Here is a 62,500-nt window from a genome sequence, read left to right on the forward strand (position 1 = left end):
AGCTTCTTGGATGAGAAGTGCAATAATGTGCATTAATGATTCACCTGCGGAGATGGTTACCAGCATCAAATTTCTGGGTGTGCAGCTAACAAGTAGGCTGGCTTGGTCACTCAACAGCGAGACACTAGTGAAGCGAGCACGGCAGCGCCTGCATTTTCTGCGTCGCATGAAAAAAGCACATCTTCCTTCCCCTGTCCTGACCAGTTTCTGCAGAGAGACGATCGAGAGCATCCTGTCATAAGGCATCACAGCCTGGTTTGGAAGCATCCCTACTGCGGACAGGAAGGCGCTACAGAGAGTGGTGAGGACAGCAGAAAAGATTATTGGCAGTTCAGAGAGTGGTGAGTACAGCTGAAAAGATTATTGGCAGTTCACTCCCATCCAGGACATGGCATATAAACAATGCTGGAGCAAGGTCTGCAGGATTGTCTGGGACACTACACACTCTCTTCACAACCAGTTTTCCTTGTTACCTGTTGTGATTCAGGGTCAGCCTGTGGGTTCAGCAGTTGGGTCGGACGACTCAGAGGAGGAGGGGGGTGTTGAAGAGCTTGCTGAGGGGGTTGAAGATCTTGCTGATGAGAGCCCTCAGCCAGGCCCCTCCCACCTGGTCACGACGGAGACCCAGCTGTGTGAGCCTGACAGCGTGGATGAAGATGACCCACAGCTGGCCCTGTTCAAGGACGCCCAACGCAGGAGGCAGTCAATCAGGAGTAAACAGAGGAAGGCAATGGGGCACCTCTGAAGGAGGCAGAGAGAAGCCACGCCCTGAACTGTATAAAAGGGGAATGCGTGGGAGGGCTGGTTTGCTGAAGGCAACCGCTTGATTAGTTCCTGTTTCATAGCTCCTGTTTCATGGTTGGTGTCTTGTTTTGCTCTGTTTTATGTTAATAAATTTGGCAGGCTTAATTCCAGCCTCTTGCCGTTTGTAAAGGGGTTGTCCCTGCCTTTTCTGCAGGGCCGGTAGCAGGCTGGTACAGAACATTACCTTCTGGGAGGGGGGTTGCTTTGTGGTATCTAAAGCAGAACATCCAGATTCAGCCACAGTTTCGTTCCATACAGTATAAACCTTGTGAACTCTCAAGCTTCCTCCTTCCGTTATGTATTCAAGATGGAGAGTGTTGAATATTCATATGTTATGTATATGCAGGGGTGTAGGTGGGTTAGGACGCTGAGCTTGTCAATCAGAAGGTCGGCAGTTTGGCGGGTCGAATCCCGAGTGCCGCGTAACAGAGTGAGCGCCTGTTACTCGTCTAGTCATGCCGGCCACATGACCACGGAGACGTCCTCGGACAAGCGCTGGCTCTTCAGCTTTGAAACGGAGATGAGCACCGGCCCCTAGAGTCGGAAACGACTAGCACACATGTGCGGGGGAACCTTTACCTTTACCTTTAGGTCTATACATATGTTGTATATAGTATGTATATGTTGTATACAGTATGTTTAGGTGCGTGTCAGGTATGTGTTCACTTTGAGAGCGGGCAACTAAATTTCATTTTTGATGTATGTTGTTCTGCCCAGAGTAAAAAATTACAATAAAGATTATCTTATCCTGTCTTATCTAGAAGTGAAATGTCTTTAAGGAAAAACAAAGAAAGTCCAGTTGCCTCTGGAAAAACCACCTTTGGGATGTCTGAAAAGCTAAAACAAAATCTGGAAAAGTACCGGAAGACATAGGTGCAAGCCAGCTTTATCTAACTTTCCCTTTCTTTCACTTAAACTGTAATTCCTTGGGCTTTCTCCTTCATAACTCTTTTTTATGCTTCGCCTTACATGTATTTATCTGTTTACATCTATCTGTTCAATTTATATAGCCACCCATCTTATATTTGGATGGCTCACATGATTAAAGCAGCCCCCCAAAAAACACAGTAAGTAAAATAAAGAGGACAGTAAAACAACCCCATTAAAACTGAATTAAAACTGTAAAACATAATCGGACTCATGAGTCAGTCAACCGAATGACCAAGGCTTCATCTCATTGTCAGCTTTGCAGGGATGAGGGAAAAGTGTGTCTTCAGAGGCTTTTGAAAGGAAAGGAGGGAGGGAGGGAGGGGGAGAGAGAGACAGACAGACACACATACACACACACACACAGAGAGAGAGAGAGAGAGAGAGAGAGAGAGAGAGAGAGAGAGAGAGAGAGAGAGAGAGAGAGAGAGAGAGAGACGGACAGACAGACTTTGGTCTAATGGTTAAGGATAGAAACTGCCTCAGGCATGAAAGCTGGCTAGCTGACTTTGGGCCAATCGGCAGGAGACAGTGAGTTCTAGTCCCACCTTAGCCATGAAAGCTGGCTTGCTGACTTTGGGCCAATCGGCAGGAGACAGTGAGTTCTAGTCCCACCTTAGCCATGAAAGCTGGCTAGCTGACTTTGGGCCAATAGCCAGGAGACAGTGAGTTCTAGTCCCACCTTAGCCATGAAAGCTGGCTAGCTGACTTTAGGCCAATCGGCAGGAGACAGTGAGTTCTAGTCCCACCTTAGGCATGAAAGTCAGCTGGGTGACTTTGGGCCAATCATCAGGAGATAGTGAGTTCTAGTCCCACCTTAACCATAAAAGCTGGCTAGCTGATTTTGGGCCAATCACCAGGAGACAGTGAGTTCTAGTCCTTCCTTATGCATGAAAGCCAGTTGGGTGACTTTGGGCCAGTCACCAGGAGATGGTGAGTTCTAGTCCCACCTTAGACATGAAAGCTGGCTAAGGGATTTTGGGCCAATCACCAGGAGACAGTGAGTTCTAGTCCCACCTTAGCCAAGAAAGCCACCTGGGTGACTTGGGCCAGTTCCCATCTGTCAACCAGACCCACCTCACAGGGTTGTGGGGAAAATACAGGAGGAAAGAGCATCAGATATTGTATGTTTGCTGCCTTAAATACATCTTCCTTCCCCTGTCCTTACCCCTTTCTGCTGAGGGACGATCAAAAGCATCCTGTCATATTGCATTATGATCCGGTTTGGAAGCTTCACTGCTTCGGATAGGGAGGCAGTGCCGAGAATGGTGAGGACGGCCGAAAAGATCATTGGCAGTTCCCACCCCACCATCCAGGACATGGCACAGAAGCGATGCTTGAGCAGGGTCCGCAAGATTGTCTGGGACACGACACACCCTCTCCACGACCTCTTTTCCTTGTTACCTTCTGGGATGGGGGGGGCTCTGTGGTATCCGAAGCAGAACATCCCGATTCAGTCACAGTTTTGTGCCAGGCGGTATAAACCTTGTGAAGGCTCAAGCTTCCTCCTTCCATTATGTATTCAAGATGGACAGTGATTAACTTTTATGGGTGTTTATATATATGGGTGTAGGTGTGTTATGTATGTGTACACGTTTGAGAGCGAGCAACAGAAATTCATTTTTAATGTGTGCCCGTGTGCCCACAGTAAAAAAACAACAATAAAGCTTATCTTGTCTTATCTTGTCTTATCTTATCATAATTTATCTTATCTTGTCTTGTCTCATCTTGTCTCCTCTCATCTCGTTCCCGTCCCATCTTATCTTGTCTTATCTTGTCTTGTCTTGCCTTATCTTATCTTATCTTATCTTATCTTATCTTACCCTCTAATCTTGTCTTATCTTACCTTATCTTGTTATCTTGCCTTTTCTTGTTTTGTCTTGTCTTGTCTTATTATCTTATCTCATCTCATCTCATCTCATCTTTTATATGGTTTACAAAAATAATAAAGGCGCGATATAGATAAATAAATGAAAAATAAAAAAATACGACACAATACGATACAATACAATATAATACGTCCAAGGACATGATATTTCCTAGGGCAGGTACCCTTTGTAGCTTACCCCAAAAAGGATTAGCTAGAATTCAGGGGTGTCAAACTGCCGGCCCGCGGGCCAGATGTGTCATCTGGAAGCCGCGCCCACCCCATTGGTGAAAAGGCTTCGATAATGTTGCGCGACGTCACGTGACCTGTCTGAGCTAGATGGTTACATCGGTATTATGCAATTACATATGTAATCATATTGTCAAAGTAGATTCCCGTAGATAGGCCTATCTAATTATATTGTCAAAATAGTTGGAAGCACCTGGCTGACCTTGCCTGGTCTTGAAAAATTAAGTAGGTTTTTTTTCCTTTGTACTTTAATGGCATCTTTTTTAAAAAAAAAAACAACCCGATTGATTCTATGCCATCAAGTTGTTTTCAACTCCTCGTTAAACAGGCCTCCTCTGTTATGAGCCATCCCTGTTTTTTTCCCCAGGACTCCAAGAGTGCCGCCTTGGTGTAGAGGTTAAAAGCATGACATTAGCAACCGGGAGACTGGGAGTTCTAGTTAGGGTTAGGCACGAAGACATCTGAATGACGTTGAGCGAGTCATTTTCTCTCAGCCCTAGAAAGAACGAAATAGCAAACCATATGTGTGTGTGTGTGTGTGTGTGTGTGTGTGTGTATAAGGTAAAGGTTCCCCCGCACATGCGTGCTAGTCATTTCCAACTCTAGGGGCTGGTGCTCATCTCCGTTTCAAAGCCGAAGAGCCAGCGCTTGTCCGAGGACGTCTCCGTGGTCATGTGGCCGGCATGACTAGACGCCAAAGGCGCACGGAACAATTAACCAGTGAAACCACCTGCCTCCAGAAGCTGTGGATTCTCCAACACCGGAAGTCTTTAAGAAGAGACTGGACAACCATTTGTCTGAAATGGTATAGGGTTTCCTGCCTGAGCAGGGGGTTGGACTAGATGACCTCCAAGGTCCCTTCCAACATTAATAATAATAATAATAATAATAATAATAATAATAATAATAATAATAATAATAATAATAATAATAATAATAATAATAATAATAATAATAAAGTTGGAAGGGACCTTGGAGGTCATCTAGTCCAACCCCTGTCACCTGCTCAGGCAAGAAACCCTATACCATTTCAGACAAATGGCTGTCCAGTCTCTTCTTAAAAACTTCCGGTGCTGGAGCATTCACAACTTCTGGAGGCAAAACTGTTCCATTGGTTAATTGTTCTAACTGTCCTCCTTCGTTCCAGGTTGCTTCTCTCCTGGATTAGTTTCCATCCATTGCTTCTTCTCCTGCTTTCAAGTGCTTTGGAGAAGAGCTTGACTCCCTCTTCTTTGGGGCAGCCCCTGAGATATTGGAAGACTGCTATCATGTCCCCTCCTCGTCCTTCTCTTCATTAGACTAGATATTCCCAATTCCAGCAAACCGTTCCTTGTATGTTTTAGCCTCCATCCCCCTGATCATCTTTGTTGCTCTTCTCTGCCCTCTTTCTAGAGTCTCAACATCTTTTTTACATCGTGGTGACCAAAACTGGGTGCAGTATTCCCAGTGTGGCCTTACCAAGGCCTTGTAAAGTGATTTACGAGGTGCAAGGTTGAAAACCCATTTACAAATGCATGTAAACAAGAGGAAATGAGTTTCTTGGGCGCCACCTCCCGGCCTTCAGAAGGAACAGCCTTCTGAAGAAGTTGCAAAACTTTTGCAGGTCCCTAACATGATGTGTTCAAACAGCTCCAAGCCAAGGGAACAGAGCAAGCGAACTGGTGGATAGAAAGAGAGATGAATGACAAAGGATAAAAGGAGGATATTTTAGTTCTCAGGTGCCAGAGACCCTCTGGTGTCCCCCCAAAAGGAAATTATAAATCAGAAGATCTTGAATTGAAATCTCAATTCTGCTGAGAATTCGCCAAGATTTTTTTATTAGATTTTTTTTTAATCTCGCCTTTATAGGTTTATAGGTAATTCAAGGCATCAAGCGTACCTAAATTTCCCCACAACAACCCTGGGAGGTGGGTTGGGCTCAGAGAGATGAACTGGCTCAAAGTCATCCTGGCAACTTTCATACCTAAGGGACTTGAACTCACTGTCTCCTGGTTATTGGCCCAAACTCACCCAACCAGCTTTCATGTCTAAGACAGGACTAGAGCTCACCGTCTCCTGGTGATTGGCCCAAAGTCACCCAACCGCCTTTTGTATCTAAGACAGGACTAGAACTCACCGTCTCCTGGGGATCAGCCAAGTCACCCAACCGGCTTTCATGCCTAAGATGGATCTATAAAACATGCAAGCTGGGGACTCTATCTGAAGCAAATTGGCAAGTATCTATTATGGTTGTGGTATCCCAGAGTCATGTGACCACATTTGTGATCTTCCAAAGTTACCTAGTATGAGGGGGGACTAGAACTCTCAGTCACTTGGTGATTGGCCCAGATTGGCCGGCTTTCATGCCTAAGGCAGGACTAGAACTCACTGTCTCCATTTCTAACAGTACTGTAGATGGAATTTGCTCTCTATGCACCATAAAGAATCATCTGAAGCAGTGTTTCTCAACTTAGTCATTTTAAGATATCTGGACTTCAACTCCCAGAATGCCAACTGGGGAATTCCAGGAGTTGAAGTCCATGCAACTTAAAGTTTTCAAGTTCAGTCAAGGAAAAACTACAGTAAAGCCCATGGTGGAATACATGTTAGACCGTATTTTGTATTGTAACAGCTACAGAATTATTCAGCCAGCAGATGGCAGTGCTTAGCGTGCATCTAGACGCGGTGGCTCAGTGGGTTAGGACGCTGAGCTTGTCGATCAGAAGGTCGGCAGTTTGGCGGGTCGAATCCCGAGTGCCGCGTAACAGAGTGAGCGCCTGTTACTCGTCCCAGCTTCTGCCAACCTAGCAGTTCGAAAGCACGTCAAAATGCAAGTAGAAAAATAGGGACCACTACGGTGGGAAGGTAACAGCGTTCCGTGCGCCTTTGGCGTCTAGTCATGCTGGCCACATGACCACGGAGACGTCCTCGGACAAGCGCTGGCTCTTCGGCTTTGAAACGGAGATGAGCACCGGCCCCTAGAGTTGGAAACGACTAGCACGCATGTGCGGGGGAACCTTTACCTTTACCTTTTAGAGTTACAATCCATGGTTTCTTTATGTTCTGAGGAGAGTTTCCTGTGACAGTTGAGACAGTTAACATATAGTTGAGTAGTAAAGCACATGGTGACTGTACTCTTTGCTCTGTGGTGGCCTATATACAAGAGAATTCCTAACAGCCAAAGTCTCTGGGCAATTCTAGGGACTGTAGTAAGGAGGCATTGCTTCTTCAGGGTGCCATTGGGGATCAGGTAGCCCCCCCCATCAGAAAGCTCACCCCAGACACACCTGCACCTTACCCTCTTTCTATTTTCTTCATATTCTTGTGCCCTCACTGTTTTTATTTTTGCACTGGGTTTGTTTTACATTCGAATTTGCTGCCCTACACCACTTTGATTGCGGTGGCATACAGTAGCTATCGTTTTCATAAAGCAATATATTCCTTCAAATTGTATTTGGCCATGTTCAGAGAAACCAGTCGACCAAGTGACATCAGCCAAGACACAGCAGCCAAGATGGATCTCTCTGAGCAGGCCGGGTGTTAATTGAATCCTAGCCTGGCTCTGAATTGATGGCCTCTGACGTTTTATGGAGTTGGCTGCTGTCGGCTTTAATTACGGTGATTCACTCTGGAGCAGAGGAGTAGGAAGGTGAGAGATAGCTCAAGTAAACTTGCCTCCAGAAGCTGTGAATGCTCCAACACTGGACGTTTTTAAGAAGAGACTGGACAGCCATTTGTCTGAAACGGTATAAGTTTTCCTGCCTGAGCAGGGGGTTGGACTAGATGACCTCCAAGGTCCCTTCCCACTATTCTATTCTATTCTGTTCTGTTCTATTCCAATTCTACAATCTATTCTAATTCTATTCTATTCTAAATATAATCTAATTCTACAATCTATTCCATTCCATTCCGAAAATCAGATTCTATTCTCAATATTCTATTCTACAATGTGTTTATTGTGTTGTATTGTATTCTCTATTTCTATTCTACATTTCTATTCTATTCTTTCTATTCCATTCTATTCCATTCCATTCCATTCTATTCTAATTCTATTCTATTCTATTCCATTCCATTCCATTCCATTCTATTCTATTCTATTTCCCCATTCCATATTCTATTCTATTCTATTCTCAACTAACGAGTGGTGTCCATTTAGTAAGTTAGAACTTGGGGATCATATCTCATTTTAAAAACCTGGCACAGATCTCAACCAGACTTCAAAAAAGCTGGTCCATCAGAATGAGCGTGAAAACAATCTATTGGGTGTTTTTGATTTCATTTAATCATCCCAAAAGTCAAACCAGAATTCTCTATGGATTTTAGGTAGACGATATAGAATATAGTCCTTCACTTACAAACCATTCATTTCGTGACTGTTTGAAGTTACAATAGCCCTGAAAAAAGTGACTTAGGACAGTTTTTCACACTTTCGACTTTTGCAGCATTCCCACAGTCAGGTCATCAACATTTAGACCCTTCACAACTGGTCCTAGCAGATCAGTTTGTCCTAGAGGAGGATCCCTTAAATATCAGCCAGCTGTGTGCAGCAGCAGCCAAAAAAGCTAATACAGTCCTGGGCTGCATTAATAGAAGCATAGAATGAAGACCACACAAAGTATTAGTATCTTGAGGGGTTGGGAGTGGGAGGCACCGTTCTGCGGTGGTTCTCCTCCTACCTCTCGGGCCGTTCGCAGACGGTGTTGGCAGGGGGGCAGAGGTCAACCCCTAGGCCATTTAGTTGTGGGGTGCCTCAGGGGTCGGTACTCTCGCCTCTCCTGTTCAACATCTATATGAAGCCGCTGGGAGAGATCATCCGTGGCTTCGGGGTGAAGTATCTTCAATATGCTGATGATACCCAGCTTTTAATCTCCACCCCGAACCAACCCAGTGATGCCCTCGATGTGATGTCCCGTTGCCTGGAAGCGGTACAGATTTGAATGGGAAAGAACAGGCTCCGGCTCAACCCGGCCAAGACTGAGTGGCTTTACGTACCAGCATCTCGTTTAGTCCAAGAGGTTCCATCCTTGGTTATAGGAGGAGAGATGTTACCTCCCGTTGATAGAGCACGCAATCTAGGCGTCCTCGTGGATTCACGACTCAGTTTTGAAGATCATATTGGAGTCATGGCTAGGGGGGCATTTGCCCAGATTCGCCTGGTACGCCAGTTGCGCCCCTTTCTGGACTGAGATGCCCTACGCACGGTCACCCACGCACTCGTTACCTCCCGTATAGATTACTGCAATGCTCTCTACATGGGGCTGCCCTTAAAGACCACCCGGAGGCTTCAGCTGGTGCAGAGTGCGGCTGCATGGGTAGTGATGGGAGCACCCCGATACTCCCATATTACACCCCTCCTGCGTGAGCTGCATTGGTTACCGGTTGCCCACCGGGTGAGATTTAAGGTGCTGGTACTTACCTTTAAAGCCCTACATGGCTTAGGCCCAGGATACTTGCAGGACCATCTGCTGCCAGGAACGACTTCCCATCGCACAGTACGCTCACACAGAGAAGGCCTCCTCAGGGTACCGTCGGCTAGACAATGTCGGCTTGCGACCCCCAGGGGAAGAGCCTTCTCTGTGGGAGCACCAGCCCGGTGGAACCAGCTCCCCCATGAGCTTCGGATGGCCCCGGATCTCCAGTCCTTTCGCCGCGGCCTCAAAACACTCCATTTCCACCTGGCTGACCTGGACTGACAGGGATTTTGATTATGTTTTTAATTTTTTAACTCTAATTTTTAATTTATTTTAATTTTAATTTATTGTACAGAGGCCTTTAATTTTAATTGTATCTTAACTTCTGTATTTATTGTATCTTATTGTTGTTAGCCGCCCTGAGTCCTTCGGGAGATAGGGCGGCATATAAGTCCCAATAATAATAATAATAATAATTAGTACCACTTTATAAAGCCCTAGTGAGGCCACACTCGGAATACGGCATCCAGTTTTGGTCACCACGATGTAGAAAAGATTTTGAGACTCTAGAAAGAGTATAGAGAAGAGCAACAAAGATGATCAGGGGACTGGAGGCTAAAACACAAGGAACAGTTGCTGGAATTGGGTATGTCTAGTTTCATGAAAAGAAGGACGAGGGGGGACATGATAGCAGCCTTCCAGTATCTCAGGGGCTGCCCCAAAGAAGAGGGAGTCAAGCTCTTCTCCAAAGCCCCTGAAGGCAGGACAAGAAGCAATGGATGGAAACTAATCAAGGAGAGAAGCAACCTAGAATTAAGGAGAAACTTCCTGGCAGTGAGGACAATTAACCAGTGGAACAGCTTGCCACCAGAAATCGTGAGCGCTCCATCACTGGAGGTTTTCACAGAGAGATTGGACAGCCTTTTGTCTGAAACGGTAGAGTGTCTCTTGCTTGAGCAGGGGGTTGGACTAGAAGACCTCCAAGGTCCCTTCCAATTATTATTGTTGTTCTTGTTGTTCTTGTTATGATGTCACAGTTGTCGCAAAGGTACTTTTGAAGCTGAACTGAAGAAGCTTCTTAGATGAGAAGTGAATTGTTTTCAAGGAAACACCCCCCACCAAAAAAGTCCAGTTCCCTTTGGGAGGGGGGGGAAGGCCCTTTGCAACAAGCAAGCAAGACAGCCATTAAATTGAGGTGTGCCCCATTTTACAACCTTACTTGCCACGGTGAGTGGCTGCAAAGGCTTCACTGTGTGAAGGTTGTTCCACTGGTTAATTGTTCTAACTGTCAGGAAGTTTCTCCTTAGTTCTAGGTTGCTTCTCTCCTTGACTAGTTTCCATCCATTGCTTCTTCTCCTGCTTTCAGGGGCTTTGGAGCTTCTTGTCCTGCTTGATGGGTTGGTGGAACACCTTGCATTATTCATCTTCAGCGGAGTTTAGGGGATGTTACCCAGCCTGGTAAGGAAACGTTCGGAAAGCAGCTCCAGAAGCTTGGAGAACGAACCTTCACCCCCCATTTTGCACGATCATAACCTTCACCCCCCATTTTGCACGATCATATGGGGTAACGTAAGAGCGGGGAGGAATATGCTTCGCACGGGATGCTTCTTTTTTGCTGAGCGATACTGCCTTACGTTGATAGAAGCGGTGTCAGCTGTGCCAATACTTGACTTAGTTTGCATTTCTGCATAGCGCACGCTTGCAAAGTGACTTTTCCAAACAATTTTTTTTTTGGTGGGGGGGGGGGAAATGGTGCCGCAGCCGCGGAGGTCTTCTCCACTCGGCCAGGCTCTTCGTGCGGCTTAGCAGGTGCCTGGCCGGGGCCCCCCTTTCCCTTCTCCGGGGAGAGACGGGAACTCTTACATAATGGGCGCTTATGCAACGAGCCCCCCCCTCCCAGCTTTCGCCCCGAGGTCAGCAGCAGCAGCTCCGCGTCTCTATCCTTGCAAATAAGCAAAAGCATCTCTAACTTCCATTCATGCGAGTGCGGGCGCCGGCATCTCCAAAAGCACGCGGGGATGGGGGGGAGCGGATCACTGCAAACCCCAAATACGGGAGGGGATTAATCCGACCGTTGCCCCACATCTGGATCCGACGGAGGCACGTCGGCCTCCGCTGGATGAAGATTAAGGAAAGGTTTAAATTCAAAAGAGACAAGACAGCGCCGAATTCGCACTCGTTTCCCCCCCCCGTCCCTGAGAAGGAATGGACCGTTCCCCACCTCCCAGAAGCGATGAATGAAACATTTGCCGCGAAAGGAAGGGATCAGACCATTCTAACGAAAGGGGGGGGAGAAGGTTGTCCTCAACCGCCGCTGCAAATTTAGGGCTCGGCGTTACGGAGAGATTCGGGGCGGTGGTTTTGGTTTTTTTTTAGAAAGAAAAAAAAAAGAGACGGACCACACTTCGGGAGGTTAGCGGGACCGGGTGGGGAATTTAACGATTTTTTTTCTTTCTCCCTTCCCCCCCCCTTTCCTTTCGGAAAAAATAGTTCAATCCGCTCTCTCCCTCCCCTCGGGTGGTCGGCAGCGCCGATTGGCTGGGCGCATTTTAAAGGTGCAGCCAAGGCGCGCTTTTTCTACCCTCCGACCTTCCTCGCTCCCGTTTCGCCTCAGCCGTTCGGGTAAAATTGCCGTCCTCCGGCCTTGCCGCAGCCGGGGACGGACGAGGAAGCGAGCGAGCCGGAAAAGCAGCGAACGTGAGCCTTCGTCGAGCCCCGGTCCGGCGGGGCGGGCGGGATGAAGAGGGGCACTCCCCGCCCGCGGCGACTCCGACCACGTCGGCCACAAAGGCGGCGGCGGCGGCGGCGGGAGAGGGAACAGCGGCGACTAGGCCCCGCCGCGGCGCTGCCATGGCAACGGGCGGCGACGGCGGCCGCCGAGGGACAGAAAGGCCGCCCGAGCGGCGCCTGAGGCGCGCCGAACGCGAGCGGCTCCCGCCGTCGTCGCCGCCGCCGCCGCTTCTGAGGGGCGCCATGGAAGGCCGGCCGAGCCAGGCCTCGCCGTCGGAGAAGGCCTGCCTTCCGCCGCGCTACCGCCTGGTCTCGGAGATCGGGCGCGGGGCCTACGGCGTGGTCTACCAAGCGGTGTCGGGCCGGAGCGGCGCCCGGCTGGCCGTCAAGCGTCTGCGTTGCGACGCGCCGGAGAACGTCGAGCTGGCGCTGGCCGAGTTCTGGGCCCTGACCAGCCTCCGCCGCCACCACCCCAACGTGGTGCGCTTCGAGGAGTGCGTCCTGCAGCGCGACGGGCTCGGCCAGCGCATGAGCCACGGCAACAAGCAGAGCGCGCTCTACCTCCGCCTGGTCGAGACCTCGCTGAAAGGTGAGGGGGGGGGGGTTTCTCCTGGACACGCTTCTCCCCCACAGACACGCTCACACGAGCAGAGAGGGGGAGGACACGCGTCGGGGCGTCCGCACGGCGCCTTCTTGGGTAGGGCCGCGGCTGAGGCCGGGAAGATGGAGGAGGAGGAGGAGGAAGAAGAGGGGGGGGTTGAAGGGTGGGTGGGGCTGGGGATGTCCTTGGGGGGGGGCTGGGGGTCTCTCTCTGAGCTGGGGTGGGGGGTGGGCTGTCTTGCAGACGCTTCGGGAGCCGGCTAAGGAACAGCATCAGGAGGAGGAGGATTGTGGGGTCCTTGGGGGGGGGGGTTTCCTCTGAGCTGGGGGTGGGGTGGGGGGGTTTGCAGACGTTTCAGGAGGCTAACTAGGTAACGGCATCAGTGCTAGAAGGGTGGGGGGCTTGGAGGGAGGGGGAGGGGGACTGGGGGGGGTCCTTGGTGCTCTAACCCTAACATCGTCCTTGCTAAAAGGGAGGGGGGTTGGAGGGAGGGGAAGGAGGAATAGGACTGTGGGGTCCTTGGTGCTCTCTGAGCTTGGTGGGTTTTCTTGCAGACGTTTCAGGACCCAACTAGGTAACATCATCAGTGCGAGAAGGGAGGGAGGAGGAGGAGGACTGTGGGGTCCATGGTCCCCTCTGAGCTTGCTGGTTTTCTTGCAGACGTTTCAGGACCCAACTAGGTAACATCATCAGTGCGAGAAGGGAGGGAGGAGGAGGAGGACTGTGGGGTCCATGGTCCCCTCTGAGCTTGCTGGTTTTCTTGCAGACGTTTCATGACCCAACTAGGTAACATCATCAGTGTAAGAAGGGAGGAGGAGGAGGACTGTGGGGTCCTTGGTGCTCTCTGAGCTTGGTGGTTTTCTTGCAAACATTTCAGGACCCAACTAGGTAACATCATCGGTGCGAGAAGGGAGTGGGGTATGCAAGGAGGAAGAGGAGGAAGAAAGGGACTGTGGGGTCCGTTGGGGGCTGTCTGAGCTTGGTGGTTCTCTTGCAGACGTTTCATGACCCGACTAGGTAACTGTCAAAGATGAAACTTTGGCAGTTATGTGCCTCTGCATTTCAACTTGAGTAAGGGGGGAGGTGTTACTTTCAAGTGGGTTAGACAGAGAAACGAAACCGTGACGGCCTGAAGCCTGGGAGTTGAAGTCCACAAGTCATAAAAGGGCCAAGTCTGAAGACCCCTCCTCTATGAATTGGAGTTAGTTTTGCTTCGACATCAGTGCATTCAGTAAAGGGTAAGATGGAATGAACCTGGAGTTTTATTTTGGATTTTTGAGCGGGATGTTAGCAGTAGTATCAGTGCTAGAAAGGAATGGGGTGTTGGGGGGGGAAACTGTGGGTCCTTGGTGGTCTCTGAGCTTGGGGTTTCTCTTGCAAACGTTTCAAGACCCACTAGTATCATCAGTGCTAGAAGGGAGTGGGGTTGTATGGAGGAGGAAGAGGACTGTGGATCCTGCTCTCTGAGCTTGGTGGTTTTCTTGCAGACGTTTCATAACCCAACTAGGTAACATCATCAGTGCTGAAAGGGAGGGAGGAGGAGGAGGACTGTGGGGTCCATGGTCCTCTCTGAGCTTGGTGGTTTTCTTGCAAACATTTCAGGACCCAACTAGGTAACATCATCGGTGCGAGAAGGGAGTGGGGTATGCAAGGAGGAAGAGGAGGAAGAAAGGGACTGTGGGGTCCGTTGGGGGCTGTCTGAGCTTGGTGGTTCTCTTGCAGACGTTTCATGACCCGACTAGGTAACTGTCAAAGATGAAACTTTGGCAGTTATGTGCCTCTGCATTTCAACTTGAGTAAGGGGGGAGGTGTTACTTTCAAGTGGGTTAGACAGAGAAACGAAACCGTGACGGCCTGAAGCCTGCCTGGCTGAGGAATTCTGGGAGTTGAAGTCCACAAGTCATAAAAGGGCCAAGTCTGAAGACCCCCTCCTCTATGAATTGGAGTTAGTTTTGCTTCGACATCAGTGCATTCAGTAAAGGGTAAGATGGAATGAACCTGGAGTTTTATTTTGGATTTTTGAGCGGGATGTTAGCAGTAGTATCAGTGCTAGAAAGGAATGGGGTGTTGGGGGGGGGAAACTGTGGGTCCTTGGTGGTCTCTGAGCTTGGGGTTTCTCTTGCAAACGTTTCAAGACCCACTAGTATCATCAGTGCTAGAAGGGAGTGGGGTTGTATGGAGGAGGAAGAGGACTGTGGATCTTGCTCTCTGAGCTTGGTGGTTCTCTTGCAGACCTTTCATGACCCAGCTAGGTAAGGGAAGAACCCAAGCCCCAGCAGCCAAGCTAAATTAGAGGGGTACACTGGGGGGGGGGAAGGGGGCAGCAAACAGGTGTACAAATGCCCCAGCTATGCAGAAATAGGGATGGATGCAGGGGGGCTTGGAAGAAGCAGGCTAGTCCTTAAGCATTGCTAACTGCAGAGAGAGGTATGGTATTGTCATCCCGCTGTGAATTATTTTCCCCCACAACAGCCCTGTGAGGTGGGTTGGGCTGAAAGATAGAGGGGGAGACAGCCTTCATGCCTAAGACAGGACCCGAACTCATGATCTGTGCGTAGTCTGGTATCTTAACCAGTAAACTTGCTCTCTCTCTCTCAGGATGCCAAGGGAACAAACTTAGCTAAAGTGGAGGAATTTAAGAGGGGGTTGGGGTTGGTGAGAGACAGCTAACTCATGTAGAAGTGATGGGTTTACAAGGGGGATCTTGCCGCTTGGAAGAAGCGGGTAAGTCCTAAACCATTATTAACTGAAGAGAGAGTACTGTCACCCTGCAGTGAATGTACCAATACTGTACTCCTGTTTCTCATTTATCCCCACAGCAGTGCTCCTTGTGAGGGGGTTGGGCTGAGAAAGGGGGACTGACCCAAAATCCTCCAGCTGACTGAAGCAGAACTCAAAATCTTCCAGTTTCTAGGCCAGCTATGCTGGCTGGGGGATTCTGGCATTCTGGCATCTTCAAGCTGCCATGGTCGATAGATAACATAGGGCAGGGGTGTCAAACTCAATTTCATTGAGGGCCGCATCAGCATTGCGGTTGCCCTCAGGGGCCCGGGTGAGTATGGCCTGGGTGGGCGTGGCCTACTGGGTGGGCGTGGCCAGCTCTACATTGTTGGCATCAAGGGTGTCTATGGGGGCCTGGGAAGGAGTGGGACAGATCTGGGGGTCTCTGGCAGAAGGTCTCTGGGCCAGGGCCAAGGCAGCGGGGGCCGTTCCCTCACTGTTTCCAGGATGGCTTCGTGGGCCGCATGAAACCACTTCGCGGGCCGCATCCAGACCCCAGGCCTTGTGTTTGACATGTCTGACATAGGGCCTCTTTACAAGTAGCATCTTTAGTGCACACAGTATATGCAACATTAGTTCTTGTTGGCTCTGGATGAAGTGGCCCTCAAAGTGTAATTTTCGAAAGGTAGTGAGGAGCTAAGACAATATCCTTAGATCAGGGGTCCCCAACCTCTGGGCCATAGCCCACTACCAGTCCGTGGCCTATTCGCAAACGGGCCATGTGAGTGGCTGGCTGGCTGGCGTGCACACACAGCCCCACTTAGACAGACAGTCATTTTTTCCTGTGGGCACAATGGCACACATTACAAATGAAATTTAGTTGCTTCCTCTCAAAGTGAGCATTGCAGACGCCTGTGGCCCCATTCACACGAGCATCGCAGGCACTAAGGGGCCTCCCTAGCGCAAGCGTCACACGTGCTCTCAGCCCCACTTACGCGAGCAATGCATGTGCCTACCCCTCCCACAGAACCATCCCTTCTTCCTCCCCCCCCCCTCCAGCCATCTAGCCGGAAAAGTTGGGGAACTCTGCCTTAGATAATACCCGAAGAATAAGTCTTTGGATCCTGAGCTAGTCCTGCAAGCCAGAAACACCTTAGGATGCTCACTAATGACTCTTCTGGATAAAGAAATAGAAAGTTGTTGAGTCCCACCGTTGGTTCGCTCGGTGTAATCTTTACGTAGCACTGATAACGTTACCTAGTTTGGTAATGAAACGTCTGCAAGAAAACCCACCAAGCTCAGAGAGCCCCAAGGACCCCATCATGTTGATTGATTATGTCATGACACCATTTTCGACTTCTCGCGTCCACACAGACAGACTTTCTGTGCGACAGTTTGTCCCCAACTTGACATCCGTGTGTTACTAGCTTAACAACTGCAGCGATTCGCTTAACAGCTTTGGCCAGAAAGGCCGCAAAACGGGGACCAAAATCGTTTTCACTGCCTTGCTTAGTTAGCAACATAAATTCTGGCTTCAGTCGTGACCGTAAGTCAAGGACTACCTGTAGAAAGACTTTGGATCAAGATTCCCCCTTTTTCATTATTTCAAGACCCTGCGGTTTTATTGGCAACTTGGACGGCCCTCTTTAAATCCAGGTAACCCTCGACTCAACGGTTCTTTTACTGACCATTCAAAGTTACAACGGCATTGAAATAAGCGACCGGTGACCTTTTTTGCCACTATTCCGTTGTAAGTTGAGGGCTACCTGTATAAGTTTGCCAAATAAGGGCAGGCCAAGGCTCTCCTCTGGCTTCCAGTAAATCAGTTTTCCAGCCGACTCCGGCTCCCGATATTTTATTTCTATATTTCGTATAAATCTGGTTTGAACAAGGCATCCTAGTAGACTCAAGTGAACCTTACTGTTTAATTGAGAATTGGGCGGGGGGGGGGAGCGGAGAGGAAACCACATGGCTGTGCAGCGTGCCCGGTCGCTGCATAACCAGGTGTGTGGGCTGGGCATCACGCACGTCATCGGTCACGCAGTGTGTTTTTAAGTAGAAGTGGCTTGTTATAAATGAGCCAGACCCCCCCCCCCTTTTTTTTTTCACGTTTCAGCCAGCCCTGCTGCAGATGTGGTTCAGCTAGGGCCAGGGTAGGCAACCTCGGCTCTTTTATGACTCATGGACTTCAACTCCCAGAATTCCTGAGTCAGCATAGCTGACTCAGGAATTCTGGGAGTTGAAGTCCATGAGTCATAAAAGAGCCGAGGTTGCCTACCCCTGAGCTAGGGCAAGGGTAGGCCACCTTGGCTCTTTTATGACTGGTGGACTTCAACTCCCAGAATTCCTAAGCCAGCATGCCTCAGCTTGGAAACCTCTCCCTTTCCCCTCAGCATGGCTGGCTGAGGAATTCTGGGAGTTGAAGTCCATGAGTCATAAAAGAGCCGAGGTTGCCTACCCCTGAGCTAGGGCAAGGGTAGGCCACCTTGGCTCTTTTATGACTGGTGGACTTCAACTCCCAGAATTCCTAAGCCAGCATGCCTCAGCTTGGAAACCTCTCCCTTTCCCCTCAGCATGGCTGGCTCAGGAATTCTGGGAGTTGAAGTCCACGAGTCATAAAGCGGCCTAGGCAACCTTGGCTCTTTTATGACTCATGGACTTCAACTCTCAGAATTCCTGAGCCAGCATGGCTCAGCTTGGAAACCTCTCCCTTTCCCCTCAGCATGGCTGGCTCAGGAATTCTGGGAGTTGAAGTCCACGAGTCCTAAAAGAGCCAAGGTTGCCTAGCCCTGAGCTAGGGGAACATGCAAGAGCAGGCAGATGGGCAGCGAGCCTTGTGCCTCGTTCATTTGTCGGGCATCAGCAGTCTTTTGTGGTTCTAGTTATATCATCTGTCATGTGGCTAATGGCTGGGTGTAATCTCTTGGGCATAACACGGCCGGTCAACACAGAATAAGTGGTCACCGAGTGGAATTAATACTACACGGTCCAGCTGGTCTAGAAAAAGGGTGTGGGGGGAGGTTTTTTTTGCAGATCCCTTTGTTGTCAAACGAATTTAATCGACGGATTTTGCCGCACGTTTTTAAAAGCAGTTTTACTGCAAGCGTGGAGTAGAACGATGAAAAAGATTATACAAGCTGGGAGGGGAATGCGAGGGGGGGGGAAAAACCCGTATAAAACGAACTTTTCCTATCCTCCCAGAAAGTGACTTCTTACCACTGTCGTGACAACGCCTTCACTCAGCCAACAAAAATAAGAGTTTCACCCCTTAATCCACCTGTTAACAATAGGCAAAATCAAATAAAGTCGCGGCTTACTCGATCCGGTGACCAGCCAAAGAGCCCAAACAAAAAGCAGAACTGTCAAAAAGGTTTCGAAGGTGAAAGCCAGCTGTGGATTAAAGGAAAGCCTCTGTGACACAAATGAAATCTGTACTTCTAAGCACATTTACTTGGAAGGATTCCCATTTTTATTCCAGGAAGGCTATTTTTACGTAACAAGGGATACACGTGGTACCATATACCCATGGGAGCCTTATACCCATTGGAGCCTCGTTACGTAAAAAATAACCTTTGGGGAGTCTCTCTACATTGGATGGATATTCTAGTGTATAAATTAGCCCTCTATAATTGTGTTGGGCTACAATTGCCAGAATTTTCACAGCACATACCAATTTTCCCTGCTAGCTATTAGTTATCTATAACAGTACATTTCAAGAGGTGGGGGGAGAGAGGAAATCTGCTTAAACTTCTTTTTAATTTGTTATGCTTATGGCTATGATATAGGTACAGGTAGTCCTCAACTTACAACCACAATCGGGCCCAAAATTTCTCTTGTTAAGCGAGGCGTTTGTTAACTGACTTTTCCCCCATTTGACGGCCTTTCTCGCCACACTTCTTAAGTGAATCACTGCTGTTGATAAGTTGGTCACCTGGTTGTTACCTGCATCTGGCCTCCCCCGTTGATTTTATTTATTTTATTTATTTATTTTAATTCCATTTCTATCCCGCCCTTCTCCGAAGACTCAGGGCGGCTTACAAGCTTAGCAGTAGCCTTCATTCTATGTATATGCCTGCTTATTAGGGCTTTCACACACACACCCCAAGCGGCATTATTACAAAGTCAGCTTAATTTCCCCCAACAATCTGGGTCCTCGTTTTACCTACCTCGGAAGGATGGAAGGCTGAGTCAACCTTGAGCCTGGTGGGACTCGAACCTGCACTAATTGCAGGCAGCTGGTGTTACTTAAGGAGGCATTAGCCCACTGCTCCACCAAGGCTTTCATTTTGCTTGTCAGAAGGGTGTAAACGGTGATCACGTGACCTTGGGGAAAAACCACAATGGTCCTAAGTATGAACCCGTTGCCAAGCGTCTGGATTTTGACCCCGGAGAGGCTACAGAGATTATAAGTGTGGAAAACGGTCATTAGTCAACTTTTTCCCAGTGCCGTTGTTACTTGGAACGGCCGCTAAATGAATGGTTGTAAGTCAAGGGCAGCAGTTCATTTAGGGACCATTCCAAGTTAGAACGGCGCTGGAAAAAAGTGACGTGGTTCTGCAACTGAATTTTGACCAGGCGACTGTGGGGGAGGGGGATTTCTGCAACTGTCACAGTTGTGAAAAACAGTCACAACTCACTTTTCTCTGTGCTGTTATAACTTCAAACGAATGGTTATAACTCAAGGCAATCGGAGTAAGATTTAGTTCAGTGGGTCTTCAAACTTGGCAACTTTAAGACTTGTGGACTTCAACTCCCAGAATTCCTCAGCCAGCCTTGAGGGCTGACTTGAGGAATTCTGGGCCTTGAAGTCCACAAGTCCTAAAGTTGTCAAGTTTGAAGACCCCTGCGCTTGGCTGTCCACCCTTGTGCTAGAATGAAGAATTCAGAAAAGATGTCGGCTTGCGTGGCCGAAATTTGGCAATAGAACCAGTTGCGTGTCGTGGTGAAGGTGCCAGGCTAGAAACCAGGAGCCTGAATTCTAGTTTCGCCTTAGGCACGAAAGGAGCTTTAGGCCGATAGACGAGGAGTTTTAGTTATGCTGGCTGAGGAATTCTGGGAGTTGAAGTCCAACAACTCTTAAAAGTTGCCAAGTTCAAAGACCCCTGATTTAGTCGGTTAAAAACTAGCATTGTTCTCTTCTGGTTATTTACATACGGCAGGGCCCATATGGTAGCACCAGTTAACCATCTGTCAAATTTGCCTAAACTCTTTATTTCGTACAGGTTCAAACCTGCAAAAACCTGCTGGTATTGAGTTATAGAAAGAAATAGTTAAGTGGCTAAGAGCAATAAAACATCTGCCTCCTAACGCCATCTCTTATAAATCACCTGCAGTCTGAGGTCCATATATATCTATATCTATATATCTATATAGATATACATATATATATATATAGAGAGAGAGAGAGAGATAGGCCTTGCTGAAGCTGGAATAAAAATTGGCATAGCTGCTTCTTTCTTTGAAAAGTCAGGATTTGTGGGGGGGGGGAACTACCCGTAGTCCTCGACGTACGACTGCAAGGGACACCCCCCCCCAAATTTGTGTTGCTAAGTAAAACAGTTGTTAAGTGAGTTTGGCTCTCTTTTAATACCTACCTTGCCTCAGTTGCTAAGTGACACTCTGCCATTGTGAAGTCAAGTAACGCGGTTGTTAAGTGAATCTGGCTTCCTCCATTGACTTTGCTTGTCAGGAAGTCGCAAAAGGGGATCACATGACCCTGGGACACCCCTGCAAACATCGTCAATATGAACCGGTTGCCAAATGTCTGGATTTTGATCACATGACCACAGGGGATACTGTCACTTTCCAGTGCCGTTGTAACTTCAAATGGTTGCTAAATGAACTGTTATAAGTCGAGGACTACCTGTAGTCTTTGGAAGAGATGGTTAGCTGTGCGAATTTTTCTCTTGAGTACAGGTAGCCCTCGACTTACAGCAATTCATTTAGTGACCATTCAAAGTTACAACGCCATTAAAAAATGTGACTCAGGGGTCCTCAAACCTGGCCCTCTCATGACTTGTGGACTTCAACTCCCAGAATTCCTCAGCCAGCATGCACTGGCTGAGGAATTCTGGGAGTTGAAGTCCACAAGTCATAAAAGGGCCAAGTTTGAAGACCCCTGTCTTAAAGCATCCTGGCTGAGGAATTCTGGGAGTTGAAGTCCACAAGTCATAAAAGGGCCAGGTTTGAAGACCCCTGATGTGACTTATGACCATTTTTCACACTTAGGACCATTGCAGCATCTCCATGGTCACATGACCAAAATTCAGACACTGGGCAAAATTCAGACACTTATTTATGACGGTTGCAGTGTCCCGGGATCAGGTGATCCCCTTTTGCGACCTTCTGACAAGCAAAGTCAATGGGGAAGCCAGATCCACTTAACAACCATGTTACCAACTTAACAACTGCAGGGATTCACTTAACAACTGTGGCAAGAAAGATCGTAAAATGGGATAAAATTCACTTAACAAATGTCTCGCTTAACAGCAGAAATTTTGGGCTCCGTTCTTCTCGTAAGTCTAGGATTACTGGTACAATATTTCTCTTTCGTGCTCTGAAAAAAAACACCAAAACAATCTTGAAGCACTCTTCCTCGTCCTCATGGCAAACAAAAAAGCAGGGTTATTACAGCAGAACACGCTTTACTCATTATTTAATCTTGAGGATTTCATGAATTAACATAGCTTGTAACTTCTGACTGCTGTGGGAGGACAGCACAGCCCCACCCCCAGAGAAAGAAATATTTTGGGGAATATTAAAAGGCAGAATATTATATTTCCCCAAAGAACCTTAAAGGCAGAAACCACACACACACACACCCCAAGTCTCTCTGCCCCGGGCAGAAACCCCCGTCTTCCTGTAGAAATGCAGATGTGATAATCCTGTCAGAAAAAACTAGAGCCAGGAAGCTTAGAGCTGATGGGATTAGAACAGGGGTCTTCAAACTTGGCCCTTTTATGACTTGTGGACTTCAACTCCCAGAATTCCTCAGCCAGGCATGCTGGCTGAGGAATTCTGGGAGTTGAAGTCCACAAGTCATAAAAGGGCCACGTTTGAAGACCCCTGGATTAGAAAGACAAAGATCCCTAGAATCAACAAACCCTCACACCCCCAAAAAAATCCAACACAGGACATAGTCATCAGCCACATCCCTAGGGAAGCAGGATATGACCTTTGGGACATAATAGGATTAACCCACCACCATCAGGATACCAGAAAGTCTGACTCAGACTCAGGTTAAAGTTCACGGCACAGGAACAACTCCAAACAAAAGCTCAAGAAGGTATAAAAAACCCAGCTCCATGTGGTCACTTTTTCCTGTCTGGTTCTGCTCTTCAATAAACTACAACCTTCTTTCTAAAGCAGTCTCCATTTTGTGTATTCCCGGCTTGGACTGGACCCTGATGAGGATTTTTCTTTCAACACGGCCAAAGTCCTTTCTTTTTTTTGAATGCAGCCATAGAATTTTTATAGTTTGACCCTGCCTTTCCTCCCCTGCCTTTGTCTACCAGCAAAGATTAGAGGGGAAGTAGGATGAGAAGAAGCTTTATGTGAGATCAAGTCCTTTGATCCTTCAGGCTTGTACGTCGCACCCATCGTGATGATTACGTTTTCAGTTTTCAACATGTTTTTTCTTTGTTGATGGGGAAGCCAAGCCAAATTTTGACAGGACCTTCAATTACCATAGTAATAGTCATGGTGACAGACATGTTTGTGCAAATAACCAGCACTTCTCACTCTCCTTTATTGCGAAAACAATAAAAACAAAACCTGGATAGGTTTGTGTGTGTCTGCGTGCGCGTGCGCGCAACATTTAGCTATCTGTGCCTCATTCTGTTTGGGAGATTATCTTGTAAGCCTCTCAGGCTCATATAAAGTAGACTGGCAAAATTACATCAAAGCCGGAGAAAGAAAGAAAGAAAGAAAAAAAAGTCAATCCTGTGCTTAAACCAGCATAATGATTTCTCAGTGCAGGTAAAAGGGATGTGCGAACAGGCATTCTGAAACCTCGTGTGCACTCAGCAGCATGCCATGTCTGCAAAAGGCACAAGTAAGATTTTAGAAGGATGCCAGGAAGTAATTGCTTTATTTTATTCTCTTTATTTGTGCCATCTGGAGCCCTGTACCCAGTTCTGAGCAAGACGCTTTTTTTAAGTTGTCTAGATTCCAGGGCAGGGCGGTCTCAGCCTTGGCAACTTGAAGGAAGATGTGTGGACTCCAACTCCCAGAATTCAATTCCCTAGCCAGCCAGCCAGAATTGAATTCTGGGAGTCGAAGTCCACACATCTTCATGTTGCCAAGGTTGAGAAACACGACAGGTAGTCCTCGACTTACAATAATTCATTCAGTGAGCGTTCAAAGTTACAACGGGAAAAATTATTTATGACAGTTTTTCAACAGTCATAACCGTTGCAGCAGCTCCACGATCATATGATCAAAATTCAGACGCTTAGCAACTGATTTATATTTATGACGGTTGCAGTGTCCCGGTGTGGGTGTCATGTGATCACCATTTGCAAACTTCTGACAAGCAAAATCAACGGGGAAGGCAGATTGGCTTAACAACCGTATTACTAACTTTTGACAATTGTTGTGCTTCAGTGCAGTTGTTAAGTTACTAACGCGGTTGCTAAGTGCACGTGCCAATAACTGGCAAGAAATGCCGTAAAATGGAGCGGAATTCACTTAGCGACATAAACCTTCGGCTCAGTTGTGGTCATAAGTCAAAGACTGCCGGTATTCAAGTGCCTTCAGCTGTATGAAGCCAAACTGCCTAAATCAGGGGTAGGCAACCTTGGTCCTTTTATGACTTGTGGACTCAGAATTCCTGAGCCAGCATGGGGGAACTCTGGCCCCCTCATGACTCGTGGACTTCAGCTCCCAGAATTCCTGAGCCAGCATGGGGGAACTGTGGACCCTTCGTGACTTGGGGACTTCAGTTCCCAGAATTCCTCAGCCAGCGTGGGGGAACTATGGCCCCTTCAATTCCCAGAATTCCTCAGCCAGCATGGGAGAAACTTTGGCCCCTTCATGACTTGTAGACTTCAACTCCCAGAATTCCTAAGCCAGCCATGTTGGCTCAGGAATTCTGGGAGTTGAAGTCCACGAGTCATAAAAGAGCCAAGGTTGCCTACCCCTGGCCTAAATGAATTGTTTCAATCTGTTCTAATTGAGTCCGAGCCACTCCGTTTTGTCCAACCCAGTCCTTATTCCTCCTGCTTTTTTCTCCCTCCACCAGGTGAGAGGATTCTGGGCTACGCCGAGGAGCCTTGTTACCTGTGGTTCGTCATGGAGTACTGCGAAGGGGGAGACCTGAACCAGTACATACTCTCCCGCCGGCCCGACCCGGCCACCAACAAGAGTTTCATGCTCCAGCTGACCAGCGCCATTGCTTTCCTGCACAAAAACCACATCGTGCACAGAGACCTGAAGCCGGACAATATCCTGATCACGGAGCAGTCCGGAGCGCCGGTTCTCAAAGTGGCCGATTTTGGGCTCAGCAAGGTGTGCGCGGGCTTGACCGCCCGAGGCAAGGAGGGCGGGAACGACGACAACCATGTGAATGTGAACAAGTACTGGCTGTCCTCGGCTTGCGGCTCGGACTTCTACATGGCTCCCGAAGTGTGGGAGGGACACTACACAGCCAAGGCGGACATCTTTGCGCTGGGCATCATTATCTGGGCCATGATCGAGCGGATCACCTTTATCGATGCCGAGACCAAGAAAGAACTCTTGGGGACTTACGTCAAGCAGGGGACCGAGATTGTACCGGTCGGGGAAGCCTTGCTGGAAAACCCAAGGATGGTGTTGCACATTCCTCAGAAACGCAGGACTTCCATGTCTGAAGGGATCAAGCAGCTCCTGAAAGACATGTTGGCTGCTAATCCCCAGGACCGACCGGATGCCTTTGAGCTGGAATCCAGGATGGACCAGGTTACTTGTGCTGCTTAAACTCAGGTCAAAGTGTTGGTGGGCTCTGAAAACAGGGTAAGTTTGCTTCCGTTCCTCTACCCTGGTCGCCAGGCGTATAATTTATAATAAGAATGTACAGTTGTTGTTGTTAGTTGCGAAGTCGTGTCCGACCCATCGTGACCCCACGGACGACATTCCTCCAGGCCTTCCTGTCCTCCACCATCTTCTGGAGTCCATTTAAGCTCACGCCTACTGCTTCAGTGACTCCATCCAGCCACCTCATTCTCTGTCGTCCCCTTCTTCTCTTGCCCTCCATCTTTCCCAGCATGAGGCTCTTCTCCAGTGAGTCCTTCCTTCTCATTAGGTGGCCAAAGTATTTGAGTTTTAGCTTCAGGATCTGGCCTTCTAAAGAGCAGTCGGGGTTGATCTCTTCTAGGACCGACCGGTTTGATCGCCTTGCAGTCCAAGGGACTCGCAGGAGTCTTCTCCAGCACCGTAGTTCAAAGGCCTCAATTCTTTGGCGCTCGGCCTTTCTTATGGTCCAACTTTCACTGCCGTACATTGCAACTGGGAAGACCATAGCCTTGGCTATGCGCACTTTTGTTGACAGGGAATGTACAGTAATAATTTATAATTATAGTCTATAATAAGAAAGGACTATATAACTACCTGTCTGAAATGGCATAGGATCTCTTGCCTGAGCAGGGGGTTGGACTAGAAGACCTCCAAGGTCCCTTCCAACTCTGTTACTGAGTTAATTTAGTTAAAATCACTGGTACAGACATAGAACTAAGGAGAAATTTCTTGACTGTTAGAACAATTAACCAGGGGAACAACCTGCCTCCAGAAGCGGTGAATGCTCCAACACTGGAAGCTTTTAGGAAGAGACTGGACAGCCACTTGTCTGAAATGGTATAGGGCAGGGGTCAGCAACCTGAAACAGTGAAAGAGCCACTCGGAACAGATTTCCTCACAAAAGGAAAAACTGGGAGCCGCAAAAAATGTGTGCACATGTGTAGAACAGGGTTTGACTGAAGAGTGGAGCCAAGGCGAGATATGCACCTACCCTGCATATTTGAATTGATTGGTTGAACTTTTTTGTCCCACTTTTTTTTGGGGGGGAACTGCACGTGGCAGAGGACCGGGAGCTGCAAGAGACGGCTGAAAGAGCTGTATGTGGCTCCAGAGCCGCGGGTTGCAGACCTGTGGTATAGGGTTTCCTGTCTGAGCAGGGGGTTGGACTAGAAGACCTCCAGGGTCCCTTCCAACTCGATGATGATGATGATGATGATAATGTTGGCAAGCAAAGTCAACGGGGAAGCCGGATTCATTTAACTTATTACTAGCTTATCAACTGCAGTGATTCACTTAACGACCGTGGCAAGGAAGGTGGTAACGTGTGGCAAAAACTCACTTAACAAATGTCTCGGTGTAAATTTTGGGCTTAATTGTGTCTGCAAGTTGAGGACTACCTGTGCTGTGAACTCCAGCATATACAGGTAGTCCTCGGCCTACGTCCAGAATGTCTGTTGCGTTGTTAAGTGAGTCGCACCTGATCCTTTATGATCTTTTCTTGTTAGGGATCTGGCTTCCCCTTATTGACTCCCCTTGTCGGAAACCAGCTGGGTGGGTCGCTAATAGCGATCACATGATCCCAGGATGCTGCAACTGTCATGAATCGTGCCGGTTGCCAAACTCCCAAATGTTGATCAGATGATCACGGGGGGGGGGGGTGTTGCGACAGTTGTAACTGAGAGGACCACTTGTAAGTCAATTTTAAGTGCCGTTGTAACTTTGAATGCTTGCTAAATGAGTGGTTGTGAATTGAAGACTATACAAAAGTAGGTAGCCTGTGACTCAATTGTAATTTAATTGATTACCTTGGTGGATAACGAAGATGTGAATGTAGCAAGCTGCATATGCTTACTGCAGGGGCTTCTTCATTCAAACTTGGCCCTTTTGGGACTCGTGGACTTCAACTCCCAGAATTCCTCAGCCAGCGTGCCCCGCTGAGGAATTCTGGGAGTTGAAGTCCACAGATCATAAAAAGGCCAAGTTTGAAGACCCCTGGGTTGCATGAAGACAGCCATTTGGTTAATCTGGTTTACGGCTAGGTAAATATGAGGTGTGAAGATTATAGCTAGATACTGTAATACAGGGGTCTTCAAACTTGGCCCTTTTAGGACTCGTGGACTTCAACTCCCAGAATTCCTCAGCCAGCGTGCCCGGCTGAGGAATTCTGGGAGTTGAAGTCCACAAGTCCTAAAAGGGCCACGTTTGAAGATCCCCTGGCTGACTGCATATATGCATATACTTTGGCGGGTAAGCCTCTTTGCAGACAAACTGACCCTTGACCTTTTCACCAGAATACCGTGGTGCCACTTTGTAGGTAAGCCAACACACACACACACACACACACACACACACACCCTTTTCATATATTTTAATTTTCAAAACTATTTTGAAAATCAAAACGTGAAAATTTTGAGGATTGGCTTACCTACAAGCGGCCACATTTTTTTTCCTTCATGTTTTATTTTGGTGGGGGGGGAAATGGAGGGTCGCTTAGCTGGGATGTCCTTCCATGTAAATGTATACAGTACTTACTTTTAGACAGCACTTTCTAAAAGCTTTTCCAACGGCGATTTTGTAGGAAAATCCGTTTTTAAACTCTGCTCAGTCTGTTGGGATATCCCAGTTGGTTAAGGAGGTTTTAAATTGTTTGATCGAGTGGCCCTAAAGCAGGGGTACCCAGCCGTGGCAACTCTTAAGACCTTGTGGACTTCAGCTCCCAGAATTCCCTAGCCAGCCACGCTGGCTAGGGAATTCTGGGAGCTGAAGTCCACAGGTTCTTCAAGCTGCCCATGGTTGGATCCCCCTGCTGTAAAAGAAGATACCAGAAAAAGACTGACCTATTGTTTGGAAGCCAAGTTAGGTCTTTACTACTACTACCTCTATGAATTTAAGGGTCTTGGCCCAGGTGAAGAACTTTCTGGAACTTTTCCTCTCTTTTCAAAGGCAGGGTGGGTCTTGCTCTTAAGCTGCAGGTGGGAAGGGGGACGCTCCCCAATTTACGACCACAACACTTGTTGTTAAGCAAGGTGGCTGTTACACGAATCGGGGCCCAGCCAAGTTTTACCTTTTTGACCCCTGTTCTTAAGCGGCTGTCGCTTTTTTTGCGCTGCCGTTGCAACCTCGGTCACTGAACGAATTGGTTGCAGAACGAGGACTGGCCGTAGCTCCTCCCGGCCAGCGTTGGCGCAACCTGAGCAAAATTTGAAGACGCTGGCTGGGGAGCGTGCTGGGGATTGTAGTCCACGCCTTGCCGTGGTTGACGGAGCGTGGCCGGCCGGCAGAGTCGTGAGGCCGGCCGCGATTGGCCTCACCCACTGCTCACACGCCAAATTCAGCCTGTGTGTGTGTTTGTGTGTGTGTGTGTGTGTTTTTCCTTTTGACTTCAAGCAAAGCCAGCAAACAACATCCAGACACGCAGAGGCTTTTCTCTCTAGAGACATTCCTGGCATAGCGAGATGCTTTCCAAACATCACTGTGTCACGAACAACGGTTCCGGGCGCTTTTGCGGGCTCTGAAGTAGCACAACACATACTCCCCGGTGCGGCCTGTCGCACTCTCCCGTCAGCCCGTTGTCTTCCTTGGGTTGTGTTTGTGGATCACCGCAGAAGCCAATGGTGGGGGGGGGGACCGCTAACCAGGCTCTGCAATTTTAAATAATTGCCTGTTAGGCAAGCCCTTCCGTGTTGTGCTAACTAAATTTGAGCCTGGGTGGCTAAGGGGAATTCTTCTCTTTTGGAGGCGGTGCGCGCTTGCAAAATTGACCGTCAGGAACAACCGTTTTGAGACATCTTCCTTTGTGTGTGTGTGTGTGTGTGTGTGTGTGTGTTTTCCTGCCCTGCTGCTTTGAAGGGAACGGTGGGTGCCCTTAAAAAGTGCATTTTGCGTTTGGATTCCAAATGTGAAGAAAGGAGCATGAAAACAGATGCTTTCCTACAGAGCAGTCTGAAGGGTTTTATTCACTAAAAGGGGTGGGGGGCGGGGGGGTTTAGCATATTTTTTAATTTTAACTGGGTTTTTTATTTTTCTCAGGGTTTTATTTCATCTTTTTTAATTTGTTTTAACGTTTGTATTGATTTTCTTTTAAATGCCCTGTAAACCGCCCTGAGTCCTTCGGGAAAGGGCGGTATATAAATCTAAATAAATAAAATAAAATAAATAAATATTACCCACTAGGCCAGGGGTCTTCAACCTTGGCAACTTTTTAAGACTTGTGGAATTCTGGGAGTTGAAGTCCGCAAGTCTTAAAAGTTGCCAAGTTTGAAGACCCCTGCGCTCGGCTGTCCACCCCTGTGCTAGAACGAAGAAGAGGAAGAATTCAGAAAAGGATGTCGGATTGCTTGGCTGAAATTTGACAATAGAACCAGTTGGGTGTCGTGGTGAAGGTGCCAGGCTAGAAACCGGGAGACTGAATTCTAGTTTCGCTTTAGGCACAAAAGCAGCTTTAGGCCAATCATCAATAGATGCTGAGTTTTAGTTGTGCCTGGGTGACTTGACGCCTATCACCAGGAGACGGTGGGTTCCAGTCTCACCTTAGGAATGAAAGCGGCTGGGTGACTTTGTGCCAATCACCGGGAGACGGAGAGTTCTAGTCCCGCCTTAGGCATGAAAGCCAGTTGGATGACTTTGGGCCAATCATTCTCTCAGCCCAACCCCACCTGACAGAACGGTGCTTCCGGAGAAAACAGAAGGAAGAAGTCAAAGGGGAAAAAAAGTCAGGATTTTTTTTTTAAAAAAAGGAATTAGTTAATATTGTGAAATGCAAATATGGGTATATTTTAAGAGGCAGAAGGTCAGGAGCCGAGGGCCATTGAGAGGAAATCCGTGTCATTTCCTTGAAGCGAAAGGACGTTGGGTTGCCTGCCACGGGCTCAACGAAACAGTTGAGGAGGGCTACCTTTACTACCTTTTGTAAGCTGAACCTGTCTCGCTAAGGCCTTTGTCTTCTAGGGTGAAAACATATTAAATGCTGCCCTACGTTCTTGAAGAGACACCGGGGTCTTCAAACTTGGCCAATTCAAGGCTTGTGGACTTCAACTCCCAGAATCCCTCAGCCAGGCATGTGTGCCTGGCTGAGGGATTCTGGGAGTTGAAGTCCACAAGCCTTGAATTGGCCAAGTTTGAAGACCCCCCCCTGCCCTAAATAGAGAGCCAGTATGGTCCAGTAATTTAAGGCACCAGGTCAGAAAGCAAGAGGCCGTGAGTTCCAAGGGCCACCAGAGTCTCCAACCTTTCTCGGTTGGTGGACCGGAGGGAAAAGAAGATTGAAACACTTTACGCACGTGCGTGCGCGTGCACACACAAACGGGGCCCACGAGCATGCGCGATGCAAACGGCAGTGCTAGCGGCCTCCGGGACACTCGCTAGCACCGCCCCATTTTTTATTTTATTTTTTTTGCCGTGCTGTGTCTTGTTTTCGCCGCGCGAGTGGGGGTGAGCACGCCCCGGTCGGCCCAGCAAGCTGGGGGTGCACAGGTTGGGGTCCCCTGCCCTATATACCCTTTTCAGACAGATAGTTGTCCAATCTCTTCTTTAAAAACCTCCCGGGATGCAGCATTGTAAGTGTGTATCATAAAGTAAGGAGACCTTGCAGGTCATCTAGTCCAACCCCCTGCTCAGGCAGAAGAAACTCCATACCAGAGGTCCCCGACCTTTTGGGCTGGAAGGGATCTTGCAGGTCATCTAGTCCAACCCCCTGCTCAGGCAGAAGAAACTCCATACCAGAGGTCCCCGACCTTTTGAGCACCGGGGACCGGTTCCGTGGAGAGAGGTTTTTCCGCGGACCGAAGGGTGCGTGGTTTTGAGTGCTACCCGCATCCCGCGGAGGGGGCTTTGCTTGTTTGTGCGGACCGGTTGCTGGCACGCCACGGACCGGTACCGGTCCACAGACCGAGGGTTGGGGACCCCTGTTCTATACCATTTCAGACATATGGCTGTCCGGTCTTTTCTTAAAAATCTCCTTTGAGGAAGCACCCGCAACGTCTGTTTCCTTTCTGGTCTCACTTCTGTGGTGACCCAAGTTTCATTTTTGTGTCCCTAGTAAGTGTCCGTGTTTGGCAGTTGTACAGAACGGAATAGCAGAGTCGGGAGGGGCCTCGGAGGTCTTCTAGTCCAACCCTCTTCTAAAGCAGGAAAGCCTATACACCAGGGGTGTCAAACTCAATTTCATTGAGGGCCGCATCAGCATTGCGGTTGCCCTCAGGGGGCCGGGTGGGTATGGCCAGGGTGGGCGTGGCCTACTGGGTGGGCGTGGCTAGAGTGCGTATGGCCTACTGGGTGGGCGTGGCCAGCTCTACATCGTTGGCATCAAGGGTGCCTATGGGGGCCTGGGCAGGAGTGGGACAGGTCTGAGGGTCTCTGCCAGGAGGAGGGTCTCTGGGCCAGGGCCATGGAAGTGGGGGCCGTTCCCTCACTGTTTCCAGGATGGCTTCGGGGGCCACACGAAACCACTTTGCGGGTCGGATCCGGCCCCCGGGCCTTGTGTTTGACATGTCTGCTATACACCATTTCAGAGAAATGGCTGTCCAGTCTCTTCTTAAAAACGTCCAGTGTTGGAGCATTCGCAGCTTCTGGAGGCAGGTAGTTCCACTGGTTAATTGTTCTGACTGTCAGGAAGTTTCTCCTTAGTTCTAGGTTGCTTCTCTCCTTGATGAGTTTCCATCCGTTGCTTCTTGTCCTGCTTTCAGGTGCTTTGGAGAATAGCTTGACTCCCTCTTCTTTGGGGTAGCCCCTCAGATACTGCTATTATGTCACCCCAGTCCTTCTTTTCTCTAGACTGGCCATACCCAGTTTCTCTTGCCCTTTCATAATCCAAGCACCTCCAGCATTTCCCTTCTCATTCCCTGTCTTTTTTTTTTTTTAAAAGAGATGCCACGTGCTTTGGACTAATCCCAGTTTGAAAAAATAAAAATAAAAACGAAGTTTTGCATCCCCAGGACATAACTGTTCCTTTTTTAAAGAGTTACCTGTCCAGACCTTTCCACCCCCACCCCCACTTTTCGTAGACATCTGCTTTTTTCCTCCTAGGCGCAGAGATGATTATGGATTATGTAATGAGCGCTCCGTGGCCTGACTTGTTTATAAGGACATCAAAGCTGCAAAGGAATGCTTTTCTTCCTCCCCGGTCCTTTAGGAGCATTGATGTAGCCTTCAATCTCTTTTTTTTTAATTCTTTCTTTCTCTTTCTCTTTCTCTCTCTCTCTCTCTCTCTCTCTCTCTCTCTCTCTCTCTCTCTCTCTCTCTCTCTCTCTCTCTCTCTCTTTTTTTTTTTTTTTTTTTCCTGAGCCTGCTCTCCCCACCCAACTTTTCAAACGCTCTTCGTCTGCCAGTCGCGATCATTCACGCACCCATAACACGATGGTGCAGGGTTGCATAACCAACCCGTGCCCTCTGGGGAAAATCTTTCAGAATTCAGGATGCTTCAATGCAAGTCCAGTAAACACAAAAGGCCAGGAACATAGCTACCCTTTGTCTGTTTGTTTTGGGAGGTGGGGGGGGCTGGCTTGGCCCTCTGCCCCTATTCCCCCCCCCCCTTGGTCACGAGCTGAGTCAGGAATGGGTCTTCTCCCGAAAAGCGAAAGAGGGCTACTCCTTATATAACAGAAAGGGGTGTGTGTGAGAGAAATACACACACACACACACACTGGCTGACCCCTTGCGTGCTTCCGAGCAAGAAGACTGCCTTGTTTACACAGGCTGGGTTGCCGGTCTGTTAAAAGTACGGCAGCGGCGTTCACTTTCTTTTGAACTCGTGGGAAGCCGGTTCTTTTACCGTCACAGGGTCCCTTGAAGAGCCAGCTGGCCTGCCTGGCTTACCGTCGGGGTTTGCCCCCCCCCTCTGTATTTTCCAGGCGGTCCTCGACTTAAGACCGCGGTTGAGCTCTCCAGGTTTTCTGGCGCTGGGACGCGAAGAGTTGCTAATCGATGAGAGGTTCGAAATTTGCTACGACGTTCAAAGTCCTCGCCCGCCACCGTCTTGTCCTCCCCCACCCTTTTCTCGTCCCGTATTGAATCGCCAGCCCAGTCCAGCTTCTCCGTTGCATCTGAGGACACGCGCGGTAAATTCATCAAACCAACAACAACAACAACAACAACAAAAAGCCACCCCAGTTTTCTAATGAAGCAGACGTGAACAGGAGCTTCTGGGTTATTGAAGATGGCAGAAGTTGTGGGTGCTCCATCCCGGGAGATTTATAAGAAGAGGCTGGACAGCCACTTGTCTGAAATGGGATAGGGCAGGGGTCTTCAACCTTGGCCCTTGGATGACTTGTGGACTTCAACTCCCAGAATTCCTCAGCCAGGCACGCGTGCCTGGCTGAGGAATTCTGGGAGTTGAAGTCCACAAGTCATCCAAGGGCCAAGGTTGAAAAGCCCTGGTATAGGGTCCCCTGCTTGAGTAGGGGGTTGGGCTAGACGACCTCCAAGGTCCCTTCCAGCTCCGTTATTCTATGTTCTCTGCTGTCTCTCCACTATAAGCCTTTAAATGTCTTTGGTATGTCTAGTTCCATGAAAACAAGGACCAGGGGTGACATGATAGCAGCCTGCCAATATCTCAGGGGCTGCCCCAAAGAAGAGGAAGTCAAGCTCTTCTCCAAAGCGCCCGAAGGCAGGTCAAGAAGCAACGGATGGAAACTCACCAAGGAGAGAACTAGAACTAAGGAGAAACTTCCTGATAAGAACAATTAATGGAATAGCTTGTCTCCTGTAGTTGCACTGGAAAGAGTCCAGAGAAGAGCAACAAAGATGATCAGGGGACCAGAGGCTAAAACATATAAGGAACGGTTGCTGGAATTGGGGATGTCTAGTTTAACGAAGAGAAGGACGAGGGGGGACATTATAGCAGTGTTCCAATATCTCAGGGGCTGCCCCAAAGAAGAGGGAGTCAAGCTATTCTCCAAAGCGCCCGAAGGCAGGACAAGAAGCGACGGATGGAAACTAATCAAGGAGAGAAGCAACCTGGAACTAAGGAGAAACTTCCTGACAGTCAGAACAATTAACCAGTGGAACAACCTGCCTCCAGAAGCTGTGAATGCTCCAACACTGGAAGTTTTTAAGAAGAGACTGGACAGCCATTTGTCTGAAAGGGTGTAGGGTTTCCTGCCTGAGCAGAGGGTTGGACTAGATGACCTCCAAGGTCCCTTCCAACAACAACTTCTTCTTCTTCTTCTTCTTCTTCTTCTTCTTCTTCTTCTTCTTCTTCTTCTTCTTCTTCTTATTATTATTATTATTATTATTATTATTATTATTATTATTATTATTATTATTATTATTATTATTATTATTATTATTATTATTATTATTATTATTATTATTATTATTATTATTATTATTGGTTTATCTTGCTCTAGCAGACTCTGTAAAATAGTTGGCCCTGCTCTGCTTTGAAGTGATGCTAATTGCGGCGGCCTCAGCAGAATCCTCCCCTCCTCAGGGACCAAATTTGACAGTCCCGTAGGTCCCATTTCAGAAACTCTCTGGCCAAACCCAGCCAGCAAATTGGAGCACTAGAAAACCCAGTTCTAATTATCGCGTATTTTCAGCCATTGTTTTCTTCGGCAGACTAATTGGGCTTCCCACTGGGGGGGGGTGGGGGGGTGGAGGAGGATCGTCCCAAGAAACTTGCTGACTGAGTTTGGATGCTAGAAGCTGAAAGCCAGCTCAATCTCGGTTTCCCCTCGTGACCCGGGTCAATTAGGAGGCGCAAACTTGGTGAGTTCCCGATGATGTCATGGACTTTGACGCGTCTCGCTCCTCCAGGCCTGGCTGTCAAATGCATGCAAGGCAGTCCTCGGCTAACGACCACGGTGAAGCCCAACCACTTTCCCTTGCTAAGCGAGGCGGTTGTTGAGTGAACCGCCGGAGCTGTTAAATTAGTTAACAGGGTTGTTAAGTGAATCCGCCTTCCCCCATTGATTTTGCCTGTCGGAAGGTCGCAAAAGGGGTGGGGTGGGAAATCGCACGACCCTGGGACACTGCGACCGTCATGAATGTGAGTCGTTGGTCAAGCATCCGAATTTTGTTGAAGTGACCCTGGGGGTGCTGCAATGGTTGTACGTGTGAAACACGGTCTTAGATCACTTTTTCCAGTGACATTGTAGCTCCTCCTCATCCTCCTCTTCCTCCTCCTCCTCCTCCTCCTCTTCTTCCACAAACCCCAATCCCTTCCAGCACGGATGTTGTTACCTAGTTTGGGTCGTGAAACGTCTTCAAGAAAACCACCCAGCTCAGAGAGCCCCAAGGACCCGGCACTCTTCCTCCTCCTCCTCCTCTCCACAAGCCATACTCCCTTCTAGCACTGATGACGCTACCTAGTTCGGTAATGAAATCTCTGCAAGAAAACCACCCAGCTCAGAGAGCCCCAAGGGCCCGGCACTCTTCCTCCTCCTCCTCCTCCTCCTCCTCCTCCTCCTCCTCCTCTCCACAAGCCATACTCCCTTCTAGCACTGATGACGCTACCTAGTTCGGTAATGAAATCTCTGCAAGAAAACCACCCAGCTCAGAGAGCCCCAAGGGCCCGGCACTCTTCCTCCTCCTCCTCCTCCTCCTCCTCCTCCTCCTCCTCCTCCTCCTCTCCTCCACAGGCCATACTCCCTTCTAGCACTGATGACGCTACCTAGTTCGGTAATGAAATCTCTGCAAGAAAACCACCCAGCTCAGAGACCCCCAAGAGCCCGGCACTCCTCCTCCTCCTCCTCCTCCTCCTCCTCCTCCTCCTCCTCCTCCTCCTCCTCCTCCTCCTCTCCATAAAACCCCCTCCCTTCTAGCACTGATGACGTTCCCTAGCTGGGTGATGAAACATCTGCAAGAAAACCACCCAGCTCAGAGAGCCCCAAGGGCCCAGCACTCTTCCTCCTCCTCCTCCTCCTCCTCCTCCTCCTCCTCCTCTCCACAAGCCATACTCCCTTCTAGCACTGATGACGTTCCCTAGCTGGGTGATGAAACATCTGCAAGAAAACCACCCAGCTCAGAGAGCATCAGGGACCCCCACAGTTCAACCCTGAGCTACAGATACTCTCTTCTGTTGCTACCAACGCTGGATTGGAAAATTTAAAATCGAGAAAGCCAGCCTCAATGGAGAGAGAGAGAGAGACTTGTGCGGATTCCCAGACCGTTTTAGCCTAGTGATCGGATTCTTGAGTGAGAAATCTGGGTTGTATTTATTTCGTGACCCATCCGTTTGTTTGCTTGGCTGTCCTCGGCCTTCTGCGGAGTCTTCTCTGCTTCAAAGGCATTGATGCCCTTGAAAAACCGCGTCTGCCGTGTTGAGAAGTCAGCGTTTGGGCTGCCGGGTGATCAAATAATTGCTTTGGCCCTCGTAAAGGGAAGTGACTCTCTGGTCTAGAGGACCAGTAGCTACTTTCTCTGCAATGCGACAGTGTCGAAACAGGATAATTAGGAAATTACCAGCTGGTGCCACGGCAGTGATGGTCCAAGTCCAATCCGCAAAGCAAACCGGACAGGTCTTGTGAATTAAGCTGGAGTCAGTTCCCTTTAAAGTTCAAGGCGCCGAGAGAGAATAGAATGGAATGGAATGGAACAGAATGCAGAATGGAATGGGATGGGATAGGATAGAGAAGAGAAGAGAAGAGAAGAGAAGAGAAGAGAAGAGAAGAGAAGAGAAGAGAAAATATGGAATAGAAGAGAATAGATTAGAATAGAGTAGAAAATATGGAATAGAAGAGAATAAAAAAGAAAAATATGGAATAGAAGAGAATAGACTAGAATAAAGTAGAAAATATGGAACAGAATAGAATAGAATAGAAAAGAAAATATGGAATAGAAGAGAATAGAATAGAAAATGTGGAAGAGAAGAGAATAGAGCTGGAAGGGACCTTGGAGGTCTTCTAGTCCAGCCTCCCCGCTCGAGCAGGAGAAGCTATACCATCTCAGACAATAAACAATTACACTTGAATATGAAAATGTAAATATGAATATGTAAATGTAAATGTGAGCGCCTGTTACTCGTCCCAGCTTCTGCCAACCTAGCAGTTCGAAAGCATGTAAAAAATGCAAGTAGAAAAATAGGGACCACTCCGGTGGGAAGGTAACGGCGTTCCGTGCGCCTTTGGCGTCTAGTCATGCCGGCCACATGACCACGGAGACGTCCTCGGACAAGCGCTGGCTCTTCGGCTTTGGAACGGAGATGAGCACCGGCCCCTAGAGTCGGAAACGACTAGCACGCAAGTGCGGGGGAACCTTTACCTTTATGGAAATGAATATGATGCTTACAAGTGTCCACTTATTCGGTGCCGAACCATGAGGTGTCAAATGTTAATTGAAGGAAACTATACCAAGAACACATGTTTCCTTGCGTGTTCCCAGCGTATGAAATCTTGGTAAGAATTCTGCAAACTTCGGGGTTCGCTTTCTTTGCCTACTAGGGGCTTGCCCTGTCATGGTGGGCGGGTGGGAATATTCTTGGCAGTTCCTTGATTGGGGCGTTGAGTACAGTTTGCTTGTTTGTCTGAGTTGGTAGTTCCTTGGTTGGGTTCTTTACTTTTCGATGGCTGGCCCAGTATTAATCTCTGCTTGTCTGGATGTTGATTGCTGCTTGTATATAACAGAGAGCAAAACCCACTCCCTTGTAGCACTGACGATGTTACCTAGTTTGGCAATGAAACGTCTGCAAGAAAACAACCAAGCTCAGAGAGCACCAAGGACCCCACAATCTTCCTCGCCCTCCTCCTCCTCCTCCTCCTCCTCCTCCTCCTCCCAACCCACCGTCCCTTTTAGCATTGATGATGTTACTTAGTTGGGTCATGAATGAATGAGTGAACCTTTATTGTCAAAGTACAACCATGTATACATTGAGATTGGCTGAGCCTCCCTTCGTGCCCCCACCCCAAACTCACAGTGACAACAAACCCTCCATCTTATAGAGAATACCAAGGACCCCACAGTCGTCTTCCTCCTCCTCCTCCCTTCTAGCACTGATGATGTTACCTAGTTGGGTCATGAAATGTCTGCAAGGAAACCACCAAGCTTAGAGAGCACCAAGGACCCCACAATCTTCCTCTTCCTCCTCCTCCTCCTCCTCCTCCTCCTCCTCCCAACCCACCGTCCCTTTTAGCATTGATGATGTTACTTAGTTGGGTCATGAATGAATGAGTGAACCTTTATTGTCAAAGTACAACCATGTATACATTGAGATTGGCTGAGCCTCCCTTCGTGCCCCCACCCCCAACTCACAGTGACAACAAACCCTCCATCTTATAGAGAATACCAAGGACCCCACAGTCGTCTTCCTCCTCCTCCTCCTCCTCCTCCCCCTCCTCCTCCTCCCCCCTTCTAGCACTGATGATGTTACCTAGTTGGGTCATGAAATGTCTGCAAGGAAACCACCAAGCTTAGAGAGCACCAAGGACCCCACAATCTTCCTCCTCCTCCTCCTCCTCCTCCTCCTCCTCCTCCTCCTCCTCCCAACCCACAGTCCCTTTTAGCATTGATGATGTTACTTAGTTGGGTCATGAATGAATGAGTGAACCTTTATTGTCAAAGTACAACCATGTATACATTGAGATTGGCTGAGCCTCCCTTCGTGCCCCCACCCCAAACTCACAGTGACAACAAACCCTCCATCTTATAGAGAATACCAAGGACCCCACAGTCGTCTTCCTCCTCCTCTTCCTCCTCCTCCTCCCTTCTAGCACTGATGATGTTACCTAGTTGGGTCATGAAATGTCTGCAAGAAAACAACCAAGCTCAGAGATCACCAAGGACCCCACAATCTTCCTCTTCCTCCTCCTCCTCCTCCTCCTCCTCCTCCTCCTCCTCCTCCTCCCAACCCACAGTCCCTTTTAGCATTGATGATGTTACTTAGTTGGGTCATGAATGAATGAATGACCCATGTATACATTGAGATTGGCTGAGCCTCCCTTCGTGCCCCCACCCCCAACTCACAGTGACAACAAACCCTCCATCTTATAGAGAATACCAAGGACCCCACAGTCGTCTTCCTCCTCCTCCTCCTCCTCCTCCTCCTCCTCCTCCTCCTCCTCCCTTCTAGCACTGATGATGTTACCTAGTTGGGTAATGAAATGTCTGCAAGAAAACAACCAAGCTTAGAGAATACCAAGGACCCCACAGTCCTCCTCCTCCTCCTCCTCTCCACAAACCCGACTCCCTTCTAGCACTGATGATGTTACCTAGTTGGCTCTTGAAACATCGGCAAGAAAGCCACCCAGCTCAGAGAGCACCAAGGAACCACCCATCTCAAGGAATTTCAGAAAACCGAGTGTGCTTCTCCACTGGCATTTAAGAATCAGCCAGGTTTAGGCGCTTCAGTGCGCAGTTTCTCCAAAATCCTTTGTTTAACCGATCTCCAGCATAAATTATTTAAAATAGATAAATTTGAGAGCTCCAATAATCTCCTTCTTTTCTTTCTTTTTTCCTGCAGGATTTTTTACAGGGACACCTCGAGTCTCCCCGACGAACATGCAAACTGAGAAGAGTCTTGACACGGACGCCAAGTTCTCCGATAACGTGAAGCTTTGAGACTCCTCTGGAAACCCCCGGACGTTCAAGAAGGGCATGAGCTGCTGCTGCAACCTACTTCATTATAAAACTCTATTAAATCCTCTTTTCTTTTCTTTTTTTTTCCTTTTTACATTTCCCCCTTCCTTCATTTCCTGCCAGCTTCAGCTTTGCTTATTCATTTGATCTGCGCAGTTCATCCGGAATTCCTGTTTTCACTTGCAACAAAAAGTGGGTGGGCAAAATGATAATTTTCTGTTGCTGCTAATGTTAAGTACCAGAATTCTGGGACAAAATGTACATAAGGATTTCCCCCCCCCCTCTCTCTCTCTTAATGTCGTTGAGCAGGGTGATATTTAGTTGAGAGTATGAAGATCCTTGACAAAATACTTTCCTTTTGGGGGGGGTGGTTCTGGTTGCTGCTGCTTAGCCCCTAGAAGCTAGAAACACAGTTGGATAAATATTCCTCCTCGCTCCCCTTTTTCGAAATGACCTACATCGGGGGGACCTGAATGCGTGACATCTGATGGGGATATTTAAGGCAGACACACACACTCACACCCACCCCTTTGCAGGTGGCTGCTGAGTGAGAAACTCAGACCTAACCATCACAGGAGCCTGTGTTTCTGTGTTCCAAATTTTACAGATCAAGAAAGGGCCCGCGTGGGGTTTAGAAGCGATAGTGAGCATCTGTAGAAATGGTCTTTTGTGTAGAAAAAGCTATCCTACGTCTGTAGCTAGGGATCAGTTGCTTAATAGCGAGTCCTTGGCTGGCCAAATTCGGACAGCCTGAAATCAAGTGGATAACTTAATATCATTTTTTTCCCCCTAGTTTCGCACTTGATGTGTCTTCCCTTCCCGCAGATGTACAGGCCCTTTCTTAAATCTCTTTGCCTTCTTCAAAGCCCTCTTTCTCACCACTACAGCCTTGGCGTGTCTACATTTATGCACACCCCAAGATTATTCCCAATTTTAAAAACACTGCCCTAAGTAGCTATCCCCTAAGGCAGGGGTAGGCAACCTTGGCTCTTTGATGACTCGTGGACTTCAACTCCCAGAATTCCTGAGCCAGCCATGCTGGCTCAGGAATTCTGGGAGTTGAAGTCCACGAGTCATCAAAGAGCCAAGGTTGCCTACCTCTGCCCTAAGATGATCCTTCCATAGTTCTTGTAAAGTCTTAGCCAGTTGCTTCTCCTCAGTGACGGGACTCTAAGCTTGACCGGCTGCTTTGAACGATTCTCTTGCTCCTTTAAATTGGCCTTATGTTGGTCTTGCGGTTGCTACTTGTTCCTTCAACAGAAGGAAGACACGGTTGGATCAGGACCGTAAAACTGGGTCCGTATTTTTAGTCTTTCGCCCCTGGGATAAGATGAACCAGGTAATTTGAATTGCTCTACCGAGGTTGTCTCTTAAGATTCTCGAGGATTGGGCGCTGCAATGGATTTGAAATGGATTTACTCTACACAATATTGGCATTCCTCCCTTATGTACAGCCAGGTTTAGATCAGGAATATCCGTCTCATCGTGGATGTAATGTGGCTTACAAATTTTTTCCATTTGCAAAACCTACGAGCTGCTAAAATATTTGCCAAGAGGAACACTGCTGAATGTTTCTGTTATCACCCCAAACTAGCCAGTTTGGGGGGGGGGGTAAGAGTGGGACCCAAATTTGGGGTGTTGGCAAGCCCAGTTTGGAACCGGCTTGCCCCTAATTAAGATTTGAGGAGTGTCCCATTTCCCCGTATAGGTCATCTCAAGCCGGTTGGTCAGTTCAGCCAGGCATATCCTAGGGCGCAAGCCAAGTTACATTGCGGGTCAAAAGTCTCACGAGCTTTTGTGTGGCTTCAGCAAAGGGGTCCCTGGCATTTTTCACTTCTGCACTTTGAGGGATGTTTGTGTGGGTGCGCGCCTACGTAGAGGAAGCCTTGACTTGATCGCAGCTGATGGGGCTGTTCTGGCAGACGGTAGCTCGGCAGCTGAACTTAATTGTGGCTTTTGTGGTGATAACATAGAATCTTTGAAGACTTGTGGACTTCAACTCCCAGAATGGGGAATTCTGGGAATTGAAGTCCACAGGTCTTAAAAGCTTCCGGACACCCCTGGTTTAGACCTTATTAAAGTGCCTTATTCAAGGATTTTGAAAGCCTGTTGTGAACTAATGGAATTAAGCTAAGGAAAGCCTGCTTTGGGCTGTGAGTCGTGCTTCAGCGTAGCCCCAGTCTCCATGTTTGCAATCTTGTCCGCGTCGGTCGTCTTCTTGGTTGCCCACAAAAACCTCTTTAGAGACGGATACATGGCTTCTTGGGTGGACTGCCTCCATTGCCAAGGCGTTCCTAGAGGCTGGCAGCGTCTAAGTAGGGTGTCCTTCTAAGATCATTTGCCCTCATTTCCTAAGGACGAGAGCCTCTGCCCGCATCTGGGTGTGATCCTCCTTATTGAACTTAATGGATGCGATTGTGTAGTGTCACAAGCAATAGACCTTATGACCCAAGGCTCCCGGTGTCTGCTGGATTTCAGAGACCAAGTCAGATCTCCCCCACCTTCACTCAGAAGTCTCCCCTAGTCCAGGGGTAGGCCACCTTGGCTCTTTTGTGACTCGTGGACTTCAACTCCCAGAATTCCTGAGCCAGCCACGCTGAGGGGAAAGGGAGAGGTTTCCAAGCTGAGCCATGCTGGCTCAGGAATTCTGGGAGTTGAAGTCCACGAGTCATGAGGGGGCCATATTCCGCACCCCTGTTCTGGGCCAAAAACACTCTAGGCTTAACCTCTTTGGCACGGTTGCCTATCAGTATCTCTTCCTCTTTCTCCCTCCCCCCCCCCCCCATAAGGTTGGAGAACAAGAGGACTTGTCCTCACTATACCGGACTAGTTAAATGTAGCCTTTACAAAGTCCACAGTTGCTGTCATCTCCGTCTGGATTGTGGGACACCATTCCAGGTAGACCCAAGGCATGAAATTCCTGGTTATAAGTCAGGGGTCTTCAGACCTGGCCCTTTTGATGAGCTGTGGACTTCAACTCCCAGAATTCCTCAGCCAGGCACGCTGGCTGAGGAATTCTGGGAGTTGAAGTCCACAGGTCATCAAAGGGCCAGGTTTGAAGACCCCTGATTTAATCTCTCTGCAAGTTGGTCACTTTCTAGGCTGTGCCTTGAGCTCCCCAGCTGAACCACGCAGGAGAGGCAGGGACTCAAATCCTAAGGATCTCCAGTTCTTCCTGATCTCGGGCTGAAGAGTTGAGGTACTCCTCGCTGGCTTTGTGTTCTCCTAATACTTTTGCTCCCTCAGGTTCCTCCTCTGGGCCATCTCGAAACACTGCCAGAGTCTTTTTAATAGAGCAATAATCTCCTTTTTTTTTGGGTCTCTGTGTGTGTGTGCATGCGCGTGAGAGACAGATTCCAATGTGAAATCTCTTTGTCTTTGCCCTCCTCAACATATTACAGCAGGGGTCTTCAAACATGGTCCTTTTAGGACTTGTGGACTTCAACTCCCAGAATTCCTTAGCCAGTGCATGCTGGCTGAGGAATTCTGGGAGTTGAAGTCCACAGGTCCTAAAACGACCACGTTTGAAGACCCCTGTATCTAGCTATAAACGGTGCTGTTTGTTTGGATATGAGTTTGCTCAGTTGCCTGGTGGACCTTACTAACTCACAGAAATGTCTGGCCCAAAGAGGCTGTCAAGAAAGGGGTGGATCTGCTTTTCCCATCACCAAATTGTTAAATCTCAAGAGCAACGCTGAAAGTTGTGTTGTGGGCTGGGAATGTTCCTTCAGAAGTAGACTTTTAGCCAGCCCCAGATTTTGTGGTGATTGATGGGTGAACCAACTGCTAAGACTTGTGGGCTTCGACTCCTAGAATTCTGGCAGTTGAAGTCCACAAGTCTTAAAAGTTGGCCAAGGTTGGACAACCCGGATATGTACCATGAGCCCAAAATTCCTAAACGAGGGGAAATGATTTGGGGCCTTTTGAGCATCCAACACCCTTTCTCTCCAGAGCTTTGCTCGTATCCTCAGAGTGAAATCCTTGGGGCATCCCGAGGTAAGCAGCCATTCTCAACCTGCACGGAATTAAATGACCGTTGCTAAAAACTGCCGGAAGTTGATGTCCCAAATTCTTTAAAAAACAAACAAAACAATCAGACTTCACTTCCTGAAATACCTGACTTGGATCCACATGATGGAAAAGCTACCTCACTCCTTGCGGTTGAGCAGATGCTGGGCGCCTCTCTCGCTGTGCTTGGTTCCAGAATTGCACACCCCTCGCGTGGCAACTGTGCACATTGGCATCCAAATTCTTTTTGCCATGTTGAGTTGAAGAACGTGGGTCTTCCTATTACAGAATTTCTTCCACTTTGCAAAAACTGAGACCGCTGCCCAGGTCATCCTCTTTCATTTCCTCTGCTGCTTTACCAAGGGTTAGAGTTTGCCTGACTTGAAGGACCTCCAGAAACTCTAGGACTATCATTTCCAGGTTTCTCAACTAGTAGGGATATCTAGAATTAAGGAATGTCTAGATACCTAGTTTCCAGTAGAACTAGATATCTGGAGAGACATAGAACTTAAATCTAGATAGTAGATACCTAGTTTCTAGTAGAATAGGTTATCTGGAACTAGAGACCAACTGGTAGGGATATCTAGAACTCAACAGATATCGAGAGACTGGATACCTAGTTTCTGGTAGAACTAGATTATCTGGAACTAGATAGCAAGTGGTAGGGATATCTAGAACTTAACTGGAGGCCCATCGGGTTGAAGAAGCTAGAAAACCCATAGTCCAGACCAGGGGTCTCCAAACTGGGCAACTTTATGACTTGTGGTCTTTGACTCCCAGAATTCCCCAATCAAGTGGCTGAGGAATTCTGGGAGCTGAAGTCCATAAGTCTTAAAAGTTGCCCAGTTTTGGAGACCCCTGGTCTAGAAAAGCAGTCATTGAAGAGTGATCATGAAAGGTCAAAATAGTCTACATGCGCCATGTCGTTATGACCACCATCTTGTTTTTTTTAAAAAAAAAATCCTCCAGATACCCCTGAGGGGTTCCCAAGCCCCCCCCCCCTTTTTTTTATTCCTTCCTTCACAGAGTACAGGCCCAAACATGGCCCGTTGCAAACATGGACATGGATCCCGAAAAAAATAATAATTGAATGTCCAAAAGGAACGTCTTAAATCCCAGGGTTCAATGGGGGCCGTTTTCCCGTGCTAGTCTTAAAGCGAATTCTCTTCCCTTTTTGCACAGAAGCTGGTAACTCTAGGACCTGCGTTTGAATAAAACTTATTTTATCGTTTCAACTTTTTTTCTTCTTTTTTTTTCTTTTTTGGTTTACTTGGGTTGGTGTGCGACCTTGTATTTAAATCCTCAGAACACTGTGGAAATCCTGAATGCGTATGAATGACAGCAGCTTTGTAAATTAAGACGTTTGTGTGAATAAAGCTAACGGGTGGGGTTGAAAAGCCCTTCCCAGTTTTGAAGCGAAGCCTCTCTGCCTCTTGGTTTATTTTTTTTTAAATCAGTCCTTATTTCTGTACATGATCAAACACAGAAGAACGTGTCTCGGACGTGATAAAAGAATTTCCAGGCATAAAATGCTGAGCCTTCTCAAAAATTTGGGTCCAAATCCAATGATTCTCCACAATAAAGAGTGCATGTCAGAAATAAAATTGGACAGAGCAGAAGTGCTGGACATTTTTAAAAACTGGAATTACAGTGTTTTAAACACCTTAGAACAGCCTTTTTGCAAGTTTAAGATTGGTGGACTTCAACACCCAGAATTCCCCAGCCAGCATAGCTGGCTGGGGAATTCTGGGAGTTGAAGTCCACCTATCTTAATCTTGCCAAAGATTGGGAAATGCTGGCTTAAAATGAGAATAAACTGCATCTTCTCCCTGCCTCTAAAACCCTGTTCACGGTGTCCTTGCAAAAAAAAGGTGTTTTTTTTTTTAAATAATTTTGAAGCAGGGGCTTAAAAATGGCAGAGGCGTTGGCCCTCAACGAGGCCCTCTTTTGCAGAAAGAATGGATTAGCTGGAGGCTGCATTAGGATGCTGGGGGTTTTCCCACAGAGGACCTGCAATTTTTACGCTCAAGAGCCCAAGGTGGGTTGCGTCTTTTCCTGGATGTTTTTGGTCGTTCCTGGCGACGGCAGCTTTGGCTTCCGTCTTTACAAGAGTTTGCCAGCCAGGATGCCGTCCTGGATTTCAGCCAGAACAAGCCACCACCCAAACCCTTTGGAAGCTTACGAATAAGCAAGTCTTTAGCTTACTTTTGGCTCTGAGGCTTGCAGAAGTGGGAGAGGAGGAGGAGGAGGAGGAGGAGGGGTGTGAGCCGTGGTGGGATTCAAACAGGTGAACAACCGGTTCTCTGTGTGGATGCCTCTTCCGGAGGTCCGTTCTGGGCCTGGGCAACAAAAAAAAATAGCTACCGGTTCTGGCTGAATCCCACCACCGCTTCTGGCACTGATGATGTTACCTAGTTGGGTAACAAAACGTCTGCAAGAAAAAGAACCGAACTCAGCATCCATTTATTGGTGGGTAGGAGCAATTTGGCACAAACGAAGTCCCATCGAGTTCCCTTTTGTCCTCTGGGATAATGCAAGCATCGTTCAAAGCCGGTCAGCCGGAAAGGATCCATTTTAGAGCATTGTCAGGGGATGAGCCACAACACAGACATGCTCCGTTTCCAAAAGCCGGAGGGTGTTTCACACATCCTGACTCTCTCCCATGTGCACCGGGGGTACCGACGCATGCTAAGAGGGCCAGGCTGCAAAGCCCGATCAAAACAAATCAAGGATTCGGCTTTGACAGATTACATAATCCGACGGTGTTATGCAACTTGGGGACAAGCGCCTTATCATCCTGCTCACAGGCGTTGCGCTCTCTCGGACCAAAATAGCAAAAGTACAGGCTGTTTAGGTGGACCTCTGCAAATCCGACAATCCCGATTAACCAAGGATTTGCAAATCCCTGGAAAAACAATTCCAGAAGGGGCAAGCAAGCTGCGTGAGCACGTTTGGGAAACGGATGCGGCATCCAAAAGCTAAAGGTGCAAAAATTGGGGTAGTTTCTGGCAGGGAGCAGGACAGGCAACCTATGAATTAAGAAGTCCTGCTTCATCTCACTTTTATTTTTCGGGAGTGTGTGTGTGTGTGTGTGTTTGTATGCCCAATCTGGAGCCATTCCAGAAATTTCACTGGATTTGCCTTTAAACCAGTGTTTGTTAACCTTAGCTTGTTTGAAGATGGGTGGACTTCAACTCCCAGAATTGAAGTCCACGCATCTTCACACAAACCAAGGTTGATAAACACCGATCTAAGCCGAAAAGTCTAGTTCACAAGCATGATTGGCACAGAGTTCTCTAACAACCATGGGGTTACCCTGTATCCAGACCTGGATCGGTCACCAAGTAGCGTTCACACCATCCCAAGAATCTTTATAACAATAAGGGATGTCAGGATTAAATTTTGGGTGCCCTAAAACCACCCCCACCACCCCCACACACACCTCGAGATTGCTCACTCTGAAGCGTGCAAAAATTTAAGCAACGATCTCAAACTTCCTCGTTCATCCGATTTTTTTGGCTTGGCACAGTTTCCAGATCAAACCTGGTTTGACCCATTCTCAAAGGTGGGTTGCAGCATTCTAGCCTTTCCCATCTTCATCAAACCAAGAGATTATTAAAAAGAGAGAGCAGAAAGTCATCTTAAATTCAAGATGGAGCCCAATGAACAAAGCCAACAAAAAACAAGGATAAAAACACTCTTTTGCCCAGAAAAAAAAAATTGGAAGGGGTCTGGGAGGTCCTCTAGTCCAACCCCCTGCTCAAGCAGGAAACCCTTATGCCATCTCTTCTTCCTTCAGTTTGGCGTGGTAAACAGTTGTCCTAACTGAAAATAAATTAATGCATTTTTCCGATTTGTCCGTCTTCAATCAATCTTTTATGACAGCCACAGGCCAGCATTAAAACGATCGCCTTTTGGTGATCTTTCCAGCCAGCTTCTGACAAGCATAGGCCAGATTCATTTAATGACTGCATGAGTCAACAACTGTGGCAGGAAAGATCATAAAATGAGATACAACTCGCTTAATCAGCTCACTTTCATGGCTAAGGTAGGACTAGAACTCGCCGTCTCCTGCTGATTGGCCCAAAGTCACCCAGCTGGCTTTCTTGGCTAAGGCGGGATTCGAACTCACCATCTCCTGGCAATTGGCCCAAAGTCACCTAGCCATCTTTCATGACTAAGGTGGGACTAGAACTCACCGTCTCCTGCTGATTGGTCCAAAGTCACGTAGGTGTCTTTCATGGACAAGGAGGAACTAGAACTCAATTCCCCCACTTTCTAACCTGGTGCTTTACTAGACCGTCTCCTGAGCGACAGACAATTCTTGATTTCATGGCTCCGGTCCCCATTTCTGTGGATTTTTAATCCTTCGGGTTTACTATTCTACTAAGTTTTTAAGAAGAGACTGGACAGCCATTTGTCTGAAATGGTATAGGGTTTCCTGCCTTAGCAGGGGGTTGGACTAGATGACCTCCAAGGTCCCTTCCAACTTATTATTATTATTATTATTATTATTATTATTATTATTATTATTATTATTATTCAGCCATCTTTACCCGTTTTTCTTCCTTTCGCTTTTATTGTCCTCTTTTTCATGTTTCAAGGCATTTGTAAAGGACACCCAGGATCACTGGAAGTCAGGTGGCTTATAAAAGTAACGGTATATCGGTAAGTCATTAAATGAGTCATCATGTAATGTTGCTTGATTTTACATTCTTTTTTTTGTCACAATATATTTAAGATTCTTGATGTCTTTCATAAATAGTACTGTAGACACTGTTTAAACAAGACAGACACTTCTGTCCCATGTTCATATTCATATAACAAGAACAAGAACTATTATTATTATTATTATTATTATTATTATTATTATTATTATTATTATTATTATTATTATTATTATTATTATTATTATTATTATTATTATTATTAAAGGGACCTTGGAGGTTCTCTAGTCCAACCCCCTGCTCAGGCAGGAAACCCTATACCAGGGGTAGGCAACCTCGGCTCTTTTATGACTCATGGACTTCAACTCCCAGAATTCCTGAGCCAGCATAGCTGACACAGGAATTCTGGGAGTTGAAGTCCATGAGTCATAAAAGAGCCGAGGTTGCCTACCCCTGCCCTATACCATTTCAGACAGGTAGTTATCCAGTCCCTTCTTATTGTAAATTATAATTATAAATTATTACTGTACGTCCTTATTATGAATTATGAGTTATTTAAATTATCCCAGCCCTGTCTGTTTATGAAAATCTCTTCCCTAACAACAGCTTTTATCTGCCCAGTGTCCTTTCTCATCAACCTGAAAGCTGTCACTCAGGCTCTTCACGTTCATGATTTTATATTCCCTTCTCTAGTGACTCAGGTCTGGTGATTGGAAAACACCCGTGTTTTGATGGTTGACGCCCTGCTTTTAAGTTATCCTCTGTTGCGCTTCTTTTGATGTGGCTGGATCAGTAATCAATACAGGCCAGCAATAAAGGTAGTCCCAACTTATGACATTTCGTTTAGGGATTGTTCGAAGTTACGTTGGCATTGAAAAAAGTGAGCTGTGAACATTTTTTCACGACCACGATCACATGATCAAAATTCAGCTGCTTGGCAACTGGCATGTACTTATGACTGTTGCAACGTCCTGGGGTCACGTGATCCCCTTTTGCCACCTTCCGACAAGGACAGTCAATGGGGACGCCAGATTTGCTTGACAAGCGTGTGACTAACTTAACAAGTGCAGTAATTCACTTAACAACTCTGGCAGGAAAGTTTCGTTTAAATAGGGCAAAACTCACTTAACAAACGTCCCACTTAGCAACATGGATTTGGGGCTCAAAATGGGCGTACGTCGAGGACTACCATGTACTTACTAGCTAGGTCTCTGTCCAACAGACAGCCTGGAATGGAAAAATGGACACTCTCTTCCCCAGCGTGCACAGTCTTATTGTGCGAGATAAACCGGGAGTTAATACAGTAAACAGGGGTTGTTTGATAGAAAAGTCTTCCATCAGGGTTCAGTCCAAGCCGGGAATAAAACAACATGGCGACTGCTTTAGAAAGAAGGTTGCAATTTATTGAAGAGGAGAGCCAGACAGGAAGATGGCTCTGGAAAAAAAAAGAGTGAGCAGATGTAGGGAGTGAGTTTTTATACCCTCTGGAGCCTTTTGTTTGGAGTTGCTTCCTGTTCCTGGTTGAGGCTTTGTATTTCCTGTGACATGTATTTTGACCTGTGTCCCTTTGGCATCTGTGGGTTAATCCTATTCTGTCCTGTCTTAGAGTTTGGGTGAGGTATGTAGATTTTAGGTGTCTTTGTCTCCCTAAGCTTCTAGCTGGAGCGCTCCAACCTTCCTGAATGGATTATCTACATCTGCATTTCTACAGAGCTGGTTTCTACTTGGGGGAGGGAAACTTGGGGCTATTAAGAAAAACTGGGCATGCTTTTCTGCCTCTTTAAGATCCTTTGGGGAAATAATATAATATTCTGCCCTTTTAATATTTCCTTCTCTGGGTGGGGGGGGAGGCTGACTTCCCACAGTGGTCTGTAATAAATGGTGGTTTATCTTACACTATTCACCTGGAACAATATACATACATGTGCTAATACAGCAGGCTCCAACAAACCGCAGTTACATCAGGAAATGGAAGAGAGAAAACACATCAGTGGAGCCTTCCCTTTATACCAGGGGTAGGCCACCTTGGCTCTTTTAATGACTCCTGGACTTCAACTCCCAGAATTCCTCAGCCAGCCACACTGAGGGGAAAGGGAGAGGTTTCCAAGCTGAGCCATGCTGGCTCAGGAATTCTGGGAGTTGAAGTCCGCAAGTCATGAGGGGGCCATAGTTCCCCCATGCTGGCTCAGGAATTCTGGGAGTTGAAGTCCACGAGTCATAAAAGAGCCAAGGTGGCCTACCCCCTGCTTTATACAAAGGCTCTTAAAGAGACACCGACCCTGCTGAGTCGTTCCCTTCATTACATCTTACATTACACAAGCTGGTTAGCAGCTAAATCAATACCTTGACAACACGCACAAAGAGAGGGGAGAGGAAACGCTGGCCAGAAAAGACATAAAATGGGGCAAAACCCACTTAACGTCCATCTCGCTTAGCAATGAAAATTTGGGACTCAGTTGTGGCTGTAAGTCGAGGACTACATGTAGAGGTAGCCGAATTTCTGTTGCTAAGCCAGGGGATCGTTAAATGAGTCACATTCGAAGACTACATGCAATAAATTAAATTAAGGATAAAGGTATGGTGTCATGGTTTTGCTTTTTTCAAAAGGCAACTGGACTTTGTTTTCCCTTGAAGATGTTTCCCTTCTCATCCAAGAAGCTTCTTCGGTTCTGACTGATACTGATGGGGCCTTTTTGAAAAGCTGATGATTTATAATAAAGATCAGGGCGCTATTTGGCAGCTCGGCTCTTACAAACCCTATCTGAAAAGCCCCTTTTCTGGTGGAAAGTAACAATGCTTTCAAGTATCTTTAAAAAGAGGCGTGGGGAGTCATTGTTTAAGAGGGATGGGGGGGAAAAGAGAGAAAAAGAGCCTGTTTTAAAAAATATTTATTTTTATTGGTTAACCTTTATTTTGTCAAATTTATGTCGTCGCCCATGGTATGCATTTGTCTCTGGGCTCCGCGCGCAATGAAAACGCAAAGCTAAATAATCCACAGGAGCCACAAAAGCCAAGCCCAATCTTGACAACTTTTAAGACTTGTGGACTTCAACTCCCAAAATTCCCCAGCCAGCACGACCGGCTAGGGAATTCTGGGAATTGAAGTTTAGAGATTGGTTGGCCACTAACTCCTGATCTAGATGCTTCCTTATCCCAGTTTCAACTTATTCTAGCCCTTCTGCCTTTATTGCCGCTCTCTTCCACTTTTGGGGCCCCGGTTGTCCTATAACCAACGTTTATAGCTATGTCTTTAAATGCAAAGGAAACTGCATTCTCCCCAAAATGCAATAAAACATATTATGGGGTGTTAGAGGCACATTAGAGCATCTGTTAGGCCTTGGGTTAAGCTAACTCAAGGTACTTTTAGGCTAGTTTTTATATGTTGCGGGGGGGAGGGGTGTTATTGCTCCCCAGCGTGACTAAGCTTTCTTTCCTGATATTGCGTTTTCCTCGCACCCCTTGTGCAGTCATGCTGCCCTAGAAAGGGATCTAATTAATTACTTAAGTCAATTTGCAGTTTGATTTGATTTGGATAGGAATCAAGATTTGAGCGCCTTCTGGAGAGCGCACCATTAAACTGCAATTTGCAAGCAAGGCAAGAGGGTAGACACAAAGCTCCGTGGTTTTGCAAATATTCCTCTGGATACCAATAGAAGAGACTATTTGTGGCAGGGTTGAAATGAGGGGTCCTCGGTGCTCTCTGGGCTTGAGGTAGAGTTTCTTGCCATGGAGGGGAGGAGGAGGAGGAGGAGGAGGAGGAGGAAGAGGAACCGTAGGAGGACTGTGGGTCCCTTGGTGCTCACTGAGCTTGATTATTTTGTTGCAGATGTGTCATAACTCAACCAGGTCAGTGTTAGAAGGGGGTGAGGTTTGTGGAGAGGAGGAGGAGGAGGAGGAGGAGGAGGAGGAGGAGGAGGAGGACGACGACGACGACGACAACAACAACAACAACAACAATGACGACGACTGTGGGGCCCTTGGTGCTCACTGAGCTTGGTTATTTTGTTGCAGATGTGTCATGACTCAACCAGGTCAGTGTTAGAAGGGGGTGAGGTTTGTGGAGAGGAGGAGGAGGAGGAGGAGGAGGAGGAGGAGGAGGACTGCTGGGTCCTTGGTTCTCACTGAGTTTGCTGGTTTTCTTGCAGATGTTTCATGACCCAACCAGGTAACATCATCAGTTCTAGAAGGGCGGCGGAGGAGGAGGAGGAGGAGGAGGAGGAGGAGGAGGAGGAGGAGGAGGAGGAGGAGGAGGAGGATGACGATGACGACGACAACGACTGTGGGGCCCTTGGTGCTCACTGAGCTTGGTTATTTGTTGCAGATGTTTCATGACCCAACCAGGTAACATCATCAGTGCTATAAGGGTTTGTGGAGTTGGGGGGAGGGGAGAGGAGGAGGAGGAGGAGGAAGAGGAAGAAGAGGAGGAGGAGGAGAAGAGGAGGAGGAGGAGGAAGGGGAGGAGGAGGAGGAGGAGGAGGAGATGATGATTTGAAATTGAGCAACAGAAGACAGGAAATTCATTACTCTTGATAAATTAAGCATTTTTCTTTACCTACAATTTCTTTCCCGTAAAACGTTTCTTGTTCCAAGACTCAGAAAGGCATTTTCCCCCTGAATTCTCAATTCACACCTTTTTCCATATTCTCAGTAGGACACTTCTAATAAAATTATTCTTAAACATCCACATTAACCTTCATTGTGTTATGCCCTAGAAAACTGTGCCATCTAAACCTCGATCAGGATCTTCTAATTATCAAATTATTTCTCAACAAAACCGTAGTCGGTTGTGTACGATCCGCATAGTTTAAAAAAAGTGTTAGCATATATAGTTTTAAAAATTTTAAGCACTTCTCTTATTCTGTTCTTATGACCTGGAAGCAGCCCAGACTCACTTTATCGGTGTGTGTGTGTGTGTGTGTGTGTGTGTGTGTGTTGGTTCCGACAGATGAAACTCTTCAAAGAACTTTGAGGCGTTGTTTACCTTAAAGAATCTTTATTTGAGTAGCATAACATCGGCACTAACACAATCAAAGCCAAAACTGGATTCCCCTTCCCTTGAGCACAGAGTATCAAAGCACAATTCCCTCCTCCAGTTGACAGTCATAAATCACTTTCCCCAATTCGTTTGAAACACGGACTTTCCCTCCAGCTCTCCAGCCCGCCAATTCTTTATCATCTCTTGTTTCAATAACCTTGGTTCTCACACTAGGTTTAGTATTATTATGTCTAGCTAGACTCCCGTGCATGTTCCTTCCCCCTCCTAGCATCATCTGACTCTAAAAGCAAAAAAGAAGAAAACGATTGCATCTCCATTTGTTGTCAATGCAAAAACATCCGATGTTAGCAGCGTTGACAGTGTGTGTGTGTGTGTGTTTGTGTGTGTGTGTGAGGGCAGCATATAAATGTTAATACAGGTAGTCCTTGACTTACAAACCACAAACGAGCCCAGCCGTCATAGGTACAAGTCAGTTGCCAAGCCTCTGAATTTTGATTACGTGACCAGGAGAAGAATGCTGCGATGGTCATAAGTGTGAAAAGTTACTTTTTTCAGTGCTCTGAATGGTCACTAGAGTGAGGATTACCTGTAATTTGAAATCAGATTGTTCCAATTCTCCTTGTCCTTTTTATTTAATTTATTTTTTAAAAGTTTTATTGATTTTCTAATTTTACATTTAAATATTTAAAAAGCAACGTGGTGGCTGAGTTAATCGATAATTCAATAACATACATTAGTACAAGTCTCAAATTATTACATTAAGTATTTCCTCTCTTTTCCCCTTAGTGTTTACCTGTCTCGTGTTTAAACTAATACAATTCTTTTTATATCAATCAAATAAAAATAACTTTCTTACATTTATCAATATTTTTTAGTTTATACGTGTCCTGGTTATTTGAACATTCAATCTTTATAGACAATCATTGTCCTAATTAGTTTTTCCCAATTTTTATTTTCCCATTAATACAGTATTTAAGTTTAACATTTAATATTTATAATTTCCAAGTTTTAAATGACCACAATTCCCTTTATCGCAATTCATCACAAAATCTAACATTCAGAATACACGTCTTATCTATTTAAATATATTCTATTTCTCACCATCTTACATCAACTAATTAATAATGCAGTATAACGTTCTTATTTTCTATTAATTTCCAAACGTCTTAAATTTAGTAACCAAAATTTTCTCTTATTTCAACATGAAATACTTCCTCTCTTTTTCTCTTAATGTCTACTATCTGATATTTAAGCTAGTAGTTTTTATTGTAACAGCTAAGTAAAAACATTTATTACATTTATCAGTAGATTTTTAGCTTATATACTGTATATCTTAATTACTTTATAAGCAAATCAATATTCGAGTTTAACCTTTAATATTTATACCTCCAAGTTTTAATTGACCAAAGTTTTCTTTATCTCAGCTCATAACAAAATCTACCAATTCTCCTTGTTCCTTTGCATCTCGGAGTATTTTATATTTAGTTCTTGATTATTATTTCCGCCCCCCCTTGTCATACAAACTCAGCTATATCTTTCTGCCCTTGTTTAAGTGGTACAACAGTTGTCAGAAAAAGTATTGTTTCACGCAAAAACAGCCTTGGCAAAACATTAATTTCTATCACAGAAAAGCTTGCCAGCAACGACAATATTAATTTCTCTCTGTGTCCTCTTTCTTCTCATTCCACGTCTTAACGTAATTATTCTGCTATAACATACAATTCCTATTAGTCATTGTGATACCTGAATTTTTTCCTTTTCTCTCCATCTTAAAAGCAGTTTTTTTCCACCATCAATGCCGTTCGTTTCTCGAGGCTCGTATTCTTCGTCTTTTGTTTTAAGTCTAAAAGCTGGCTAATGCCCTTAAGTCCATCAATATCCCATTAAAAAAAAATATTCCTTCCAGAAGCTCTTCAAAAATTATTAGGGGTTGTCCGCAAATCTTGCCATTTATAAGTTTCTCTTTTAATCTTTCTTCCAGCAATTCGGTCATCTTATGTTATATCTCTATCCAATACTTGCAAAGCTAAAATAAATAGAATGGGTGATAAGTGGCAGCTTTATCTATTCCCTTCCTGTATTTCACAAGATTTTTTAATTCTGCATTCACAACAGGGAATTGTGCCTTTTGTGAAGCGTAAAATCGATTTGACCCCTTTAATAAAATTCCCGCCGGGGTCCCTATCCTCCAAACTTTTAAACAAAAGAGTCTTGTACCAATTGTCAAAGACCTTTTCTGCACCAAGGGGGGGAAAAAAATCAATGCTGCCCAGTTTTCTTTTATTGTTAATTTAAATATTCCAAAATATCTATTGGTAGTCCTTGACTTACGATCGGCATTGGGACCCAGAATTTTAATGGCTAAGCAAAGCCGTTGTTAAGTGGATGGTGCCCGATTGCACAATCTTTCTTTGCACAGTTGTTAAGCGAATCACTGCTAATTGAGCCGCATGGTTGTTAAGCAAATGTAGCCTCCTGCATTGTAGTTTGCTTGTCAGAAACTCCTTGGGAAGATGTAAGTGGCAACCGCAGGACCCCAGGATGCTGGCAAGGAGAGGCTGCATCAGCGGTACCTATTTGGGTCATGAAACCTCTGCGAGAAAGCCATCAAGCTCAGAGAGCATCATGGACGCCACAGTCCTCCTCCTCCTCCTCCTCCTCCTCCTCCTCTTCCTCCTTTCCGCAAGCCATACTCCCTTCTAGCACTGATGATGCTACCTAGCTGGGTGATGAAACCTCGGCAAGAAAACCATCAAGCTCAGAGAGCATCAAGGACCCCCACAGTCTTTCTCCTCCTCCTCCTCCTCCTCCTCCTCCTCCTCCTCCTCCTCCTCCTCCTCCTCCTCCTCCATTCCACTTTACTCGACATCTGCAAGAAAACAAGCAAGTCTCACAGAGTATCATGGAGCCCACAGTCTTCCTCCTCCTCCTCCTCCTCCTCCTCCTCCTCCTCCTCCTCCTCCTCCTCCTCCTCCTCCTCCTCCTTTCCGCAAGTCATACTCCCTTCTAGCACTGATGATGTTACCTAGCTGGGTGATGAAACCTCTGCAAGAAAACCATCAAGCTCAGAGAGCATCAAGGACCCCCACAGTCTTTCTCCTCCTCCTCCTCCTCCTCCTCCTCCTCCATTCCACTTTACTTGACATCTGCAAGAAAACAAGCAAGTCTCACAGAGTATCATGGAGCCCACAGTCTTCCTCCTCCTCCTCCTCCTCCTCCTCTACTCTGCATCCCCCACTCCCTTCTAGCACTGATGATGTTACCTAGTTGGGTAATAAAATGTCTGCAAGAAAACAAGCAAGCCTCACAGAGCAACCACAACCCCACAGTCTTCCTCCTCCTCCTCCTCCTCCTCCTCCTCCTCCTCCTCCACAAACCCCTGTCCCTTTTAGCACTGACAATGTTAGCTAGTTAGGTAACAAAATTAAGCTCAGAGTGCACCAAGAACCTTACAGTCCTCTCCCTCTTCCTCCTCCTCTCCACACACCCCACTCCCTTCTAGCACTGATGATGTTACCTAGTTGGGTCATGAAATGTCTGCAAGAAAACAACCAAGCTCAGAGAGCACCAAGGACCCCACAGTCCTTTCCTCCTCCTCCTCTTCCTCTTCCTCTTCCTCTTCCTCTTCCTCCTCCTCCTCCTCCTCCTCCTCCTCCTCCTCCTCCTCCTCTCCACAAACCCCTCTCTTCTAGCACTGGTGACGTTCCCTAGCTGAGTGATGAAATGTCTGCAAGAAAACCACCCAGCTCAGAGAGCACCAAGGACCACCTCCTCCTCCTCCTCCTCTTCCTCCTCTCTACACACCCCACTCCCTTCCATCCCTGGTGATGTTACCTAATTGGGTCTTTCTGACATGTATTGTAGTTCTTTTATCATAACGCAACCTACAGCTTCTGCAAGGAAACAGTCAAACCCAGAGAGCACCAAGGACCCCACAGCTCAACCCTTGAGCTTCAAATATTCTCCTCTATTGGTTTTCTAGATCACGCCAAGTATTATTTTAATTTATTTTTATGTATGATTGACTTGCGAGGCCGGTGTGTTGTGCAATTAGCTCACACGGTGTAACAAGATGGTGGGTTTGTTGTCACTGTGAGTTGTGGGGAGAGGCACGAAGGGAGGCTGAGCCAATCTCAGTGTACACATGGTTGTACTTGGACAATAAAGGTTCATTCATACAGGATTAGGGCCGCTTTATAAAACCCTAGTGAGGCCACACCTGGAACACTGCAGCCAATTTTGGTCACCTTATCACAAAAAAGATGTTGAGAGTCTAGGAAAAGTTCAGAGAAGCGCAACTAAGATGATCAAAGGCCTGGAGACTAAAATATACGAAGAACGGCTGCGGGACTTGGGTTTGGCTAGTCTAAAGAAAATAATAGGGGAGACGTGATAGCAGAGTTCCCGTATCTGAGGGGCTGCCATAAGGAAGAGGGGGGCAGGTTGTTCTCCAAAGCACCAGAGGGCAGGATGAGAAACAATGGTTGGAAACTGATCAAAGAGAGAAGCAACCTGGAATTAAGGAGAAACTTCCTGACAGTGAGAACAATTAACCAGTGGAACAGCTTGCCACCAGGCGCTCCAACACTGGACGTTTTTAAGAAGAGTCACCTGTCTGAGATGGTTTAGGGCAGGGGTGTCAAACTCAATTTCAGCATTGCGGTTGCCCTCAGGGGGCCGGGTGGGTGTGGCCAGGGTGGGCGTGGCCTACTGAGTGGGCGTGGCTGGAGTGCGTATGGCCTACTGGGTGGGTGTGGCCAGCTCTACATCGTTCGCATCAAGGGTGCCTATGGGGGCCTGGGCAGGAGTGGGACAGATCTGAGGGTCTCTGGCAGAAGGAGGGTCTCTGGGCCAGGGCCAAGGCAGAGGGGGCCGTTCCCTCACTGTTTCCAGGATGGCTTCGCGGGCTGCAAGAAACCACTTTGCGGGCCGGATCTGGCCCCCGGGCCTTGTGTTTGACATGTCTGGTCTAGGGTCTCCTGCTTGAGCAGGAGGCTGGACTAGAAGACCTCCAATGTCCCTTCCAATTATTCTATTCTATTCTGTTCTGTTCTGTTCTGTTCCATGATTCTATTCTGTTCTATTCTATTCTATTCTATTCTATTCTATTCTATTCTATTCTATTCTATTCTATAATCCATATTTCATTCTATTCTATTCTATTCTATTCTATTCTATTCTATTCTATTCTATTCTATTCTATTCTATTCTATTCTATTCTATTCTATTCTATTCTATTCTATTCTATTCTAGATCTCTTCCTGTTTTACACACATTGTCGTCAGGCGCTTTTTGACCAAAAATATACCAAACCTAGACAACTTAAGAGTTAAACTGACCCAGCCTTGGATGGGTCGATCAAAGTCGATATGCCGGTGAAAGATATTCCTTTGCAGAGCTCTTTTCTAACTCCAAAATCGATGGCTCTTGGCTTTCTCTCTGTGCAAAGAGAATTAAACATCTGCAAAGGGAAGTTCTCAAACCCTCAGCGAATGAGATCATTAAAACCTCATTATTCCCTGGGTGACAGGCAAAAGCCCTTTTTTTTCTCTCCAGTCTCAAACTTTGGATATTGATCCCAAGAGGTTCATTTATTTCAGAATCATCTAAGGCTGCTCAGGGGGTTTGACCTTAAGAAAGTGAGAAAGAGAGAAACAAAAACTCTACACTTGGTGCACTTCTCGTTCCGAGACACAAAAAAAGAAATAGAGATTGTCCCCGATTTACAGCCACAAAAAAGGAACACAGGTAGCCCTCAATTTTTGTCTGAAAAGGTATAGGGTTTCCTGCCTGAGCAGGGGGTTGAACTAGATGACCTCCAAGGTCCCTTCCAATTTTATTTTATTATTATTATTATTATTATTATTATTATTATTATTATTATTATTATTATTATTATTATTATTATTATTAATAATAATAATAATAATAATAATAATAATAATAATAATAATAATAATAATATTGACAAAGCTCAGTTAACATCTGTCTCACTTAGCAATCGAATTTTGGGCATAGTTGTGGTCATAAGTCAAGGACTTTAAGAAGAGACTGGACAGCCATTTGTCTGAAATGGTATAGGGTTTCCTGCCTGACCAGGGGGTTGGACTAGATGACCTCCAAGGTCCTTTCCAACTTTATTATTATTATTATTATTATTATTATTATTATTATTATTATTATTATTATTATTATTATTATTATTATTATTATTTGCACAGTCAGCCAGATGTTCAGACTGGATTTGGCATTTTTGTCTACCTATCGAGTCCTTACCAAGGACCTGGGATAGGCAGATGTGGATGTTTGATGGTATCACAGGATGGAAGCAGTTCCTAGTAAGGCCACCTTTTGCAGTTGACTAATGGCAAATTTGTCAATGCCGATGATGGTGTTCCAGTGGTGCTCCAGTTGTTTTGGGATTGCACCCAAGGCACCTATTACTATTGGTACTACCCTTGCTTGCCTTTGCCACAGTATTATTATTATTATTATTATTATTATTATTATTATTATTATTATTATTATTATTATTATTATTATTATTATTATTATCCGTTGCTTCTTGTCCTGCCTTCGGGTGCTTTGGAGAATAGCTTGACTCCCTCTTCTTTGGGGCAGCCCCTGAGATATTGGAACACGGCTATCATGTCCCCCCTCACCCTTCTCTTCATGAAACTAGACATGCCCAATTCCAGCAACCGTTCCTTATATGTTTTAAATTCATTTCTGGAAGCTAAACAAAATTCACTGAAGTCCGTGAAATGAAAAATGAAGTCCATTGTCCCTGGGAAAGGTAGAAGGAAGGAGAAGAGGATGACCAGCAAGGTGCATATGCTCAATTCCGATGGCATTGTTGAAAGAACAAAAGAAGGCTGGATGATAATTGTCTTGGAGAAAAAAAATTATCTCTATAGTTCCTAAGACTCGACGCCAACTTTATGGCATCTAATCAATACATAGGGACAACTGAAGTTCTTTCAAAGCTGCTGAGAAGGTGGTTTAATCTGTTCTTAAGTAAAAACTTTATTTCCATTGGCATCTAATCCCATTTTGAAACGGCTTTTGCTCTTCGCATGAAATCAACATCTTAAATCAACTCAATCTTTTTTCTCCATTACCTTCTGAGCAGACATTTTTTAAAAATGAAGTTAATCAAAGAAAATAGATATTCAGCAAAAATAGCACATCAAAAAAAGGAGACGCTCCAAAAGAACCTCTGAATATTAAAGTTTGGAAGCTTGAAGTGCAGGATATTTAATTATACTTAAGTTCAAGTTAGCCAGATAAAGAATTGAATAAGAAAGAGGATCGTAGATCTCAGTTGTAGTCATCTTCAAAGTTTGCCATGTTGTCTACTCCTGCCAAGGGCAGAATATTCTGTATTGATCTGGGGTTTAAACAAATGAGCATTTCAAGTTATGAGGAGGAGGAGGAGGAGGAGGAGGAGGAGGAGGAGGAGGAGGAGGAGGAGGAGGAGGAGGAGCACAACCACTGTGGGGTCTTTGGTGCTCTCTGACTTAGGTTGTTTTCTTACAGATGTTATATGACCCAAACTAGCTAACATCATCAGTGCTAGAAGGGAGCGTGGTTTGCAAGGAGGAGGAAGAGGTTGTTGTTGTTAGTTGCGAAGTCATGTCCAACCCATCGCGACCCTATGGACAACGTTCCTCCAGGCCTTCCTGTCCTCTACCATCTTCTGGAGTCCATTTAAGCTCACACCTACTGCTTCAGTGACTCCATCCAGCCACCTCATTCTCTGTCGTCCCCTTCTTCTATTGCCCTCAATCTTTCCCAGCATTAGGCTCTTCTCCAGTGAGTCCTTCCTTCTCATTAGGTGGCCAAAGTATTTGAGTTTTAGCTTCAGGATCTGGCCTTCTAAAGAGCAGTCAGGGTTGATCTCCTCTAGGACTGACCGGTTTGATCGCCTTGCAGTCCAAGGGACTCGCAGGAGTCTTCTCCAGCACCATAGTTCAAAGGCCTCAATTCTTTGGCGCTCAGCCTTTCTTATGGTCCAACTTTCACTGCCATACATTGCAACTGGGAAGACCATAGCCTTGACTATACGCACTTTTGTTGACAGGGTGATGTCTCTGCTTTTTAGTGTGCTGTCTAGATTTGCCATGGCTTTCCTCCCCAGGAGCAAGCGTCTTTTAATTTCTTGGCTACAGTCCCCATCTGCAGTGATCTTGGAGCCCAGGAAAATAAAATCTGTCACTACCTCCATTTCTTCCCCATCTATTTGCCAGGAATTGAGAGGGCCAGATGCCATGATCTTGGTTTTCTTAATGTTTAGTTTCAACCCAAGTTTTGCACTCTCCTTCTTCACTCGCAACAAGAGGCTCTTTAGTTCCTCTTCACTTTCTGCCATTAGAGTGGTATCATCTGCATATCTTAGGTTGTTGATGTTTCTTCCGGCAATCTTAATTCCAACTTTTGATTCATCTAGCCCTGCCTTTCTCATGATGTGCTCTGCATATAAGTTAAATAGGCAGGGCGACAGTATACAGCCTTGCCGGACTCCTTTCCCAATTTTGAACCAATCAGTGGTTCCGTGTCCAGTTCTCACTGTTGCTTCTTGGCCCACATATAGGTTTCTCAAGAGACAAATAAGATGGTCTGGTACGCCCATCTCTTTAAGGACTTGCCACAGTTTGTTATGATTCACACAATCAAAGGCTTTAGCATAGTCAATGAAGCAGAAGTAGATGTTTTTCTGGAACTCTCTAGCTTTCTCCATGATCCAGCGTATGTTAGCAATTTGATCTCTAGTTCCTCTGCCTCTTCGAAATCCTGCCTGTACTTCTGGTAGTTCTCGATCCACATACTGCTGGAGTCTAGCTTGTAGAATTTTAAGCATAACTTTACTAGCATGTGAAATGAGTGCAATGGTGCGATAGTTTGAACATTCTTTGGCACTGCCTTTCTTTGGAATTGGAATGTAAACTGATCTTTTCCAATCCTGTGGCCACTGTTGAGTTTTCCAAATTTGCTGGCAAATTGAGTGTAGCACTTTTACTGCATCGTCTTTTAAGATTTTGA

At 46.8% G+C, this 62,500-nt stretch overlaps 2 protein-coding genes across 3 annotated transcripts in view; both read left to right on the top strand.

The window, feature by feature from the left end:
* Nucleotides 1-11,876: 11,876 nt before the first annotated feature.
* STK35 (serine/threonine kinase 35) lies at nucleotides 11,877-39,807 on the top strand. Of its 2 annotated transcripts, XR_014025918.1 has the most exons (4): nucleotides 11,877-12,556; nucleotides 24,531-25,279; nucleotides 32,303-32,418; nucleotides 39,672-39,703. XR_014025918.1 is itself a non-coding variant. In XM_081323802.1 (3 exons), the coding sequence occupies exons 1-2, from the start codon at nucleotides 12,088-12,090 to the stop codon at nucleotides 25,241-25,243; spliced, it is 1,182 nt and encodes a 393-aa protein (XP_081179928.1). In that variant the 5' UTR covers nucleotides 11,877-12,087; the 3' UTR covers nucleotides 25,244-25,279; nucleotides 39,672-39,807. The 2 variants fall into 2 exon arrangements, 1 of the variants encoding a protein (XP_081179928.1); XM_081323802.1 differs by lacking the exon at nucleotides 32,303-32,418 and having other exon boundaries at nucleotides 39,672-39,807.
* An 8,596-nt stretch (nucleotides 39,808-48,403) lies between these two features.
* FNDC11 (fibronectin type III domain containing 11) overlaps nucleotides 48,404-62,500 on the top strand; it is a 35,598-nt gene continuing 21,501 nt past the window's right edge. The window contains exons 1-2 of the mRNA XM_081323820.1: nucleotides 48,404-48,463; nucleotides 49,156-49,280. The gene's annotated coding sequence lies outside the window, so the exon portion shown is untranslated. The remainder of the gene's footprint in view (nucleotides 48,464-49,155; nucleotides 49,281-62,500) is intronic.

The sequence above is a fragment of the Vipera berus genome (genome assembly GCF_964194415.1).
Source record: "Vipera berus genome assembly, chromosome: 3".
NCBI lineage: Eukaryota > Metazoa > Chordata > Lepidosauria > Squamata > Viperidae > Vipera > Vipera berus.

What these genes read in the sequence shown, in the direction of transcription:
- STK35 (XM_081323802.1), top strand. Translation starts at nt 12,088, where the DNA reads ATGGCAACGGGCGGCGACGGCGGCCGCCGAGGGACAGAAAGGCCGCCC. An exon ending in GGTCGAGACCTCGCTGAAAG is followed by an intron (nt 12,557 to 24,530) that starts GTGAGGGGGGGG and finishes TCCCTCCACCAG; the next exon opens with GTGAGAGGATTCTGGGCTAC.